Source organism: Sapajus apella, unplaced genomic scaffold (assembly GCF_009761245.1).
Source record: "Sapajus apella isolate SASKATOON/1434 unplaced genomic scaffold, GSC_monkey_1.0 scaffold32, whole genome shotgun sequence".
Classification (NCBI taxonomy): Eukaryota; Metazoa; Chordata; class Mammalia; order Primates; family Cebidae; genus Sapajus; species Sapajus apella.
In genome coordinates, this window is record NW_022436972.1 from 17453081 (window position 1) to 17525169 (window position 72089).

General features: G+C 41.2%; 1 protein-coding gene across 5 annotated transcripts; it reads right to left on the minus strand.

The window, feature by feature from the left end:
• Positions 1–8882: 8882 nt before the first annotated feature.
• Positions 8883–52217, minus strand: CYSLTR2 (cysteinyl leukotriene receptor 2). Of its 5 annotated transcripts, XM_032294637.1 has the most exons (4): positions 47521–48646; positions 21329–21525; positions 16810–16878; positions 8883–12357 (listed from the first exon to the last, which is right to left on the minus strand). In XM_032294637.1, exons 3-4 carry the CDS (start codon positions 16824–16826, stop codon positions 11316–11318), a joined length of 1059 nt encoding a protein of 352 aa, XP_032150528.1. In that variant the 5' UTR covers positions 16827–16878; positions 21329–21525; positions 47521–48646; the 3' UTR covers positions 8883–11315. The 5 variants fall into 5 exon arrangements, with proteins under 5 accessions (XP_032150528.1, XP_032150530.1, XP_032150527.1 ...); XM_032294639.1 differs by lacking the exons at positions 21329–21525; positions 47521–48646 and adding an exon at positions 51708–52217; XM_032294636.1 differs by lacking the exon at positions 16810–16878 and having other exon boundaries at positions 47521–48649.
• Between the last annotated feature and the right edge of the window lie 19872 nt (positions 52218–72089).

Below are 72089 nucleotides of genomic sequence, written 5' to 3' on the forward strand. Positions count from 1 at the left end.
GGGCTCTGCCTGAGATGCCAGGGCCCAGTGAGGCCAAGAGCAGGCCAGGGGACCCTGAGGGCTGGACCTGAGCAAGGAAGAGCCAAGTTATTGAAGGGGAAACTGAGGCCAAGTACCCCATTCATTCATAGTCATTTCTTCAGTTCATTCAAAATATTTATTGACTGCTTTCTATGTTTCAGGGACTATTCTAAACATGGGATGCACCAATGAATAAAACTAATAACCTGCCCTAACGAAGTTTGCAAAAGATTGGGAAAGACAAACTATAAGCAAATAAATACATAAATGGTCCCCAAGTTAAGATATTTCAGCTTACAACTTTTTCACTTTACACTGGTGTGAAAGCAATTAGCGTTCAATAGAAACTATACTTCAAGTACCCATATATCCACTCGACTTTTCATTTTCAGTAAAGTGTTCAACAAATACATGAGATATTCAACATGTTACTGTTGAATATCATTAACATGTTACTGTTATTGTGCCCAACTGTAACGTAAGTGTTCTGAGCGCATTTAAGGCAGGCCAGGCTGAGCTGTGAGGTTCAGGGGGTTAGCTGTATTAAATATATTTTCGTCTTAAAAGATTTTCAATTTACAATAGGTTTATCAGGACGTAACCCCATCATAAATTGAGAAGCACCTGTATACAATGATGTTAGATAGTAATAAATACTGTAAAGAAAAATAAAGCACTGTCTGGTATATTGAGGTGTCTGACGGACGTGGAGGGTGAGCGTTGTTGTAGGTAGCATGGTCAGAGAAGAACTTTCTTGGAGGGGTGACATTTAATTAAAATATTAAATGCAACAAGTAAGTAGTCCAAGTGGATATTTAAAGGAAAGCATTCTGGGCAGAGGTAATAGCCCTTGCCAGCCCTGGGGTAGGAACACACTTGCAGGTTTTTAGTAGAAACAGGAAGCCAGCATTGCTGGAGAAAGTAAGAGATATCGTGGGGTGGGGAACAGAGTCACGTGGGAATGTACGAGCCATTGAGAATAGTTAGGATTTGAATCCAGGATTTCTGACTCCACATAGAGTGCTGTTTTCATTGCACCATGCTCTCTTCAAAGGGTTATCATACAAGATAGTCCAATTTTGAAGATGGGCAAAGACGGTGGCTTGGACTCTTGATGTTTGTGTTCACTTCCGTTTACTTGCAACCAACAAGCAGAGCAAAAATTATAGATAAGATCAAGAAGAGAGACAAAGAGTTCTAGAATAACACTCCCTTTAGTCTTCACAGGGTTCACACTGTGAAGTTTGAGTCGGTATAACCCATGAGGAGTGAGGAATCTGCCATCAAGAGGAGCCCCAAACCATGAGGGTCCTGTTGACCTCGGGGCTCAGTCTCCCAGGTGTTGGTGCACTCTGCTTTGGGCTGAGTTGTGTCCCCCCAATTCATGTTGAAACCCTAATTGCCAGTGTGACTGTGTTTGGAGAGGTAATTAAGGTTAAATGTAGTCATAGGTGTGAGGCCCTAAAGTGATAAGGACTGATATCCTTCTAAGAAGAGGAAAAGATACCAGAGACAGAGAAAAGGTCGTGTGGGGACACAGCGAGAAGCTGCCATCTGAGTCAGGCTGAGGTCTCACCAGAAACCAACCATGTCCGCACCTTGGTCTTGGACTTCTAGCCACCAAAACTGTGAGAAAATAAATGTCTGCTCTTAAGCCACGTAGTCGTGTTACGATGTTGCAGCAACCTGAGAAGAGTGATGTATGCTCCAGTGAGTCCCTTCTGAGGTCCGTTTCTTATTGCACCCTTGGGCCTCTAGCAGGCCTGGCCTTGGCCTATCTCGCCATCAAATTGGGAAGGGGGTTCCCTGTGACATCTAAGAGTAGCAATCTTGTCTGCAGCAGTGCTGGGTGGGGGCTGGTTTGGAATTCAAGATGCCTTACCTGGTTTATGCCTGGGCTTTTCTTTTTTTTTTTTTTTTTGAGACGGAGTTTTGCGCTTGTTACCCAGGCTGGAGTGCAATGGCACGATCTCGGCTCACCGCAACCTCCGCCTCCTGGGTTCAGGCAATTCTCCTGCCTCAGCCGCCTGAGTAGCTGGGATTACAGGCACATGCCACCATGCCCAGCTAATTTTTTGTAGTTTTAGTAGAGACGGGGTTTCACCATGTTGACCAGGATGGTCTCGATCTCTTGACCTCGTGATCCACCCGCCTCGGCCTCCCAATGCCTGGGCTTTTCATCTGCGATATGGGAAAGATGATATAAGTGCTTTTGAAGAAAGTTCTACATATACAATTATATTCAATAAGTAATTGCTGACATCATCTATGCACAAAATATTGTATGGGGAAGGATGCAGTACAGTTTATCCCCCATGATAAATTTTTCTCAGTGATAATGTATGTGTGTAAAATAGTTGCGAAAGCATTTTAGGAATGTGCCATTTTAAAATGAGGAGTTTTAAAAATAATATTAACTGCTTCCCAGAACGCATAGCTTTACATATTTTATGTAAGCCATAGCCTTGTCCTCACAATTCTGTGGCTTTCTCCTTCCTGCAGCTTTGTGGCAAAATGGAAAAAAAAAAACAACAACAAAACAAAATACAATTCCAAGCCTTTGATTTAAGGTAAATGGGTTTTAACCATCCCTAAAGCGCAGGAGATCAGGACAGAATTCAGCCGAGTTTGAGTCACTCATTATTTCTAGCATGCAGTTTTGATAGTCTCATCATTCTCTTTTGAGATTATGGCTTTATTCCCATATTTCTAAAAGTGACAAATATATTTATGGAAGAAGTTGTTTATAAATGCCTGCATTTAAGAGGTTAAGGAGACCCAGGGCTGGTTTGACTCTGGGCCTCCTTAACCTGCTTTGAGTCATAACAAGTTTGGTTTCTATGACATCACTTTTTACACAGAGAGGTTTAAAGTCATTTGTTGCACAAACCATAAGGAGCCAGCTGGAGGAGTTTCCGGAGGCCTGCTTCTCCCTCATCACAAGGGCAGGTCTGACTTCTGAGCTTCTTCCTGTCCAGGGCTGCATTATGCTCGGCATAATTAGTGCAAATCTTTTAAATAGGAACATGAATATGCTCTATTTTCAGAACACTCGAAATAGCCAAACTCAAACACAAAGAACAGACAAATTAGAGAATGACAGTAAATACAAAAATAATAATTTCCTTAAAATAATGACTCACTGATTACTTGATTTGTGTGGCAAACTCCCCAAGGGCATTTAAAATGTAGTTTGAATAATAAAAACCTTATTTGCATAACATGCAAGTAGCATATGATAGTTTGCATGTCTGTAGAGTTTTATTGATGTCCTCATGACTACTTTGCAGGATTGGGCATGTATTGTTATTCCCATGTGACATGATTGAGAGGCTAAGACAAGTCCTTTGCCCAAGGTCACACAGCTGGAAAGCATCAGAGGTGAGGCTAGACTTCAGTCCCTTGACTCCTTGTCAAATTACACTTTCCTCTGGACACGTACTTCTTTTTCAGATATATGTTTTCCCTCGAAACAGAAGTCAGATATTTAAAAACTATTTTGGAGTATATTCAAATTTGAAATGAAAATCTTTTGTATAAAAATAATTTGACTTCCCAAGAGAGTAGTTGGAGATCTGTAATGTTTCGAGAAGATATAAAAAAACGCTTCATCAGAATCACCAGTGAAGTCTTTTTTATTAGGATTCTGCAGAAAAGCAGAATCAATAGGATATATATCTGTTTCAGTATTTATATATATAATTATCTCTGCAAATAAAGAGATTTATTATGAGGAATTGGTTCATGTGATCTTGGAGGCTGAGAAGTCCCACAATATGCTGTTTGCAAGCTGGAGATCCAGGAATTCTGGTAGGATAGTTTTAGTGTGAGTATCATGGCCTGAGAACCAGGAGAAATGATGGTGTAAGTCCCAGTCTGAGGGCAGGAGAAGGCCAGTGTTCCAGCTCAGGGAGTCAGATAAGAGACAGGGCATTCTCCCTTCCTCTGTCTTTTTGTTGTCTGTTCAGCCTGCCAACAGATTGGATGAAGCCCTCTTGCTCTGAAGAGGACCATGGATTTTACTCTGTCCACTGATACAAATGTTAGTCTCTTCCAGAAACAACCTCACAGGTACACCCAGAAATAATATTTAACTGGATATCTGAGCATCCTGTGGCCCAGGGCCCAGTCAAGTTGACACACAAAATCAACCCTAACACTTAAAACAAAAAACAAAACAAAAACCCAAAACAGATGACCAGGCCAGATTACAAATATATTCAATAAGAATTTCCAGGTGCAGCTTTTGTTGTTTGCTTTTTAAATTTTTTTTTCCCTAAGTTATTGGGGTATAGGTGGTATTTGGTTACATCAGTTCTTTAGTGCTGATTTGTGAGATTTTGGTGCACCCATCATTCGAGCAGTATACACTGCACCCTATTTGTAGCCTTTTATCCCTTGCTCCCTCACCCCTCCCCTCAAGTCCTCAAAGTCCATTGTATCATTCTTATGCCTTTGCGTCCTCATAGCTTAGCTCCCACATGTCAGTAAGAACATATGGTGTTTGATTTTCCATTCCTGAGTTCAGTTACTTCACTTAGAATAATAGTCTCCAATCTCATCCAGGTCACTGCAAATGCAGTTAATTCATTCCTTTTTATGGCTGAGTGTATTCTAGTATATATGTATACCACAGTTTCTTTATCCACTTGTTGATTGATGGGCACTTGGGTTGGTTCCACAATTTTGTGTTGTTTGCTTTTTTCAAAACTAAAGAGTGGACAGCCCAAACTGAAAAGCATGAATCCAAATGTGGTCAGATTGAGGCATGCTGAGAGAGTCATAGATTTTCGAAGTGAATGGCTTCTGTGCTCAAAGATGTGTTCCATTTCCTTGCAGGCAAATCTTATAAAATTAATGTGTGCTTATGTCCGCTAACAGAGGAGAAAGAATGAATTATATACAATTAAAGATAGTCAAGAATAAATTCTGTTTAGCTTCAGGGTGATTTGTTTTGGCTGTGTCCCCACCCAAATCTCATCTTGAATTGAAACTCCCACAATTCCCATATGTTGGGGGAGGAGCCTGGTGGGAGGTAATTGAATCATGGGTTGGGTCTTTCCAGTGCTGTTCTCATGATAGTGAATAAGTCTCAGGAGATCTGGTGGTTTTAAAAACAGGAGTTTCCCTGCAGATGCTCTCTTCTCTTGTCTGCTGTCATATGAGATGTGCCTTTCACCTTCCACCATGATTGTGAGGCCTCCCCAGTCATGTGTAACTGAAAGTCCCATAAACCTCTTTCTTTTGTTAATTGCTTAATCTCTTATGTCTTTATCAGCAGCATGAAAATGGACTGACCGGGCATGGTGGCTCACGCTTGTAATCCCAGCACTTTGGGAGGCTGAGGCGGGTGGATCGCCAGAGGTCAGGAATCTTACACCAGCCTGGGCAACATGGTGAAACCCCATCTCTACTAAAAGTACAAAAACTAGCCGGACGTGGTGGCAGGTGCCTGTAATCCCAGCTACTCGGGAGGCTGAGGCAGGAGAATCACTTGAACCTGGGAGGCAGAGGTTGCAGTGAGCCGAGATTGTGCCATTGCACTCCAGCCTGGAAGACAAGAGCAAAACTCTGTCTCAAAAAAAAAAAAAAAAAAAATCTATAACCAGGTGCTCTTATGCCTGAACATTCTGCTTTGATATAACTTCTGAGCAAGTTTGATGTGATCCTCTACATACTAAACCTCCATAGTCCATATATAAACTGTGAGCTGAAACACGGTGCTGGAGCAGTCAGACAGAACCTCTCTGAAAAATTTCTCCAGGGCCACAGGCCCAGAATAAATAGAAACTTCTAGCCCAGATGGCTCCAAGGCATCATACTTAATATTAAGAACATTAAGTGACATCAATTTATATCAAACTTTAAGCACCTGTCTCACTAAGCTAATGGGAAATTCAGTCTTCGTTGTTACAACGGCTCTCCAATTTGAGAGTGACATGATGGTTTGTTTTTCCCTAACTTGAAGGTTATGCAAAGATCCTGAGGCCATACATGAGCCAGCTCACTGGGGAGACTCCTCTGATGGCCACTGGTCCACACTGGTCCACTGACTAGGCTGCAGGTCCTCCTGCTGTCATCCCACCCTTGGGATGTAGGGGTCTTCAGGGGTTGCAAATGGAGGTTCTTGGGCTTAGAATTTAGCCTCCTCAGCACATCATGCAGCCGCCCCTTCTGAGGCTTTTCAAACTCCCCAGATAAATTAGCATCTGTGTCCAAGCTGTTTCTTTAATCTCTCTGTGGATTCCTATGCCAATGCGATAGTTTAAGAAAACCTATTAGAGCTTTTAAATACATATTACCGTTCTAACAGATTTTTTTCTCATGATATTTCTCCTGGTGCCCCAAGCAGCTGCCTTCATCTCCCCATTCTCATTTTCCCCTGATTGGGTCTCTATTTTCAAATTCTTTTCCAAACAAAAATAAATAAATTCTTTATAGAAAGCCATGTCCTCTCCTAATCCATCTTTGGCCAGTTTGACATAATCTCTACTTCAGAATAAATTGAAAATCCAAATCCAAAATAAAGAATTGGTCATTTAACACAGTTACAAAATATCATGGCATTTGCTTCTTGTTCCCCACTGAGAAAGCACAGTCCAGTCTCATAATTCCACTGAAGTTTACACAACAAAAATCCTTTCTCCCAGTTGCACAGTGTATGTATTTGCTTGAGGAAATACCTACTCTCTCAAACAAAAACAACTGTGTCTAAAATCCCAGGACACTTCTGGCTTTGGCTATGGTAAATAAAGACTTCCATTTTCTTTCCTCTCCAAGGACATTGCTCAGCAAGTAAGAGGCTTCACTCTGGCTGGAAAAAGGAAAAGCAAGTCATTACATCTCTGTCTCTCTGTCTCTGTCTCCGTCTCTCTCTTTCTCTCTCTCACACACACACACCACAGACACTAATTCACAACCCCTCCCTTATTGCCCACCCTAAGGACCTTGGTTGCTCTGTTACTCCCAGCTTTATTTGGGCCATTTGCCCTTGGAATGTTGTTAAGGTTTCTCATTGTCAGTTGAAAATCCCTATGACTTCACAACAGAGACTCAAAACTTCGCTTTTGCCCTTCTTCCTAGAGCCCATATTTCTCCCACCCTCCGAAGCTGCCATGCTGCCTGAACAGGTAGAGGCCACACCTGGTGTGAACGCCTGGCTCGTTAGCAGCTCTCTCTCCACCTCATCTGCAGGACATACGTGCCCTCTGCAAGCTCCATTTCACCCCTTTCCCAGCTGAGATTTCAGTGGGTTTCACCTCAACTACTTTGGGTGTGTACTGTCATCATCCTTATTCAGAGTAATCCATTCTTTATTAGTTTGTTTTAGAAACAAATAAGGAAGTATGTAGCCTCAGGATGCTTGCAGTAGGCTTGTTTCTGTGAGGGGATTCAGCCATGTGGCAGAGCCAACATCTGGGAAGGAAGGCCCACAGATGCCCTAGTTAAACAGGGTGTGAAGTCCAACTCCCCTTAGGATATTTCAGTTATATGAGATAATCAAATGCCTTTATTATATAAGCCACTTGGGGTTGGGTTTTCTGTTACTTGCAACTAAAAATATCCCAAGTAACATACCAAATCTCCTCTAACCCCAGAAAGTGACTTTCCTCCCCTCAAGAGAGGACTTGCCTCCCCTGTCAGGACTAGATGGGCTTCTCTCAAGAACCCAAACCCAACTCTAGTCCTTTTCCTGCTTTCCTTTCTTCTGTCAATGTTCAGTTTCCATTTCTGGCAGCCTTTCTTGTCTTCGCTTTTTGTTTTTGTTTAAAAAAAAACAACTCAGAATTAGTTTGAATTTTAAAATTTTAACTTAATTTTTATTTTACTTCAGAAATACCTATTCACAAGTTAGGCAATTACACAGTTCTTAAAACGAGAAGTCCCCACCCTATCCTCCCACCTCCAACTTCTCCACAGAGGTAATCTCTGCCCATTCTTTCTTCTTTTTCTACCTGTATTTACCTCTTACTGCCAAATAAAATGGTTGTAGAGCTATTCACCATTTTCCAGCTTTGTTATTGTGCATTTTCTGTGATGGAAGATGGCAACTTAGGTTTCTTATGCCTCTCCCACACACGTGCATATCTTCTCCCTTTATTTTCTGAAAAAAGGTTATATCACAGTATTTCACTCTAGCAGCCCAGCCCACCCCACTTATCTGTGGGAGATGCATTTTAAGACCCCCAATGGATTCCTGAAACCATGAATAGTACCAAACTCGATTGCTGTCAATTGGAAAACATTACTGTTCATGTCTTCCACTTTTTCATCACATTCATAAATGTAGTACCTTTTCATCTTAACTAAGCATTTATCACACACTGTGAAGTGTGATAAATACTTTTTGCAGCTTGGGGTGCAACAGCAAAACTAGCACAAATTTCTTTTGCCTTCTTCACAATTTTACAGATAGATTTGTTCTTACTGTGGATCTTAGCAACCTCAGCATGCTTTTTTCTTTCTTTCCTTATTGTCGAGAACTTTCACCTTTTCTCTTAGGGGAAGCACTTTACAGCTTCTCCTTGCTGTACCTTATTTGCTAGCATCATTACTCTTATGCTTTGGGGTCATTATTAAGTAAAATAAGAGTGAGTTTAACACAAGCACTATTACACCACAATAGTTGGTTTGATCAACTGGATGATGACTCAGCGACTCATGGGTAGGTAGCATATATATTGTGGATCCACTGGAGAAATCTCACACCATCCCACTTTTCCCTGCCCAGAACATGAGTAGAGTGGGATAGTGTGAGACTTCAACACGTTACTCAGAATAGCATGTGTTTTAAAACTTAAGACTTGTTCTTGACTGGCAGTCTCTTGGCTAATAGGAAAAAACAAACAAACAGACAAAGAAAAACTTAAGACATGTTTATTTCTGGAATTTTCCATTTAATATTTTCAGACTATTTAACCATGAGTAACTGAAGAAAGCAAAATCACAGATAATGGGAGACTACTATAGTCACATTATTTGCTATGTAAATATTATTCACAGCTGAGCCATGTAGTGTACTATGGTTATATTTCCTAACACAAAAATTTCTTTTCCTCTAGCATTTAATAACTGTATTTTGTTTTCACTTGCTTGTTTTTTTATGTATTTGTCACTAGTTTATCTAAATCTCTCCAAAAGAAATATAAATCCCTCTGAATGTGTATGAATCAATTAATTTCTTCTTTTTCTGGGAGACATCCATATTAGAGCCCTTTAAGGATCCTGCTCCAACATGAATGAGTTGCTTTCTGAGCCTGCCACACACCAACATCCTGGGAATTCCCTTCACCTTTCTCCTGTGTTGGATTCCTTGTTTCCTAGCTACCGTGTTTTCCTCTATCTTGGTTTAATCTCTTATTTTGGATGAACACATCCTCCACTAGCTTTCTGATAAAAGTGTAAGGGTGATGAAAATGCTGAGACCTTTTATACTAAAAGGTCTCTATCTACTCTCACATTTATTTGTTGGTGCTTTCCATGTTAGGGCCTTTTCCTCAAACGTGTTGTGGTCATTGACTGTTGTTCATCATTAAGAATGAGGCTCTGACTGGTTGACCAAATGCTGTGAGTAGAATGGATTTGTTGCACTGTGGGCTTCATTGTCAGGTGAGTAATAGGGCAAACACCCAGCTTTTGTGTTGAAGGATCCCCAGCTATCTGTATCAATCAGCCTTTTTTCTCAGATTACGCAGTCTTCCATAGGAGGATCCTCCACAGGGTCCTGTCTTGACAGGATTTGAGTCTGTCTGTCATCATTCTGGTAGCTAAATAAGGGAAGCGTACTAGGATTTGTGTTTAGCAGGAAGACTAATTTAGTCCCTCCCAACCTTCAGAATGCCATGTCACCTCCACCCTTTACTGTACCAGGAATCAACAACTCTAAGGAGAAAACCTTGGTTTTCTTGTGAAAGTGAGGAGGAGGAGGAAGCTGGTAGGAGAGGAGAGCTTTTATTCAGACTTTCAATCTTCCTGGAAGTTTACAAGGGTAGCAGTGGGGAAGCACGCAGCCAATACTTCTACACAGAGAACTCTTACTAGCTGTGTAAACTTAAACAAGTTTCTTAATTGTTCTGAGCTTCAATTTCTTCAGCTGTAAAATGGAAACTCAGAGCTTTATATGTGCATGTCAAATGAGATTAATGAACGCAAAGTGCTTGGCATAATCTGCCTAGCAGGGGCAGTGCACTCAATTGTTGGCAGTTCGATGGTCATGGTGGTAGTAGTTGGTAGTATCCTTAGCCTTGTTTCAGTGGACAGAAAAGCATCTCTCACACTGTCTAGCATTTTTCTACTCTCTCAAGAGGGAAGGCAGGGTCACCCTACTCATCTTCTGCCAAAATGTTAATAGAATTTCAGGGGTGCAACAACCTTTGCAACTTGCCTTCTACTCCATCTTTCCCTTGTGTGCCCAACCCCAGCGCCCAGAGGTACCTCTTTTATTTTTGGCCTCCATCCCAGTGAATTAATGGGGAGAAGAACAGAAGCAAGGTCAACTAACCTACATCTCAAAAAAAAATTTGAGATACGTGACCTTGATGCTCTCCCTCCCATCCTACACACAACTCTTCCATTTCCTAGGGCAATGCCACAGATCTTCCTCCTACTTTTCCTGTCCTTCCTAATACTCTGGCAAGAGAGAAACAATAGAAATAGTGTTGCTTTCAGTGTGTTAGAACTCCCTTCCCAGTGCAAAATGAAATTCTTCCTTCCCCTACTTATCACCAGTTCTCTTTTGCTCTAATCCTTCTCCCCTCTTTTCTCTCACTGTCCTTTCTTGGGACCTTGACGCTGTTTTGTGATAGGTCAGCCTTCCTCTTCACAGTTAGTCTTTCCCTGAATCTTAGGACGTGCTTCTTGTCTGCTCTGGGGTTTCCAGTAGCATTGTTAGTTGGCTATATCTCAGGGGATTGAAGAGGGCAGGGGAGCTGTAGAAGCTAGGGAAGTTGTGGCTGTTTTGAAGAATTTAGAAAGCCTGATGGGCCACAGATCTGGTTCAGGATCTGAAGAAAAGTAGGATCCAATGTGCTCTGTATTTTTTACCAGTCTGATATTTCAGTCCACAGGACTCTAGTAGGGATTTTTCCTCCTGTATCCCTCATTAATACTCAACAACTGAAAATACACTGAATAAAATTTTTGAAGTAAGTCTTATTAACAAAAGTCATGGTCAACTAAATATTAAGAATCAATCAACATTTGTTGGCAATGATGTAAATACAAAGTCATTTGGAAACTATGAGTGAATGAAAATGGACACAAGGATACAGGAACAGGTCTCATCTAAGAACTCCTTATACTCTTGTTTCCTTTTTCAGCCACACACTAACAGGGAAACCACACTTTATCTTTGCCTTCTGTGGATGGCCTTTTTTGAGTGCAGACCTTAGTCTGTCCTTAAAATTCTCCCCAGCAAAGTAATAGAGCAGAGGATTGAAGCAGGTGTTGGCTGCTGCCAATGCCAGTGTGATGACCAAAGCTTTATGCAGCCTGTCTTTGCATATATCCACTTTCCATGTCACCAAGTGGAGCGTCCTCAGTGTGTGATAGGGCAGGAAACACAAGAAGAAGATAATCAAGGCGAGGACAATGGTGATCAGTGTCTTCCTGTGAGAAACTCGCAGCCCCAATTCTGGGACCTCCACTTTTAACAGAACTCGAATGATCAGCAGGTAACAGATGCTGAGTGTGAAAAATGGGAGCAGAAAGCCCACCACCAAGGCAATATAGTTCATGGTCTGCAGCTTATTAAGTTTATAGAGAGTCAGCTCTAAGCATAATGTAATATTGCCGTTCTGCTCAGAGGCATGATCCAGAAGCTTTACTGAGGAAGCCATGATAAGGATCCATATGATCCCACATAGGATCCAGGCACTCCTGATGCTGATGACATGGAGAAGCCGAAAGGGGTGAACAGTTGCCAGGAAACGCACAACACTCAGCACGGTCAGGAAATAAATGCTGCTGTACATGTTGACATACAAGGAATAAGACATAATCCTGCAGGCCAGGTCTCCAAATATCCAGTTAGAGCCTCTAAGGTAATAGTCAGCCCTGAAGGGAAGTGTGCTTATGAACAGGAGATCCGAAATAGCCAGATTTAGCATGAAAACGTTAACGGATGTGGACTTCTTACACGGCTGCAGGAAAACATATATGGACAAGCCATTTCCCAAGACTCCCCAGGCAAATATTATCAGATATACAATTGGGAAAAATTTTCTCTTGAAGTTTTCAGTTGTGCAGTTACTGCTGTTGTTATTGCTGAAGGTGCCATTTGGTTCCATTTCTGATAAGGAGATGGATGGATGTAAGGACATAAATGTTCTCTCTATCCTGGGTTAAAAAGAAACAGACACAAAAAGTTACTTTGTGAATTTCCCTTTTTCCTTCTTGCTTACTGATTATATCTCTCTAGGTTTTAATAAAACAGGGAGCAACACCATTTTTTCTTTGAAAGTTGAGTTTTAAAATATTGGTTAAGTCTTTACTATATGTTGCATTATATTTCATAATAAATTTACATTTTCTGATTTATAAAATGTAGAATAGCCATAATTTGTTTGGCAGAAGCTGAAGCTTCAAACTTAGGGAACTTATGACCTAGTGCCCATGTTGACATGAATACCTCCCTGTGAACCTAAAACTACTGAATAGCAGATTTCTCATCAGAAGCTGTGGAGCACAGGAGAAAATGACACATTTCTCAAATGCTGAAAGAAAAGACCTGTCAACCTAGCATTCTATATCCAGCAAAAATATTTTTCAAGTACAAGGAGAAAATCAAGACTTTTTCAGATGACGGAAAACTAAGACTTTGTTGCCAGTAAACCTATCTTAAAAGAATGACTAGGCCAGTTGCAGTAGCTCACGCCTGTAATCCCAGCACTTTGGGAGGCTGAGGCAAGTGGATTACCTGAGGTCAGGAGTTCAAGACCAGTCTGGCCAACATGGTGAAACCCCATCTGTACTAAAAATACAAAAATTAGCTGGGTATAGTGGCAGGCACCTGTAATCTTAGCTACTCGGAAGGCTAAGGCAGGAGAATTGCTTGAACCTGGGAGGTGGAGGTTGCAATGAGCTGAGATTGTGCAATTGCACTCCAGCTTGGACAACAATAGTGAAACTCCTTCTCAAAAGAAAAAAAAAAAGGAAGTTCTCTAAATAGAAAGGAATTCATAAAAGAAGGAACCTTAGAACATTAGAAAATAAGAACATGGTAAGCCAAAATATGGGTAAATACAATAGGCTATGCATCTCTTTTAGAGTCTAGGTTACATTTAGCATTTTGAAACAAAAATGTTAATGCTGTCTGATTGGTTTTAAATGGATGTAGAGGAATTATTAAGATAATTATATTATAAATGAGAGAAGGTAAAGAGACATAAAAGGAGGTAAGTTTTCTATACTTCACTTGAACTGGTAGAATGATAATGTGAATAGATTATTGTAATATACATATATATATATATATATATATATATATATAGAGAGAGAGAGAGAGAGAGAGAAATACCTAGAGCATCCACCAAAATGATATACAAAGGGATATACTCAAAGGCATTACAGGTAAATACAAATAGAATTCAAAAAGTGTTCAGATAACCAACAGCAAGGCAGGAAAAAGAAAACAGATAATAAAAACAGAAAACAAAAAATACATTGCAGACATCCATGATTCATCAATAATTACATTAAATATAAGTAGTCTAAATATACCAATTAAAAGATAGAGGATTGAAATTACATTTTTTAAATGACCCTATTATGTACTGCCTATAACAAACACTTCAAATAGCAGTATTGGCTGGTTGAAAGTAAAAGGATGAAAAAAATGCATGTTATTCAAATCAAAGGAAATCAGGAATGGCTCTTTTAGTATCAAATATAGTGGACTTCAAAGCAAAGGACATTGCCAGAGACAGTGAGGGACACTATATAATAACAACAGGGTTTAACCACTACGAAGACATATCAATTCTAAATGGGTATGCACCAAACAACAGAGTTTGCAAAACTAAAAAAACTGAAAGGAGAAATATTTGGTGACTTCAAGACCCTCTCTCAGCAATTGATGAAGCAAATAGACAAAAACTCAGCAAGGGCATAGAGAAACTAAAAACACCATCAACCAACAGGATCAAATTGACATTTATAAAACAGTTCATCCAACAAGAGCAGAATATTCATGCTTTTAAGTGCTCACAAAAGTGCAAAAACAATTCAGTGGAGGAAAGATAGTCTTTTCAGAGGCATTGGAGCAATTAGATAGCCATAGGCAAAAAAAACAAACCTTAAACTAAACCTCATACTTTATACAAAAATTAACTAAAATGCAGCATGGACTTCATGTAGAATGTAAAATTATACAATTTTTAGGAAAAAAATTAGAGAGAATCTTTGGGATCTAGAACTGGCAAAGAGTTCTTAGACTTGATACCAAAAACATGATCCATAAAAGAAAACATTGATAAATTGGAGCTCATCAAGATGATAAATTTTTGCCCCACAAAATACTCTGTTAAGATAAAAATAAAAGCTACAGACTGGAGAGAATATTTGCAAACCACTTATCAAAACAAAATTATTTGGAATATATAAAGGACTCTTGAAAATCAACAGTAAAACAAGCTAACAAACAAACAAATAAAAAATTCCAATTAGAAAATGTGCAAAAGATAGAAACAAACACTTTAGAAGATATACAGATAGCATATAAGCACATGAAAAACTGTTCAACATTACTGGCCATTAGGGAAATGCAAATTAAAACATAAGATATTACTACATACTTATTAGAATGGCTACAATAAAAAATAGTGACTACACCAAATACAGAGAAACTGGATCACTCAGACATTGCTGGTCAAAGTGTAAAATGATAGTTATTCTGGAAAACAATTTGACTATTTCCTAAAAAACTAAACATGCAACTACCATGCATTCCAGTAATTATACTCCTGGGCATTTATCTCAGGGAAATAAAATCCTATACATCCATGATTACTGCAGTTTTATTGGTTAATAGCCCCAAACAGGAAATAACTCAGATAGCCTTCGATAGTTAAACAAACAGTGGTACACGCATACCATGGAATTCTACTGAGCAATGAAAGGAGTGAACCATTAATACATTCAGTAACTAGAATAGACCTCTAGGTAGCTAAGTTATATGAAAATAAAAACGAATTATACAGTGTGATCTCATTTATATAACATCCTTGAATTGAAAAAAGCTATAGAAATGGAGAACACAGATTTGTAGCTGCCAGGGATTAAACAGGTGGTGAGGGTGGGAGGGAAGTAGAGGTAGCTAAAACGAGAAGTTTGAGGCATCCTTGTGGTGACAGAAATATTATGCATCATAACTGTATCAATGTCAATATTTGGAATGTACAGGAGTTAGAGATTAGCCTGGGCAACACAGTGAGACCATGTCTCTACAAGCAAGCAAGCAAGCAACGGGAGAGGAGAGGAGAGGAAAGGAAGGGGAGAGGAGAGGAGAGGAGGAGGGGGAGGGGAAAGGAAAGGAAAAAGGAAAGGAAAGGGGAAAGGAGAAGGAAGAAAGCAAAGAGAGAGAGAAAAGAAAAGGAAGGAAAAGAAGGGAGGAAGGGAGAGAGGAAGGGAGGGAAGGGAGGGAGGGAGGGAGGAAGGGAGAATTAACAGAAATGGAGTTTCATGAGATTCTTTTGAAGTCCTTGCTGCCTTGAGCAAGTATCCTTGACTCAGTAAGGATGCATGCATGTGGGACCCTGTTCATGGCTAGGCTCTGCTATTTTGTTGAGAGCTATCAGCAATGAGTTTATTTTGTTTTCCTAGGAATAAATCCTCATAATCATTTTAGCCTGTAAAACTTGCTGTAAACCTAGTCAGTTGAAAAATTGTTTTCTAGCCTCTAACAGCTGTTCTATGATCTGTTTATTGTCCTGAGTGTTGTTGGTCTATACAAGGAAAAGTTCATAAGGAAAGCAAAAGTAAAGTCCCCATAAGTCTGTTCTCTGGCTCCAGGGACTGAGAATTCATGACTGACATGCTTTGGACAAACTTTGTCCTTTGGATAAACTTTGTGTGAGGTCACCATTTCAAAACTTGTAAAGACTTCCTCTGTCTTATCTTTGTGACCTTGAGAACTACTTTATTTCGTTTCTCAGTCCTCACTGTAGACAACTGACCTTTGCTCAAATTCTGGAGACTCAAGATCAGAGAATCAAGGTCAGACAAGTGCCACCCTTACAGACCACTGCATCTCTGATGGGCTCCACTCAACCTAAAACTGCACTTCTTCCAGGCCAGATGCCTGTTTTCTTTCTGATTTCCTCACCGTAGCACAAACATGCATGTTTATCTCTACAACTGGCACAGGTTCACCAAGGACAATATGGGATTGCAATGGCCACCTTGAGGAACTTTTGATATAAACATGATTGTTTAGAGGCACTTCAGAGAAGTATGAAGAAACCTTCAAGAGAAGATTGTCTTATTTGTCTAACGGTGATTCATTTGTTTAAAGTTGGTGATAGCCTCCTTTTATTTCCATACTTTGAGAATTAGTAAGTGCTGGTTAATCAATAAAATTGGCAAGGGCTTAAACCAATTTTAATGTCGCTCTTTTTATATGTCAAAAGCTATTCTTTTATATATAAACGTTCCTCCTCCTCTTTTCAGAGGGAACATAATTAACCTTTTTTGGTGTTGATTCCATATTCATCTGCAGCAGGCTCTCTTTTCCTTTTTTCCCCTCTATTCCCCCCTCTTTCTTTTCCCCTCTCTTCAGAAATTAATTGTTACCTTATTAAATGAGTCATTCACTTTTTATGTACACATTGGAGGTATATCTAGTTCAGATAGTCAAAATGTCTGGAAAAAAAGGGAAAAATGTTATTAAACTGTATTTCTGTGGGCACTAACAATATATTTACATAGTAGCCTTTATTACAGTCATGAGCAAAGAAGAAAAGGCATTATCTATAAGTCAAAAGATCACATTTTTGGCATGAATCAGACTCTTCAAAAATTACTTTAACATAAAAACTAGTGTCACCCCAATATTTTGGTTTCTACAAGACCAGAGTTAAATTTTTTTTATTAAACTGAATTTTCTACATTAGTTGTATGAATTCAACAAGATTCCACTATTTATAAAACTTATTTAAAATTTAGAATTTTAGTTTAATACATATGAAATTGTATTAAACTAAAGCGAATGATAATAATAAATGTCTTTATAATTTTTATGAAATTATTACAATGCTACAAATCGTAAGATTTCATTTGTTAACTAAAATTGTAATTTCCTGATCCTTAACTAACTTTAAGGCCTTAGACAAATGGTTAATTGATAATAATCCTTTGGATGCCTAGACAATCTCTAAATAAGAAACATAAAAACCTGGTCATTAAATACAGTTACTTTTGTTTCTTAACATGACAATAGATTAACAAAATATGCAATTTCTTTGGATGACATCATATATTTATATATTGAAATTGTTTAAATTGTATGAAATAAATGCTAGTAGACCAAAAAATATCTAAATAAGTTCTGCTTTCTCTCCTTTTTCTTTTGTGCCTAAAGAAAAGGAAGGTTGATTACTTTGGTTAAAGATGATAATATAAATGTTTAATACAGAGAAACACAAATATGCATACAGGATAACAAATATGATTTTCTGTTTACAGGAAAGTTGAAACCATTTATTCAGAGGGTAAATTTTATTTTGACATACATATTATTTTACCTAATAGATTTAATTTTAAAGCTATAGTTAAACATTTAAAATGTATTACCTATTTGTATATTTACATATCTGTATATGCCTAAATGCGTACAGGTAAAAGCATATTAATAAATTGGCTCCTGTAGACTGTTACAAGAATAATGTACAAAAACAGTAAAATTAGAATTTGAATCTTTTTAATATATAAAAATGTTTTGCTATGTCCATATTAGTAAATTTTTTTTGTCAATAAAATATTCCATTAACTTTCAGTGTAGTGCTTTTGACACTTTTAAATTATTTTTAAAAGACCCCTTGCTTTAATAAAATGTTGTTTCTGATGACTGTTGTGAATTGCTATGTGTTTTTACAATGCCGTCTGTAATTATTTCTGGACTCTAGATACTTATGACTTACATCTTGTCTCCTGGAACAACTATTCTTGATTCTTTCCAAAATTCAGGTCCCAAATTCAAAATAATCAAGCTATTAATATGTCTTTTGTGCCTAAGCTATCTTTGGGTTTATTGTAATGGCTATTAGGTAACACAGGATTTGTTTTGTCATCTATGAAAGGAAGGACAATGGGAATAATTACATATTCAAATATCCTTTGAATTTAAATTAATTTAAAAGCATTATGAAAGCTCTTTTATTTACCAAACTTAGTAATAAAAAGCTAATAAAAATATTTTTTCCTAAGTTATATTTAAAATATGCTAATATAAATATCTTTCAAGGATTATATGCTTTTTTTGAGTTAAAAAAGAATACTACTGTTTAAGCACAAAGATTACTCTAATAACTGTGTATCAAAATATCTTTTTCCAGGATTCTCAATTAACAACCCCATTTTTTTTTTTTTTTGTCGTGAAAAGTCGGAACAAACACTAGGAGCTTTGACTGAATGACGTGGGACTCATCGGAAATCTATTGTTATTTCAGTCTTTCATCAGCTCCAGTAGCCACAGCATAGTTGTCTCATCTAAGAGCTCTAGCAGCTGCAGCAAAGTTTGTGGAAGCCGGAGTGATTTGGTCAAATTAGTCCTAGGATCTACACTAACCCTAATAATTACCCTGCTGTTTTATTGCTAGATATCACTCAGGATTTTTCAGCTAGTCACTTTATCTCCTAAGAAATGTTGTTGGTTTCCCTTCAAATATATTCATCACTGTAACACTCTAAACCCAATGACCCTCCTTCCTTCATCTGTAGAAAAAAAAGCTGATGATTGGTTACCTCTGTTGAGGAACTCTCCACACATTGCACGGACCTTCTATAGACTCCCTTGGATATCCCCAATTTAACTTTGCTTGTTGTTGGTTCAGACTAAACAAACAAATAAACAAACAAAAACTAAAAATTGCCTAGTAGACTATGCTATCACTGACTTGGTGATAGCAAGTCTAGGTAAAGCTTATATTTCAAAAGTAATGTGAGCTTTACCTAGACATAAAATAAGTTCAGATGGCAAAATTAATTGCCCTCATCCAGACCTGCCAGCTGACAAAAGAAAAAAAAATACTTATACCCTGATATAGGCATATGATTTGGGACTAGTCCACGAATTCAAAATGCTTTAAAAAAGAAGAGGTCTCTTGATGCTAAAAGAACCCCTATAAAATAGACGGTGAGTCTCAGATACTTGGGAAGCTGAGGCAGGAGGATTGCTTGAGCCCAGGAGGTTGAGGCTACAGTGAGTCATGATTCACCACTGGACTCCAGCAAAATACTTCTGCTGAGGTCCTGACAAGCCTATCAGCAAAACCTAATCCTTCAGGAGTGAGAACAAAGATTAGGCCTATCCTGGGTAAAAACAGTTACTCAGAGACACTCCAGCCTGCTTAGCAGGACTTGTTTGACTTCACTGAAGGAATTTTCCCACCTCTAGTGAACGCGCCTAACCATCACCAAATTTTAAAAAAGGCAAATTCCTTTTGTAATTAATGATTTTTAAATTTCTACTATTAATACAGTTTCTGCTTCACCAGGACAGTCCTTCTCAGATGGACATAAGGCTAACACCTACCTGCCACACACTAACTTTCCTGTGTATTCAGAAAAATTGTTAGAGAATTTCAGTTGTTTAAAACTACCACCCCTCTAGTGGATCATGTTTCCCTAGAAAGAATGGAAAGAAATCTCCAAAAAATGCAAGCACAGGAAAGAAAACTCTCCAGATGGAAGGCTACATTCTTGTGTTGCATACTGTGTGTTTTAGTCAAGGTTCTTCAGACAGACAGAACCAATAGGATATTATAGAATTATAGAAGATAGATAAATTGATAGAAGATAGATGATTGATAGATAATTGATAGATAATAATTGATAGATAATAGGTAGATAATAGATATATGATAGATGATAGATGATTGACAGATGATAGATTATAGAAAATTGATAGATGATTGATAGATGTTAGATAATAATGATTAATAGACAGATGGTAGATGATTGATAGATAGTTGATAGATGATAGATAATTGACAGATAATAGATAGTTAATAATTGAGAAAGAGAGAGAGGGAGAGAGATGAGAGGAGATTTATTAGGGGAAATAGCTCACACATCATGGGGGGTGGAGAAATCCCACAACAGGCTGTCTGCAAGCTAGAGACCCTGGGATGCTGGCAGCATGGCTCCATCCAAGCTTAAAGGCCTTAGAACCAGATGTAATTCTTAGGCTCAGTTTGAAGGCCTGAGAACCTGGGAGGCCCAGTAGTGAAAGTCCTAGAGTTCTAAGGCCAGAGAGCCTGGAGTTCTAATATCCAAGGCCAGGAGGAAGAGAGAGCAAATCCTTTTATCTTCTTTTTTGCTCTATTCTGGCCCCCAGCCAATTAGACAGTGCCCACCCACTGAGGGCAGAGTTCCCCTACACAGTCCACTGATTTACACGATAATCTCCTCCGGAAACACCTTCACAGGCATATGCAGAAGTCATGCTTTACAAGTTCTCCAGGTGTTCCTTAATCCAGTCAAGTTGACACTTAAAATGACACTAGGCAAGCAATGACTACTAAAGGTGGAAAGTATCATCTAAAACTTGCCTCTGAGCCTGGAGAAAGTCATAAATTATACTACTTCTGCTCTGGAAGCCTAGGTTTAAATTTAAATTTGTAAGGCAGAGTTGTCATGGATAATCACATGGCCTTTAATCTCTTCTTAGCTAGCCAAAGAGAAATCGGAGCAGCCCATGACTATTGGAGGAAAGCCTATTGGACATGTAGAAAAGAACACACAGATTTGGGGGGACATATTTTCATTGCTTTAATATGATAATCTGGGTCCCTGTTTTCAGAGTCTATTAGAAGAACTAAAAACCACATTTGCTTCTGCAAAGTCCTACTTCCTCGAATCTTACCCTCAAATTACCTAATACAAACACAAATCCTGTAACATATATAATTCCTGACTAACACTCTTTCCTGAGACATCCCAGTTTCCAATGGTGTGCATTTTTTCTGGATACAAGAAGCCCATAAACTAAATTCTGTTAACTACAGCCATGTTCCTAATGGCCTTTGACTAGAAGACCTTGATCCCGAGAATCCCGAGAATCTATAGTAAAGCAGTAATTAATTTAACCTACCCCAAAAGATGATTTGTCAACATATTTCTGATGCAGCAAGAATATTTTTCAATTCTTCTTTGGACATCTATGTGAAGATCATACTCAGAAAACATGGTTGACATGTAAATGATGTAAAAAAGAGGTTCTTTTTTTTTTAAATCCTTAAGTTAGCACTTCCCACATTATCATTACCAAACATGAATCCATGAGATGCTCTGTAAAAGAAAAGGCTTTCTTGGTCAAATTAGCCTGAGAAACATAGCAAGCTCTAATATGCCCCTCTTGGAGATTTGCAGTACATTTTAAAGGTTCTATAAGGTCCTACAGGAAGAAAAAAAAAAAAAAGCCTGATTTACACAGAATTTCTCTCTTTTATTTAACCTTGAAAACTTTTTTGCATGCTAACTCAGTCTAACATCTCATAGAACTAATGTTCTGCACAATCAGACTTGAGGAAATGCTGATGTTGTTATGAAATTTATCTCAAAGATGTCATTTATCTCGAATATGATTTTAACAGTAGAGAAAGAGAACCATCACCTAATAGGCTAGATCAACCAGCAAGAGAGTAAGGGAGCATGGACTTCAAGAGTTTGCAGTCAGGGAGCTCTAAGCAATTGCAATTGGGTAAATCAGCATTTCCAAGCATCCCTTACTTCATTTGAAAAATGGAGATTATACTAGTCCCCTAGGGCTGTCTTAACAAAGTATCACAAACAGCGTAGCTTAAAACAACAGAAATTTATTCTCTCACAGTTCTGAAGGCGAGAAGTCTGAAATCAAGGTGTCAGCAGGGTATACAGTTTGGATCTGTGTTCACCCAAATCTCATGTTCAATTGTAATCTCCAGTGTTGGAGTTGGGGCCTGGTAGGAGGTGATTGGATCATGGGGACAATTTCACATGAACGGTTTAGCACCATCCCTTCAGTGCTGTTCTCATGATAGTGAGTGAGTGAGCTCCTGTGAGTTCTCATGAGTGTTTAAAAGTGTATACCACCTCCCCCTTCTCTCTTCCTCCTGCTCCTGCCATGTAAGACACCTGCTCCTGCTTTGCCTTCACCATGAATAAAAGCTCCCTGAGGCCTCCCCAAAGGCAGATGCCACCATGCTTCCTGTAAAGCTTCTGGAACCCTGAGCCAATTAAACCTCTTTTCTTGGTAAATTACCCAGTCTCAGGTATTTCTTTATGGCAGTGCAAGGGTGGACTAATACAGCAGAGCTGTGCTTCCTTTGAAGGCTCTGGGGAAGAATCCCTCCTTGCCTCTTCTAGTTTTGGGTGGTTACCAGCAATCCTTGGCATTCCTTGACTTACAGACATGTGACTCCAATCTCTTGATTCTGTCATTATGTGGTATTTTCCTTCTGTATCTTCACATCATCTTTTTTCTGTGTTTTCTGTGTCTTCTCCTGTTCTTATAAGAACGCCAGTCACATTGGGCTTAGGGTCCACCATATTCCCTATGCCTTCATCTTAACATTACATTTGCAAAGACCTTATTTCCAAATAAGGTCACTTTCACAGGTACCTGGGGTTAGGACTTGGACATATTGTTTGGGGGTACATAATTCAACCACAAAAAGGATATGTAACACTTATTTCATAGAGCTGTTGTATTATGAGAGACAAACAGTGTATGCTTCACAGGGTATTTGGCACAAAGTGTTCCCTCACTGTTCCACCTTTGTGAATGAATGTAGAGATATCTAACTTCAACACCTGTCATCCCATTAGCTACCAAGAATGAGCTGATGACAGAAACTCTCACATTCACATAAGGTATAATAAGTAAACTCCTCTTGATGTCTTTCTAGGAAGCATCAAGAGTTGTTTACTTTTTATACCTTATGTGAATGTGAGAGTTGATGTCATCTTTCTATAGAAATACTGATTACTCTCAGATTATTCTGACATGTTCATAATGAGAATCTCTCAAGATTTCTCTACTCCTTTGCTCAAAGCCTATTTCTTCCATGAAATTCTCTGATAACTCATCTGCTCAGTGAAGTTTCTCTGGAAAAGTGAATATGGGCCTGTAATCCTGGAACTTTGGGAGGCCAAGGTGGGAGAATCACCTGAGGCCCAAAGTTCAAGACCACCCTGGTCAACATAGTGAGACCCCCCCCATCTCTGCAAAAGGTAATTTAAAAACATTAGCCAGGCATGGTGGTATGCATCTATAGTCCTGGCTACTCAGGAGGCTAAGGCAAGAGGATTGCTTAAGCCCAGGAGTCTGAGGTTGCAATGAACTATGATCATGCCACAGTACTCCATCCAATCTGGGTGACAGAGTGAGACTCTTGTCTGTAAAAGTAGTTTTTTTAAAAAAGTCACTATAGATTGTGAACTGGGAGAATACAACAAAAGAAAAGTGGAATACTCCATTATAATCCCCGTTCTAAATTCACAAATCAGAATTATGGGTTAAAAATTAGTTCCCTCTCTGGCAAGATTTCATGATGAAGATGCCAAAAGCAATAGCAACAAAAGCGAAAATTGATAAATGGGATGTAATTAAACTTAAAAGCTTCTACACAGCAAAAGAAACTATCAGCAGAATAAACAGACAACCTATAGAATAGGAGAAAATTTTTGCAAACTACGCATCTGACAAAGGTCTAATATCCAGTATCTATAAGGAACTTAAACCAACTTGTAAGAAAAAAAACTCCATTAAAAAGTAGACAAAGGACATGAACAGAAACTTTTCAGAAGAAGACAAATTATACATGTAGCCAATAAGCATATGAAAAAAGCTCAATATTATGATCATTAGATAAATAAAAGTCAAAACCACAATGAGATAACATTTCATATCAGTCAGAATGGCTATTACTAAAAAGTCAAAGAAAAACAGATGCTGGTGACGTTGCAGAGAAAAGAGAATGCTTATACACTATTGGTGGGAGTGTAAATTAGTTCAAACACTGTGGAAAGCTGTCTGGGGATTCTTCGAAGAGCTAAAAACTGAATTCCCATTTGACCCAGCAATTCCACTACTGGGTATATACCCAAAGGAATATAAATCTTTCTATCATAAAGACACATTCACGCATATTTTCACTGCAGCGCTAGTCATAAGAGCAAAGACATGGAATCAACCTAAATGTCCATCAATGGTAGACTGGATAAAGAAAATGTGGTACATATGTACCATGGAATACTATGCAGCCATAAAAAAGAATGAGATCATGTCCTTTGTGGGAACATGGATGGAGCTGGGGGCCATCATCCTTAGAAAACTTACATAAGAAGAGAAAACCAATAATATAAGTTCTCACTTACAAGTGGGAGCTAAATGATGCGAACAGATGAACACAAAGAGAAGAACAACAGACACAGGTCTATTTGAGGGTGGATGGTGGGAGAAGGGAGAGGATAAAAAAAAAATAGTTATTGGGTACTAAGCTTAGCACTTGAGTGACAAAATAATCTGTATAACAAATCTCCGTGACACGAATTTACCTATATAACAAACCTGCACGTGTACCCCTGAATCTAAAATAAAAGTTAAAAAAAATGTGTTCCCTATTAGTTCTGTGGGTGTAGTTCCCTATGAGTTTTGTGGGTGTAAGCTGATTTGAGAACTGATAAGATGAAATTTATCATATGTAGAGCTAAGCATCCAACCCTATTTCTGAGTTCACTGCTGGGGACTTAGTTCTGATTACATGGATAATGGCTCTCTCATGTTGATCTATCTCACAGCAAATCTGAGGTTCCTAGCTTAGCTTGTAAGGTGAATGGTAAGGCCATTAGCTGGAATGGGAAGCACATACTTTAGAGCTCACAAGACAGGTCAGGGTGGCAGATATAATTCAGGGAAATAGTCACATAGAGGGTGGAACTCTGTAAGCCTGCCTCAAGAAAGTGAATACAACAAAACCAGAAGCTTGGAGTTTGTGTCTTAACTCAATCTTACAGTGAATTAAACTTTCTATCAGTTGGCAGGGCCAGGACAGCAGGACTAGATGCACAACCAGAAGGCACTCCATTGGAATACTGGAGGTGGCACAGGCAGCATGTACAAGCCAGGTCAATAAAGCAAATGCAGAGCCAGATTAATGTCACAATTACATGTCAGCTCTGGATGGGCAGGAGACTAGAACCAGAGTTAACACAGAGCCTAGGGGACAAGGAGACAAGGCCTGAGGACTAAGACTACTAAGACTGATATGGAACTGTCAGAAGAATTTTCACAAAAACGTTTCGTTAAAAATGGCCTTTTATTGAAAAGGACAGAGTCTTGTCCATCCACATGGGCCATAATAGTTTTAAAGAACCTGATTTTGGACCAAGATTCTGTTAGAATCTTAAGGAAAGCTTACAGTTTAAGTTAGAGAAGGGGCTGGAAAAGTAGAAATAGACTTGAAAGCAATCAAGTCCTTAACTCTTTGACCATGAAGATCACCACTTGTTCCATCTCAAGATCAATAGGGCTGTGAATTGCAGTGAAAAGGGCAGCTCGAGAGAGGCAGGACCCAGCCCTGGACTCCTCCCTTGCTGGGGTATAGCAAGCCCTCAGGGACAATGTCAGCTGCAGATGCTGGAGGTAAGTCCTTTGTCAAAGGCAGTGCATGAAATCCAGCAGGCATGACCATAGACAAGAGGTCACCAAAAACAATGGTAATAGGTGGTCCACCAAAGATTTGAGGGGAGCAGATAGACCGAAACAGACCACAGCAATAAGGACTTCTTAAGCAACTGGCAAGGAAGGCAGACCTCATTGGAGAAGTCAGTCTGTAAGCAGCAAGGCCCTTACTACCAGGCCACAGTGCAAGGAGAGAACTTTAGATTTAGGAGGAGGCATGGCTAGTGCAGGTGGGCCGAGTCCGAGTTCTGAGTCAGACAAAGCCTTGAGCACAGAGGATCAGGCCAAGAATGTGAAGACAAGGGTCCATTTCCCCTAATCAACTGGGAATGACATCTCAGGAACAAAAGAGAAGTTTAATGTTAGAATTGAGGCACAAGATCAGAGCAGCACCAAGGGCATCACTGAGTCCTGGAGTTGTTTCAGTTCCTCTGCTTGAGGTTGGGGTTGGTTCTAGGGAGCTGGACGGGAGTGGCAAATGGATGGGAGTGGTAGATGGTTGTCAAGCAGCCGCAGTTGTAGGGAGAGTATAAGCACAGAAGCTGGGGGCTTTGATACTAAGAGCATCTTATTCCCCAGAGAGCTAAAGAAAAAAAAAAAATCCTTCCTAGAAACCTCATGTAGCTAAAGGCTACCAGCAAAAAGCAGGGCCAGCCAAGGTTCAAAATTCCATTTAGCTCAACACTTTCTCTTGGGAAACCTTTAAAATATTTTGCCTGTGCTTTCCTGCTCATGTAAAATACATTTGACTACACCACACTGCAACCTTTCATTAGACTGGAAAAAAGAGAAAGAAAAAGAAAAAAAGAAAGAAAAGAAAATCACCTGCTAGATATAACTGTAAAAATTAGCCAAACCAATGAAGTATGTGACAGGAAGCTGAGAAATATATGAAGAGGTAAATTCAAGAGAAACTGGGAAATAATTTGGCAGCAAAATTTCCACTGCCTTAGTGGGAGAGGAGTGAGCATGTGCAAGCTTACTGGACTGAAAGGGGATTCAGAACAAAGACAGAATTAAGACTTCATCTCCTGCAGCTTTGCTGGTAATTAAACAACAAAGAAGGAACAGGGAGCAGCAGCAGATGGAGATTCCATATCTGAGTTAGGAAGAAAACCAAACACGCTGCGTGACCAGTTAAAGTCTGACAAGGGTGAATAGCTTACGCCGATGCTTAGAATGTTGTCACAGTCATAGCAAAGCTGCAACTGTTCCCGATCTCACAGATGTTATTTTTATTGATACTTAGAAAACTATATCTTTTGATACATTCTCATGGGATCATTAGACATTGGCACAGACTCCTCCCCCACCAACCCTCTCTGTCAACACTGACTATGGGCAGATGGGTTTGCCCACCTTCGGTTTCCAGATTTGAACCTGTGTCCTGCCCACAGAGTCTGAAGATGCATTGACTCAAACATACCCAGAATAGCTGCAAGCGATGTGTAATTAGACAACCAGCTCCTCTGACATTGTGGTAAATTGCTACCGGGCAAATAATCAGGAGGACAGAGGTTGGTGCCCTTTGCATCATCTTTACAAAGAACGAATGATAGGCTTTTGTGTAGAGCAGCCCTGAGACAGAGGGGGAAACCTGGTCGTCCTGCCATGCAGAAGTGTCCCTAGTTGCTACTCAGGGACCTTTTGAGTCTGCTGTTTGCCCACTCTCTCTGGCAACTGTAGCTCCCACATTGGAAACCCTTCTGGTAAACTGGTATCAGGGTCCTTGACTTTCTGATTGCTAATCTCATGGCTCCTTATTTCAAGCCATCTGTCTCGGCCAAATCTAACCTAGGGCTCTGGGGAAGGGCATTTCCTTTGTCATCCCACCCCACCTCAAGCCACAGATGCTCCTTCACCCAACAAGAGGCAACAACAGCGAGTTGTATGGCAGTTACTCTGTGCCAGGCACTCAGCCACGCTCCTTACGATATTAACTCAATTGGTTCTCAAACAATCCTTGCTACTCTTATTTGATAACAGCCCTAGGTACTCCGATTTGGTGATTTTATAGATGAGAAGGCCAAATTGCACAGGCATGGAATAGCTTCTGTGACCAAATTCCCTTGCAAGTTAGTGGTAGGATGTGGCTTGAACCCAGTTGTCAGCTTAGTCAAAACATAGTCCTGCTTCTCTGCGCCACATATACTCAGCCCTGTGTACATGACAGTGAGGAAAACATAATCTGTTTTCTGGGCTGGTGAATGGGTCAAACAAATCAACAGGACAAAGCTCTGTGAGGAAGAAGAGCCCACAGAAAGAAACATCAACAGTGCTATGAGAATGCAGGGGAGGGCCACAGCCAGCCTTGAGGAATGGGCCGGGGGTGGTTTTTAAGGTTCTGGGGGAAACAAATTGACTAAGGAGTGAAGGGCAGGGAGTCTGGGCAGTGGAAAACAATGTACAAAGGTCCCAGGTTGAGAGCACATGGCAGGTTTGGGGAAGTGTAAATAACACAGTAGAGCCTAGGTGAAGCATGCAAGGGGGACGGGTGGGCAGAGAGGGGTTCCAGAGGGGCCTTTCTCATACCAAGGAATTGAGATTTCACCTTGAGGGCCGTGAGAGCCTCTGAAAGGCGGAGAGCAGACCTGCGTTTTAGAGAGGTGGCACTGGCAGCAGATGAGGACAGTTTGGTGGAGGCAAGCCCCAGGGCAGAGAGGTGAGGAGGCGTGCTCTTGTGATTGTGCAGGACATAGAAGCTGCACAGACCTGGATGGGACTAAGAGCTATAAAGGAGTGAGAACTGACCAGACTGTGGCTGGACTAAATACGGAAGGTCAGGGAAAACGGAAGTCAAGGTTCCTCTCAGGTATTAGGGGAGGGAAGTGGTGCCTTTCATGAATAAAAGGAACCTATGAAGAAGATGCCGATTGGGCTGAAGAAATGGGGAGTGTAATTTGGGGCATTTTGGATTTGAGGCATTCAAGAAATAGGCAAATGGAGCTGCCCTGTTGCTCTATATAGCTGGGGAGGAGGAACTAGGCGAGCCTGATGAATGTTAGGCTGTCAGCACTGGAGGGTAACTGAAGCCAGAGGAGTAAAGAGGCTCACACAGGGAAGTGTGAGAACAAAGGAGGATAGAACCTTGGGGAACACCAACAATTAAGGGACCAGCAGAGAGAAGAGGCTGGAATGATGATTGAGAAAGACTGGCCAAATGATATAAGCAGAGTCAAGAGCACAATGCCACGAAGGCTGAGAAAAAGACCGCTTTAAGGAGAACCGAGTGTTCAATGGGGATAAAAAATACCAGGTGGGCCCAGCACGGTGTAATCCCAGCACTTTGGGAGGCCGAGGTGGGCTGATCACTTGAGGTCAAGAGTTCAAGACCAGCCTGGCCAACATGGTGAAACCTCGTCTCTACTAAAAGTACAAAAGTTAACCCGGCGTGGTGGTGCAAACCTGTAATCCCAGTTACTCAGGAGACTGAGGCATGAGAATTTCTTGAACCCTGAAGGTGGAGACTGCAGCAGTGAACTGGGATGGCACCAATGCATTCCAGCCTGGGTGACAGAGTGAGACTCTGTATCAAAAAAAAAAAAAAAAAAAAAAAAGTACCAGGCAATTCAGTAACAAGAAGTTTATCAGTGATCAGAGGGGTGGTGTAGAAAGCTGAAGGCAGGAAGCTGATAAAAAAAAAATAAAATAAAAGGAAGCAGCAGTTGAGACAGTGACCTCAGGAAGGAGAGAAGATGCTTTTGAGTTCTGCAGTTGCTGCAAAAGATTTGTTGCTGGAGAAAGACTTTGAGTCAGGGAGGAAAGATGTGTACTTCTTCTCCCTGGGACATCTTCACTCTTACTCTCAATCCATCTTTATCACACAACTTCAGTTTCTTCCTCTGTTCATCTCTCCTCCTCTCTGTTTGCAATCATAGACCTGAGCCATAGTATGGTAGGTAGAATGTATACTCTACCAGAAATCCAGGAGACCAGGCTTGATTTCCAACCCTCCCACTCTGTAGCTGTGTAAGCTTTGCTCTCTGAGCTGTAGCTTCCTCATCTTTAGAATGAAGCTAATGCAGCTAGTCCCTTAGGATTATTTTGAGTTTTAAATGAAGACGTGTTTGCTCTGCATAGCATGTGGTCAACCAAATGCTAGTGTTTCCTCCTACAAAATTCTGTGACCAACTGAAATTCTGTACCATGTCTTCTTATTCTTCTGCACCTAAACACCCTGAACCAGAGAACTCTGGTGGTGTTTCTTTCTCATCACCTTCTTCCTAATCTACAGCAATATGTTTTCCCTGCCCCGCCCTCCACCTCAGAGGAGACCCTCCTCAGAATTTTACATGACTAAGATTAAGATAATTCATTTCTGCTCTGCAGCCTGTTCTACTGGTCTTTTCTAGAACTTCCTTTTCAATTCTGTAGACTTCAATTCTTTTTTATTATATTATTATTTTTTTAAAGACAGGCTTTCACCATGTTGGTCAGGCTGGTCTTGAACTCCCGACCTCAGGTGATCTGCCCGCCTTGGCCTCCAAAGTGCTTGGATTACAGGTGTGAGCCACTACGCCCGGCCGACTTCAATTCTTACGTCTGAAACCTCTACTCATCTGACTTCTATAGCCCTGAGGCCTGATGGTTTTCCATTTCATGACTGCTCATACTTCTGATGCCCAGTCACTTCATCTTTATCCTATTGTAGACTCCCTATTGGGGACACCCACTTTGTCCTTGGCTCACGTCTGTCTATATTTCCTCAAAGGATTTATCCACCATGGAAACTTTGCACTCTTTGCCTCTGCCTCCCAGATATTCCTTTTGATAGCTCATATTTTCATCTTAGAGTTTGCAAAACATTTTCTTTTCAGATTTCTTATTTGCTCTACTGGCTATCCTTTGACAGGCTAAATTGGCACTGTTACCTCCATTTTACAAATAAAGAAAAAAATCTAGGACTAGGAGAACTCAAGTGGCTTTTCCTAAATTCTAACTTGAGCTATAGTTCCAGCAATTTTGGTTGCCTACAGCATAGTCTTATTTGGAGACTCTGCCTCTACCTCAAACTCTACTGAATTTATCCATCTCTTCAAACTGATCTCACTCAGTTGATAACCACTATTGGGATGTTTTCTTTAATTCTTCTCTCTTTTATACCTCACATTAAATCAATTGGCTGAGTTATCTCCACTGTTTTTACATCGTATTTCTCAGATCTTGTCCCTATTCTATATGTAGAATATGACTATCCTAACCTTAGACTTTGTTAGCTGATGCCTAGAAACCGTAGCATCTTCTGCTTGTGGAGATTTAACCAGTAAAATGTATATACCATTGCTAGATGTAATCAATTAAAAGGCAATTTTCATTTCACTCAGAGTCAGTAATTGCCTATCAGACTAAATGGAAATTCCTCAACCAGAAATATAAGACTTTCCACCACTTGGTTCCAATCATATCTGTATTCTCATATATGAGAGTCAGCACCAACTAGTGGAGCTGTACAATGAGGGACCAGATGGTAGAAAGAGCACAGAGGCCTGGGTTCTGGTCTGCCTTTTCTAACTAGGTGACCTTGGATAGATAAAGTACTTAGCTTCTTTTGGGGAAGCTTATCTATAAAATGAGGATAGGGTGACTGGCAAGAGGCCACATAGGAACAGCTCTGGTCTGCAGCTCCCAGCGAGACCAGCGTAGAAAGCGGGTGATTTCTGCTTTTCCAGTTGAGGTACCTGGCCCTTATCATTGGGATTTAGACAGTAGGTGCAGCCCACAAAGGCCGAGCAGAAGCAGAGTGGGGTGTTGCCTTATCTGGGAAATGCAAGGGGTCAGGAACTCCCTCCCCTAGCCAAGGGAAGCCATGAGGGACTGTGCCATGAGGGATGGTACTATCCGGCCCAAATACTACAGTTTTCCCATGGTTTTTGCAACCTGCAGACCAGGAGATTCCCTCAGGTGCCTACACCACCAGGGCCCTGAGTTTCAAGCACAAAGGTGGGTGGCCATTTGGGCAGACACTGAGCTGGCTGCAGGAGTTTTTTTTTCGTATCCCAGTGGTGCTTGGAATGCCAGTAAGACAGAACCATTCACTCCTCTGGAAGTGGAGCTGAAGCCAGGGAGCAAAGTGGTATTGCTTGGTGGATCCCACCCCCATGGAGCCCAGCAAACTAAGATCCACTGGCTTGAAATTCTTGCTGCCTCCTCTTACAATTACACGAGAAGTAAACATTTTTTGAATAAATAAATGAATAATAAATTCTTGCTGCTGGTACAGCAAGCTTCAGTCAACCTGGGATGTGTGAATTTGGTGGGGGAGGAGCATCCACTATTAGTGAGGCTTGAGTAGGTGGTTTTTCCCTCACAGTGTAAACAAAGCTGCTGGGAAGTTTGAACTGGGCGGAACCCACCGCAGCATGGCAAAGCTGCTGTAGCCAGACTGCCTCTCTAGATTCCCCATCTCTGGGCAGGACATCTCTGAAAGAAAGGCAGCAGCCCTAATCAGGGGCTTATAGATCAAACTCCCATCTCCCTCGGACAGAGCACCTGGGGGAAGGAGTGGCTGTGGCCATAGCTGCAGCAGACTTAAACCTTCCTGTTTGCTGGCTCTGAAGAGAGCAGCAAATCTCCCAGTACAATGCTCGAGCTCTGCTAAGGGACAGACTGCCTCCTCCAGTGGATCCCTGACCCCCGTGCCTCCTGACTGGAAGACACCTCCCAGGAGGGGTTGACAGACACCTCATACATGAGTGCTCCGAGTGGCTTCTGGTAGGTGTCCTTCTGGGACAAAGCTTCCAGAGGAAGGAGCAGGCAGCAATCTTTGCTGCTCTGCAGCCTCTGCTGGTGATACCAAGGCAAACAGGGTCTGGAGTGTACCTCCAGCAAATTCCAGCAGACCTGCAGCAGAGGGGTCTGTTAGAAGGAAAACTAACAAACAGAAAGGAATAGCATCAACATCAACAAAAACGATGCCCACACAAAAACCTCATCCAAAGGTCATCAGGAATCAAAGATCAAAGGTAGCTAAATCCAGGAAGATGAGGAAGAACAGCACAATAATGCTGAAAATTCCAAAAACCAGAATGCCTCTTCTCCAAAGGATCACAACTCCTCACCAGCAAGGAAATAAAACTGGGTGAAGAATGAATTTGATGAACTAACAGAAGTAGGCTTCAAAAGGTGGGTAATAACAAACTCCTCCAAGCTAAAGGGTCATGTTCTAACCCAATGCAAGGAAACTAAGAACTCTGATAAAAGGTTACAGGAACTGCTAACTAGAATAAACAGTTTGCAGAAGAAGATAAATGACCTGATGGAGCTGAAGAATACAGCATGAGAACTTCATGAAGCATACACAAGTATCAGTAGCCGAATCAAACAGAAGAAAGAATATCAGAGATTGAAGATCAACTTAATGAAATAAAGTGTGAAGACAAGAATAGAGAAAAAAGAATGAAAAAGAACAGACAAAGCCTCCAAATAAGGGACTGTGTGGAAGGAATACACCTATGTCTGATTGCTGGACCTGAAAGTGACAGGGAGAATGGAACCAAGTTAGAAAACACACTTCAAGATATTATCCAGGAGAACTTCCCCAACCTAGCAAGACAGGCCAACATTCAAATTCAGGAAATACAGAGAACACCAATAAAACTCCTTGAGAAGAGCAACCCCAAAACATATACTGGTCAGATTCATCAAAGTTGAAATAAAGGAAAAAATGTTAAGGGCAGCCAGAGAGAAAAGTCAGGTTACTCACAAAGGGAAGCCCATCAGACGAACAGCAGATCTCTCTGCAGAAACCCCACAAGCCAGAAGAGTGTGGGGAAAATATTCAACATTCTAAAGAAACGAATTTTCAACCCTGAATTTCACATCCAGCCAAACTAAGCTTCATATGGAAAAGAGAAATAAAATCCTTTACAGACAAAAAAATGCTAAGGGATTTTGTCTTCACCAGGCCTGCCTTACAAAAGCTCCTGAAAGAGGGCCGGGTATGGTGGCTCACGCCTGTAATCCCAGCACTTTGGGAGGCTGAGGCAAGAGCATCATGAGGTCAGGAGTTCAAGACCAGCCTGGCCAACATGATGAAACCCCATCTTTACTAAAGATACAAAAACTTAGCTGGGCATGGTGGCAGAGGCCTGTAATCCCAGCTACTCAGGAGGCTGAGGTAGGAGAATCGCTTGAACCTGGGAGGTAGATGTTTCAGTGAGCCAAGATTGTGGCATTGCACTCCAGCCTGGATGACAGTGTGAGAATTGGTTAAAAAAAAAACAAAAACAAACAAACAAAAAAAAACAATTCCTGAAGGAAGCACTAAATATGAAAAGGTACCAGCCACTGCAAAAACATACCAAAATGTAAAGACCATTTACACTGTGAAGAACTGCATCAACTAATGTGCAAAATAACCAGCTGGCATTATAATAACAAGATCAAATTCACACATAAGACTATTAACCTTAAATATAAATGAGCTAAATGCCTCAATTAAAAGACACAGACTGGCAAGTTGGAGGAATAGTCAAGACTCTGGTGTGCTGTATTCAGGAGACCCATCTCACATGCAAAGAGGCACACAGGCTCAAAATAAATAGATGAAGGAATATTTACCATGCAAATAAAAAGAAAAAAAAAAGCATGGGTTATAATCCTAGTCTCTGATAAAACAGACTTTAAACTAACAAAGATTAAAAAAAAAAAAAAAAGGCAAAGAAGGGCATTACAGCATGATAAAGGGATCAATGCAGCAAGAAGAGTTAACTATCCTAAGTATATATGCACCCAGTACAGGAGCACCCAGATACATAAAGCAAGTTCTTAGAGACCTACAATGATACTTAGACTCCCACACAATAATAGTGGGAGAGTTTAACACCCCACTGTCAACAATAAACAGATCAACGAAACAGAAAATTAACAAGGATATTCAGGATGTGAACTCAGCTCTGGACCAAGTGGACCTGATCGACATCTACAGAACTCTCCACCCCAAATCAACAGAGTATACATTTTTCTCAACACCACACAGCACTTATTCTAAAACTGACCACATAATTGGAAATAAAACACTCCTCAGCAAATGCAAAAGAACAGAAATAATAACAAACAGTATCGCAGACCACAGTGCAATCAAACTAGAACTCAGAATTAAGAAACTCACTCAAAACCGCACAAACTACATGGAAACTATAAAACTACATGGAAACTGAACAACCTGCTCCTGAATGACAAGTGGGTAAATGATGAAATTAAGGCAGAAATAAATAAGTTATTTGAAACTAACGAGAACAAAGACACAATGTACCACAACCTCTGGGAGACAGCTAAAGCAGTGTTAAGAGGGAAATTTATAGCACTAAATGCCCACATCAGAAAGTGGGAAAGATTTAAAATCAACACCTGAACATCAAAATTAAAAGAACTAGAGAAGCAAGAGCAAACAAATTCAAAAGCTGGCAGAAGACAAGAAATAACTAAGATCAGAGCAGAACTGAAGGAGATAGAAACATGAAAAACACTTCAAAAAAATCAGTGGATCTATGGGCTGTTTTTTTTAAAAGATTAACAACATAGATAGACTGCTAGCCAGACTAATAAAGAAGAAAACAGAGAAGAATCAAATAGAGACAATAAAAAATGTTAATGAGGATATTACCACTGATCCCACAGAAATACAAACTACCATCTGAGAATACTATGAACACCTCTATACAAATAAACTAGAAAACCTAGAAGAAATGGATAAATTCCTGGATACATACACCCTCCCAAGAGGAAACCAGGAAGACGTGGAATCCCTGAATAGACCAATAACAAGTTCTGAGATTGACAAAGTAATTAATAGCCTATCAACCAAAAAATGCCTAGAACAGATGAATTCACAGCCAAGTTCTACCAGAGGTACAAAGACGAGGTGATACCATTGTTTCTGAAACAATTCCAAAGAACAGAAAAAGAGAAATGCCTCCCTAACTCATCTTACGAGGCCAGCATCATCCTGATACCAAAAAGAAAGAGACACAACAAAAAAGAAAATGTCAGGACAATATCCCTGATGAACATCAATGTGAAAATCCTCAATAAAATACTGGCAAAACAAATCTAGCAGCACATCAAAATCTTATCCACTACAATGAAGTTGGGCTCATCCCTGAGATGGAAGGCTGGTTCAACATATGCAAATCAATAAACATAGTCCATCACATAAACAGAACCAATGACAAAAACGTTACATGATTATCTCAGTGGAGGCAGAGAAGGTCTTCAATAAAATTCAACACCTCTTCACGCTAAAAACAATAAACTAGGTATTGAAGGAACATATCTCTAAATAATAAGAGCTATTTATGACAAACCCACAGCCAATATCATACTGAATGGTCAAAAGCTGGAAGCATTCCCTTTGAAAACTAGCACAAGACAAGAATGCCCTCTCTTACCACTCCTATTCAACATAGTATTGAAAGTTCTGGCTAGGGCAATCAGGCAAGAGAAAGAAATAAAGGACATTCAAATAGGAAGAGAGGAAGTCAAATTGTCTCTGTTTGCAGATGACATCATTGTATATTTAGAAAATGCCATTGTCTCAGTCCAAAAACTCCTTAAGCTGATAAGCAACTTCAGCAAAGTCTCAGGATACAAAATCAATGTGCAAAAATCACAAGCATTCCTACACAACAATAATAGACAAAGAGAGGGCCAAATCATGAATGAACTCCCATTCACAATTGCTACAAAGATTTTAAAAAAAAACTAGGAATACAACTTATAAGGGATGTGAAGGGCCTCTTCAAGGAGAACTACAAACCACTGCTTAAGGAAATAAGAGAGGACACAAACAAATGGAAAGACAGTCCGTGCTCATGCATAGGAAGAATCAATATCATGAAAATGACCATACTACCCAAAGTAATTTATAGATTCAATGCTATTCCCATCATGATACAATTGACTTTCTTCTCAGAATTAGAAAAAACTACTTTAAATTTCATATGGAACCAACAAAGAGCCCACATAGCCAAGACAATCCTAAGCAAAATGAACAAAGCTGGGGATATCACACTGTCTGACTTTAAACTATGCTACAAGGCTACAGTAACCAAAACAGCATGGTACTGGTACCAAAACAGATATATAAACCAATGGAACAGAACAGAGGCCTCAGAAATGACACTACATATCTATAACCACCTGATCTTTGACAATCTGACAAAAACAAGCAATGTAAAAAGGATTCCCTATTTAATGAATGGTGTTGGGAAAACTGGCTGGCCATAAGCAGAAAACTGACACTGGACCCCTTCCTTATACTTTATACAAAAATTAACTCAAGATGGATGAAAGACTTAAATTTAAGACCAAAAACCATAAAAACCGTACAAGAAAACCTAGGCAATACCATTCTGGACATAGGCATAGGCAAAGACTTATGACTAAAACACCAAAAGCAATGGCAACAAAAGCCAAAATTGACAAGTGGGATCTAATTAAACTAAAGAGCTTCTGCACAGCCAAAGAAACTATCATCAGAGTGAACAGGCAACCTACAAAATGGGGGAAATTTTTTGCAGTCTATCCATCTGATAAAGGGCTAAAATCCAGAATCTACAAGGATTTTAAACAAATCTACAAGAAGAAAACAAACAACCCCACCAAAAAGTGATCAAAGGATATGAACAGACACTTCTCGAAAGAAGACATTTATGTAGCCAACAAACATGAAGAAAAGCTCATCAGCACTGGTCAGTAGAGAAATACAAATCAAAACCACAATGAGATACCATCTAACACCAGTTAGAATGGCACTCATTAAAAAGTAAGGAAACAATAGATGCTGGAGAGGATGTGGAGAAATAGGAACACTTTTACACTGTTGGCGGGAGTGTAAATTAGTTCAGCCATTGTGGAAGACAGTGTGGTGATTCCTCAGGGATCCAGAACCAGAAACACCATTTGACTCAGCAATTCATTACTAAGTATATACCCAAAGGATTATAAATCACTCTACTATAAACACACATGCACACATATGTTTAATTTATTGAAGCACTGTTCACAATAGCAAAGACTTGGAACCAGCCCAAATACCCATCAATGATAGACTGGATAACGAAAATGTGGAACATACATACCATGGAATACTATGCAGCCATAAAACAGATGAGTTCATATCCTTTGCAGGGACATGAATGAAGCTGGAAACCATCATTCTCAGCAAACTAACACAGAAATAGAAAACCAAACATCTTACGTTCTCATTCATAAGTGGGAGTTGTAAAAATGAGAACACATGGACACAAGGAAGGGAACAACACACACTGGGGCCTGTCAGCAGGTGGAGGGCTAGTGGAAGGATAGCATTAGGAGAAATACCTAATGTAGATGATGGGTTAATGAGTACAGCAAACCATCATAGCACATGTATACCTAGGTAACAAATCTGCACATTCCTGCACATGTATTCCAGAACTTAAAGTATAATAATAATAAGGCAGGAGACAACATGTGCTGGAGAGAATGTGGATAAATCGGAATGCTCTTGCACTGTTGGCAGAAGTATAAATCAGTTCAACCATTGTGGAAGACAGTGTGGCAATTCCTCAGGATCTAGAACCAGAAATACCATTTGACCCAGCAATCCCATTACTGGGTATATACCCAAAGGATTATAAATTATTCTACAATAAATATACATGCACATGTATGTTTATTGCAGCATTATTCACAATAGCAAAGACTTGGAACCAACCTAAATGCCCATCAATGATAGACTGGATAAAGAAAATGTAGCACATATACACCATGGCATACTATGCAGCCATAAAAAAAGATGTGTTCGTGTTCTTTGCAGGGACACAGATGAAGCTGGAAACCACCATTCTCATCAAACTAAAACAGAAACAGAAAACCAAACACCTCATGTTCTTACTCATAAGTGGTAGTTGAACAATGAGAACACATGGACACAGGGAGGGGAGCATCACACACTGGGGCCTGTCTGGGGTTGGGGACACGGGGAGGGACACCATTAGGAGAAATACCTAATGTAGATGACGGGTTGATGGATGCAGCAAACCACCATGGCACATATATACCTATGTAACAAACCTACACATTCTGCGCATGCATCCCAGAACTTAAAGCATAATTTAAAAAAATAAAAATAAAATAAAATGAGGATAATCATGACCCACTTCTCCACAAACTCCATATCTGAAAAGGGCTCTAGGAGAAGCAAATATAATAATGTATGTAAAAACACTTTGAAACTGTGAAACTGGTATTATTGTTATTGTTTTACTGCTCCTCAACACCAGGTAGCCCAGACCTGGACTTACACTTCTTCACGCATGTTCCTGTGCCTTTCATGCCACTCTCTTTGGTCTCTAACTTGCCCCTCTTCCTAATCTCCCCTCTTCCTCAACCTGCAATGTGCCTAACTCTTGCCAATCCAAATCATTTTCTTCAATATCTACATTGCCTTATGCACACCACCTTACCAACTGACATTTTTTTCTTTCCTCTTTTTTTCATTCCTCTGGCATCTGTATAAGAACTACTGCAGTCTAAGATTAGGTCTCCTTGTGCTTTGGTGGATGTGTGTCAGGCAGACACATCATGTCTGCCTCTCCAGATAATCAGATTTGCAGGGGAAAAGACAGTCTTCTACTGATTCTGCATACCCTATTCTGATGAGCACATAGTTGAGGGAACCTGGTAAACTCATCAACACTAGGCAAACAAGCGTTACTGTAATGTGTTCTTACAGCACATGTATTAGACATGGAACCATAGGATTTGATGGTCCAGGCAAATTTACAGCCACATTAGGCTTCCTCTTCTCCCCCTCACTTTCATCTAACCACCCTGTTATTGTGGTTTTAAATTCTCCACACTAAGAGAGTTCTACTTTAATACCCCACCTTGCCTTTCGCAACTCTTCCCACAATAGTACTGTATGTTTTATCTAATAACTTTAGAGTGTCACTTAAATGTTAGCTCCAAGAACTACCACATACTGTGCAGAGGCAAAGAGGACAGTTTTTATAGTTCATAGTGATGTTCACAGGAAACATGGTCCCAGGCCAAGTGAGCAGCTGTGCAGCTGAGTCTTGGGCCTGAGAAATATGCCCATGGGTCACCCCCAGCAAACCAGTCTTAGGCTAGCTGAGAAATTATGCACCCATACACCAGTCCTGAAAAACAGCCCTGTGGCCACCCCTGGAAGGCATGTCCCCAGGCCAGCCAAGCAGGCTTGTGCCCACATTCTGACTCATGGAAACACCTAATGGGCTGCTCCTGGCAGATGTTCCCTCAGGCCATCCAAGCAGCTAGGAACTTACATCCTGAGACTGAGAAATATCCCTGCAAGCCACTCCTGGACCCATAGCCTCAACCGCAGCAAACTCAACCCCTAGTTGGTTGACCCATCATGTGCACACACATGCCCTTTGCCTGAGAAACAGCCCAGTAAGCCCACACCTGGCAAGGCCAAATCATTATCACTACAAATTCCCACAGCCTAGGCCACTGAGAAATTTGCAAATGCCACTAATGGGAATTACAGCCAAAGAAACCACATGAAGACTATATTACAATGTCTACCTAGAACCAAGGTCTACTCACCTCACTGAACTGATACTCCAGGACGCATTTATATGAATAAACTGTGTCCTTTGAAACTTACTCTATAAAATTGAAAGAGACAACTTTTCCACTAGATGTATAGAAATAAACATAGGACACATCAAATATTTAAAAGCATGGAAACATTACAAAAGATATATAAAACAACCAGAAAAGAATCAATAAAATGATAGATGTTTTCACCTCCTAATAAATGATAACCTTGAATGTAAATGGATTAAAGTCCTCATTTAAAAGATATAGACTAGGCTAATAGATTTTAAAAACACAAGACCCAACTATACGCTGCCTACAAGAAACTCACCTCACCTGTGAAGACTTGCATAGACTGAAAGTAAAGGGAAAAAAAAAGATAAACCATGCAGATGGAAATCCAAAGCCAGCAGGAGGAGCTATGCTTATATTAGACAAAGCAGACTTCTGGATAAGCAGTAAAAAGAGACAGGGAAGGACATTATATAATAAAAATATGAATTCACCAAAAATAACCGTTGTAAGTATATATGCACCCAACACTAGACCACTCAAATATATAAGCAAATATTATTAAATCTAAAGGAAAAGATAGATCCCAATAAAACAATAACTGGGGACTCAACAGCCAATTCTTGCCATTGGACTGATTAATCAGGAAATCAACAAAGAAACATCAGATTTAAACTGCCCCATATACTAGATGGACCTAACAGACATTTACAGAGCATTTCATCCAACAGCTGCAGAATACACATTTATTTTTCATCAGTACATGACATACTTCATGATTGATGATATGTTAGAACATTCTTTGGCTCTTGAGATCTCATGGGAGCCATTTTCCTTGCCTGAACTCTCCCTGGGGCTGCTGGTCTTCTTGAAGCACTGACTCTTGGGCCCAGCTTACAGTGGGTGGACATGCAGTGTGAACTGGCTGTGGCCTTCTTCCGCTGAAAGGAGAACTTTGACCAGACCACCACATGTATGGTAATAATGTCCTCTGCCCACAAATGTACACAGACAGCTGGAGGAAGGGACACCTCAAGAAGATGTGTACTGTCAGAGTGCCATTAGGACAAAAGTTTGCATGGCTGAAAAATGACAGCTTGGAAAGTGTCTGAACGGCCAAAATGTCAGATCCTGTATCAGCATTGTCTTGGCAGTTTAGCAGTAGATGCCTTTTCTCTGTCTTTTGCTGACAAACTTTTTCCCCCTGTTGTCTTGATTGGTCAATTTGTACATTATCCAACGAAGTTTCTTTCTTTCTCTTTTTCCTTATTTCTTTCCTTTTTTCCTTCTTTCTTTTCTTTTTCCTTTCTTTTTCTTTATTTCTTTCACAGGATCTCACTCTATCACCAAGGTTCGAGGTTGCAGTGCCACAGTCACAGCTCACTGCAGCCTCAACCTCCCAGGCTCAAGCGATCCTCCCACCTCAGTCTCTCAAGCAGCTGGGACTATAGGTGCTTGCCACTATGCCCAGCTAATTTTTTGTACTTTTTAGTCAAGACAGGGCTTTGCCACGTTGCCCAGGCTGGTCTCAAACTGCTAGGCTCCAGCCATCTGGCTGCCTTGGCCTCCCAAAGTGTTGAGATTACAGGTATGAGCCACCATACCCAGCCTCATTCAAGTTTCTTTCTTGAGAAATTCCCTCATTCATTCAAAAGGTGCCTATTGATTGTGAACACATTTGCAGAAAATTACCCCCTTAAAATGGAAGTTCTTGTAATATTTCATTCTTGTTTTGTTTTGAAGAGATAATGCTCCCAGAGAACAACTTATCCTCAGGGATGTAGCAGGGACTGAAACTTAGTAGAAGTTTGGCATCTGAGCATGCCAGAGGACACCTCTGCCTTCAAGAACAAAAGGCATGGTATTGTCTCAGACACCCCTCTTCCCACCTCTGTCTTTACTAAATCTCCTTGTCTCCTCCTTTTAACAGATTCCAAAAGCTAGCTTCTCTTGCATAATCATCCCACCACTAACATTCAGCCACCAAATAAACAAACAAATAGAAATTCAACTCAATGAAAACAACATATAGAAAGAGCTCTGAGCTCCTTAGAGATATGGCTTCATTTTGTTTACAAACATTATTTTGACTAAATGCTGCCCTCTCTCTGGCTCTCAAAACTTTCCTCAACTCTCCTTCGTTAATATAACACGAGTCTATGATGCCAATTATCTAATTTTATGTAAAAATCTCAGCAATATGATTTTCATTTTCTAATGCACTTCATCCATGTATTTAGAAGGATTGGAGGTATCTGTTACTAACCAAATATCTGATTTAAGGAGGACCACAGAATCACAGAATTGTTCTGTATCTGAGTCTCCTGAGTCTCTGATTTTCAAGTCTTCTGATTTCCAAGACAGAAGAACAGTAAGTGTTATCATAGAGACATTGTCCTACTTATTCTAGTAAATCCCTATGGATTAATCAACATCAGGGTCCTCCCTGTCCATAATCAAGGCGACTAAATGACATGACCCAGGGGCTCCACACAAGCCCATTTATTCAAATTAAAACTTCCTCTCTTTCTCATTTCTCCTAGACAGCATTCTGCTATTAAATTCACTTCTTAGAGAAAAGAAATTATTTACAAAGGTAGTTTGTTAAACATCATGTGTATTTACTAAATACATTGGGATATCATGGAAAACCTCTGGAATAAATCCCAACTGAATCTGAATCCTAGCTCTTCCTTGTGCAAACTGTGATCATCAGCAAGTACTCAACCTCTTGGAGTAATTGAGAGGACCCCAGGAGGCAGCACAGGTGATAGCCAGGGATGCAGCTGCACTGTGCCTGGCACATGCATTGTCATTCCTGTTGCCACCCCACCTGCCAGTGGCACAGGGGCAGTGGGTATCTGAAACCTAAATAAGAGAGGGCCAGGAGCAAAAGTTAACCGTGGGCTCCCCCTCCTCCCCTGCTCATCCTGCTGCCCAGGGTTTCCTCCGTGGCAGACCTGGCCCGTTCACCCAGCAGACTCCACCAACTCCCTCCTTTCATCTCAGGGGTCAGTTCAAGACCGACCTAGTATAGGCTGTCATCTTTCACCTGGACAATGGACACAGCCTCCTCAATTGCTCCCTATCTCCACTCTGGCTATCCTCAATTCATTCTTCACAGAGTGACCAGAGTAACCTTTCCAAAATGCATATCTGACCACATTACTCTTCCACTTAAAATCCATTATCATCACAGAATCAAGTTCATCACCAGGCTTTTCACAGTATGGATCTTGTTATCCATCATATTCTCTCTGCTCCATCCCCTCGGTAAACAATGCTCAGTCTCATGAAGCTTATTTCAAGGCCCCCAACACAGCAGGCTTTCTCTTGCTCACTTCTTTGGAGCTTCAGCTCATCTCCTGGCTATTGCTTATCCAGTCTCAGGTTTCTAAACATCACTTCCTCCAGAAGAAGCCTTCTCTGACCCCTCCAGGTCTTGGCTGGCTGCAGCCCCATGGGCTTCCCGTCCAGCATTTACCCCAGGGGCAGCAGTTGCTTCCTTTCTATCCCTACCTACCACACTGTTTGCCCACAGAAGGCAAGCACGCGTCTGCTGCTTTACCCCAGCACAGCGTGAGGCACATGAATGTGCTCAGATAAATGATCAATAAATGAGCGAATGAAGCTGTTTTCCAAAGCCGTCATTTTATGCCTCACAATTAAATCTTCTGTGGGGAAAGAACTCCCATGGTCTTTTTCTATGAAATGATGTTAATGTGTACCATTTGGGTACCTTCTGTGACTGCCTTCTGCTCTCATGCCAAGACCATTGACCCTTGTGAGGCTTTTACCTTAAAGGCTTACCCTTGGGGAACTAGAGTGCCTCAGACGTCTGGTGCACAGAGCAAACTATAGAAAAGCAGAAAGAGTCCTTGATTCTGGAGCACACAGGAAACGCTAACAACGTCCAAGTTAATCCTCATGTACTCACGTACACAATAATGAGTACACTGAAAAAATATATCATCTTTCCTCCAAAACGGGGGTTGTTTGTGTGATCCCAGGCGGATGGGAGGCAGGGTGATATAATGAATGAAAGCATGTGCTTTTGAGTTAAAAGGGTCCTGGGTTTAAGTTTCAATTATGCCTTTTAGTCAGCCTTTTAGTTCTTTGTGACAAGGTACAAAACTCAGAGAATTAAATAGGAGCCTTCTTTGTGGCCAAGTGAAAGGGGCTGGGACTATTTCATCTGGAGAAGAGCCAACCAGAAAGGTATGAACAATTCTATTTACTTTCCTTTATTTTTATTACACAAGTAGTACATGTTCATGGTAAAAAAAAAAAATTGCAATGTAATACAAGCTGAAATAAACTGAAATTACAAAGTTTATCACCAACAAGACATATCTAAAATTTTGCATATATGCTTTTTTCTTGAAATATATGCAAATATTTTTAAACAAAATGAGTGCATTTTTAATGCTGTTTTGTACCTTGCGGTTTTCTTATTTCTGTGCCATGATCATCATTCTTTGGCAACTAATAACATCAATGTCATCATTTGACTGGCTACAGAGTATCCAATTATATAAACATTATGAAATTTGTTTAACCAATTTCCCATAGTAGCTATTATTTAAGTTGTAAGAAAGGCTGGGCACGGTGGCTCACGCCTGTAATCCCAGCACTTTGGGAGGCCGAGGCAGGCAGATCACGAGATCAAGAGATCGAGATCATCCTGGTCAACATGGTGAAACCCCGTCTCTACTAAAAAATATAAAAAAATTAGCGGGGTGTGGTGGTGGCCGCCTGTAGTCCCAGCTGCTCGGAAGGCTGAGGCAGGAGAATTGCTTGAACCTAGGAGGCGGAGGTTGCAGTGAGCAGAGGTAGCGCCACTGCACTCCAGCCTGGCCTCTGGTGACAGACTGAGACTCTTGTCAAAAAAAAAAAAAAAAAAAAAAAGACTGTGTGCCCTGCGCTCAACCAAACTGGACCAGTTCTCGTTCCACCTGGGAAAGATCCTATGTTCTCTGGGTCTCATCTTTATCATCTTTAAAATAAGAATTGCACCCTCCAGTTCTTAAGGCTAGTATGTGGGTCAAATGAAATGATGCATGTAAATAGATCAAATGAACTGATGCAGGCACTGATTTGTGTTTTGTAAACAGTACTGTGTGAATGTTTACATTCATTAAAGAAGGTACTACACAGGTGTTTTCCACTACGTCAAAACAAGAAGAAGTTTAATTAACACACTGTTGATCAAGTTGGGGTGATTCTGGCCTGCAGTAGGCTAGGAGTGGAACAGCAAATGCTTCAATGTAGTTTAGCTGTTCTGGCTGTTTTCAGTCCCCAATGGGAGAAACCATAATACAGCCCTGGCATAAACTCTGTCCACTTTCCTCCTGAGGACGTGGGGTCCAGAGAAGGTAAGTGCCATGTCTATGGGGCTCCTAAAAGCCAGAGTGAGCCACCTCCTGCCTCCAAATCCAATCCCATCAATCTTCACTATGCCCCCAGTGTGTGACTGGCCAGCCATTAAATGCCCACCTTGTGTTTAATCTTAAAGAGTTTGAAACAGGGCAGGGCATGGTGGCTTATGCCTGTAATCCCAGCATTTTGGGAGGCCGAGGCAGATGGATCACCTGAGGTCAGGAGTTCGAGACCAGCCTGGCCAACATGGAGTAACCCCGTCTCTACTAAAAATGCAAAAAATTAGCTGGGCATGGTGGTGCATGCCTGTAATCCCAGTTACTCAGGAGGCTGAGGCAGGAGAATCACTTGAACCCAGGAGGCGGAGGTTTCGGTGAGCTGAGATTGTGCCATTGTACTCCAGCCTAGGCAACAAGAGCAAAACTCTGTCTCAAAAAAAAAAAAAAAAAAAAAAGAGTTTGCAAAAGAAAAGAAGCCCGGTTGCCTTGGCAGATTCTAGCAGATATGGGCATGATTCAGACACATTTAGAACATACTACAGCCTTAACTTCTCTAACTTGTAATCATCGAAACACTGGAAACAAATCCACCTCTTTAAAACATTTGTAAATTGAAACTCAAGTAGATTCTCATCTCAACAGTTTATGTGGCTGAGGTAGATGATAGAAATTTCTAGAAGTCTTGTTTCCCACAAATCATTCTATAATTTGCACTATTTATGTCGTGTTGAGAGGGAGATTTGGTTGGCTTGCCTAAAATTATACCTCCCTTTCTCCTGATACATATTACTCTCCGGTATATGTCAAAGACAGAAAAATATTTTGAATGACCTAGGTCATCTGTTTTTATGCTGACCACTCATTAGACCCACCTGAGATGTTTCTGGAAAACAAGACAAAATACTGCAGATGACTGGCTGATCTCCAAAAGTTAAGCTTCAATTATTCTAGGGGTAACTTTCTAATCTCCTCAGAGTCTGGTGATTTTGGCTAAATGTGCAGCCAGAGTTGAGAAACACTGATTAGGGTCCCAGTGGGGTAAGGAACAGATGATACACTCATGACCTCACACATTCTTTCACTCTCATTGTGGCTCTGAGCAAATCCATTGAAATATATGTCCTCAAATTTAACTTCTACCTCTACAACACGACCCTGAATGAAAAAATATATCTTATATAATAAAATGACCCAAACAACGAAAAATAGGAAAAATGTATATAGCCAAAAATGGAGGAAGCATAGTAAAGTTCCTCAATGCAATATTATGCGACAGCTTTAATTTATGATTACAAAGAATTCACAGCAACATGGAAAAATCATAGACTGAAATAGAGAAAATGAATATAAACTTGCCCATAGGGCAGGGATGAAACTATGAAAATTAAAGTTATATGTGCGTACACACACGCAAAATATCAATAGAGGTAGAGAATTTTGGTGGAGAATTTTGGAATTTATCTTGGTGGAGAATTTTGCTTCCTTCAACATTTTTGTACTTCTACAGTATTTTTTAAACTACCACGTACATGACAGTAAAATAACATTTATAGTAGAACAAAACAAAATTTACTTTTCAAAAATTATTCCTCTGATTATTAAGTTATCATCAAGGCTTGATTCTCAACAATGAATTAACAAAACAAAGATTAAAATGCCCACCTGAAGGTCTCTGTGTTTCAGCCGCCCTGGCTTCTGCTGCCTCTATCTCTCCTGCCTTTCTCTTCCACGTAATTCAGCTTGCTTATTTCAAAGAAAAGTAAAACAGCAAAGTATATTTATGAATGATGCCAACCAATAGCAAGAAAGTCAGGAAGTATAGCAGGTCATCTGTGCTTTTCAGAAGCCACTGTAGATGTCAGTGCAAGCTCCCTTCTCAAGAAGGGGGAGGATTTCGTTAGGGGCTATGTCTAAAAAGAAGAAACTTAAAATTGCCCTGCCCCTCTAATGACTGGATTTTATCATTATCTTTCACGAGAGATCAAGCGGATATGAGGGGTTAGAGTCAGTGGTTTTCAGTAGCTTTTAGTTCTCCTAAATGGTTTCTGTTTCCGTGGCAACAGTAATAGCAACATTGCCTCACACACACAGCACTCTAAACTTGTTTAAAGCACTTCCCTCACTCGCTTGCATTTTCAACTCACTTGCATTCAGGCAGAGACCTTATCCACTCTGCTGAAAATCTTCTGTCAGAGGTCACCAATAACCTCCTCCTCGTTGTTCACGTAAAAGATCCTTTCTCAGTCCTCACCTTCCTTCACCTCTTGTTTGCATAGTTGACCATTACCACTTTCCTGAAACATTTTCCTCATTTCTCTGATGTTCCTTGTTCTTTTTCTACCTCTCAGGTTGCTCTTCTTTGCGTCTTTTTCTGATGCCTCCTCTTCCATCCCTTTTCTACATGTAAGCTTTCCCCAGAGGTCTGTGTTCTGACTTCTTCCCTCCTTCTTCTCTTGCTTTTATCTATCTGATCCACAATTGTGGCGAAATTTAGTGTGGCCCAGATAGAGCTTTTCTCTTCCCCCTTAGTCCTGCATCTCCCCATCTACCCCGACTAAGCAAATGGTACCACAACAATTTAGCTAGTTAATCTGTCCATAAACCTAGAAATCTCTTTTAACTTCTCTTTCTTCCACCGCCCACCTGTGAGCCAACAAGTTTCATTTGTTCTGCCCATAAAATATGTCCCAAATCCCACCATTACGCACCTCCCCATCACCGTTCAAATCCTCATTTATTGGGTAGAAAGCTTCAGTAATATTAGGCAAGAAAAACAACGCAGGGTGTGGTGGCTCATGCCTTTAATCCCAGCACTTTGGGAGGCCGAGACGGGCAGATCACAATGTCAAGAGATTGAGACCATCCTGGCCAAAATGGTGAAACACCGTCTCTGCTAAAAACACAAAAATTAGCTGGGCATGGTGACGTGCACCTGTAATCCCAGCTATTTGGGAGTCTGAGGCAGAAGAACCAATTGAACTCGGGCAGTGGAGGTTGCTATGAGCCAAGATCGCACTACTGCACTCCAGCGTGGTGACAGAGCAAGACCCTGTCTCAAAAAAATAAAATAAAATAATAAATTAAAGGGATCCAAATTAGAAATAAATAAGTAAAATTATCTCTGTTGCAAATGATAAAATCTTATATGTAGAGAAACCTATAGATTCCATACACACACACACACAAAACCCAATAGAACTAATAAGCAAATTGAGCAAAGTTGCAGGATAGGAAATCAATACACAAAAATGAGTTGCATTTATATCACTAATAATAAACAATCCAAAAAAGGAAAGTAAGGAAACTATTGCATTTACAATAGCATTAAAATGAGTAGCATACTTTGGATATATACTCAGTAGTAGAATTACTGGATCTTGTTGAGATCTCTGCACTCTCATGTTTATTGTAGCACTATTCACAATAGCCAAGATATGGGATCACCCCGAATATTCATCAACAGAAAGATGGATGAAAAATGTGTCATATATTCCTGATTGAATACTATTTATTGATTTAAAAAGAACTAAATTCTGTCATCTGTGGCAACATGGATGAGCTTGGAAGATATTATGTTAAGTGAAGTAAGCCGGGCACAGAAAGATAAATACTGCATATTCTCACTCATAAATGGAAGATAAAATAGTTGACCTTACACAAGTAGAGGGTAGATAGTGGTTATTAGAGGCTGGGAAGGGGAGGAGGCAGGGAGAGATAGACAGAGGTTGATTAATGGACACAAGAGTTGATCAATGGACATCTAGATAAGAGGAATAAGTTCTAGTGTTCTACAGTACTGTAGGGTGACGGTAATAAACAACAATTTATTGTATATTTTCAAATAGCTAGATAAGCAAATTGTGAATATTTTCAAAAATAAATGCCAAATGTTTAAGGTGGTGAATATGCTAAATACCCTAATTATATATTGTATACCTATATCAAAATATCACACTGTACCCCATAAATATGTACAATTATTACTGGCCAATTAAAAATTATAATTTTTTTAAATTTAAAAATTTTAAAAATCTTTAAAAAATAAACTTAAAAATTCACCTAAGGAAGTGAAAGACTTATATGCTGAAAAGCACAAAACATTGCTGAAAGAAATTAAAGATATACAAACAAAACAAAACAAAGAATACCTGAATAAATAGAGAGACATCCTATATTTATGGATTGGAAGACTTAATATCGCTAATACTCCCCCAAACTGCTCTTTAACCAATCAAATATTCTTTAGCTTGCTTCTGCATTCACCCCATAAAAGGCTTCCACTTGACTCCTTTGGTACTACCCAATTAATAAATTGCTGTCTGCTCCAATAAAGTCTTTAAAATCTTAGTGTGCTGCAGTTTATCTTTTATCAGAGGGAAATGGAAAGTTGTTGTTTAAAGGAAACTGTTTTGTAAGATGAAACAAGTTCTGGAGATGGATGTTGGTGATGGTTGTAAAATAATGTAAATGTATTTCATGCCACTGAACTGTACACTTTAAAAAAACAGTTAAAATGGTAAAATTTATGTCATATAATAAAAAATATATAATTTTACCCCAATTTTTAGAGATAAATAGTTTTCACAAATTAACTAAAAGTCTTAAGAAAAAGAGGGCCAGGCACAGCCTGTAATCCCAGCACTTTGGGAGGCTGAGGGGGGTGGATCACCTGAGGTCAGGAGTTTGAGACGAGGCTGGCCAAGATGGTGAAACCTCATCTCTACTAAAAATACAAAAATTAGCTGGGCAAGGTGGCAGGAACCTGTAATCACAGCTACTTGGGAGGCTGAGGCAGGAGAATTGCTAGACCCGGGAGGCAGAGGTCGCAGTGAGCCGAGATCGTGCCACCGCATTTTAGGCTGGGAGAAAGGGTGAGACTCTATCTCAAAAAAAAAAAAAAGAAAAGAGAAAAGAAAAAGGAAAAGGAATGCTACAATAACACCCTAATTGTTTTCGTGTTTCTACTTTCACTGCTGTACTGCGCTACAGTGATGCTCTTAAAGAGTACGTCATATCATTCATTCCCTTGCTTAAAAACCCTGCAGTGACTTCCCACAATTCTCAAAATAAAAACCTCTTTCCTTAAAGAGTGATAAATAACTTTCAAAAACTTTGATGAGTTAATCAGATAAACAAATGGATAGTATTCATGGCAGGTAAAAAAGAGCACACACATTATTCAAAATAAAAATCTTTACCATGATCTGCAAAAGCCCAACCTGATTGGCCCCTCTTATGTATGTATACCACTTTGACCCTAGCCACATGGCCTTCCCGGCTGCTGGTCCAAGTCCCTGTGCTGAGATGCCATCGCCCTGTCTTCCTCACTCCACTTAACTCTCTACTTAAGGGCCACTATATCCCACAAGACTTCACTGGCCTCCCTTTCTAAAATAGTTATCCACACATATACTCCCCCTGACTCTGCTGTAGTCTGTTTTGGAGAGCTTATCACTAGCGCTACTCCTTTTTTTTTTTTTTTTTTTTTTTTTGACATGGAGTCTCGCTCTGTTGCTCTGGGTGGAGTGCAGTGGTGCCATCTCAGCTTACGGCAACCTCCACCTCCCGGGTTCTAGCAGTTCTCCTGCCTCAGTCTCCTGAGTAGCTGGGACTACAGGCACCCACCACCACACCCAGCTAACTTTTGTATTTTTAGTAGAGACAGGGTTTCACCATATTGGCCAGGCTGGTCTCAAACTCCTGACCTTGTAATCCACCCACCTCACCCTTCCAAAGTGCTAGGATTACAGGCCTGAACCACTGTGCCCAGCCCACCATCACTACTTTTTTATAACATTAAATACTCATTTCTAAATTGTTAGATCCCCATACTATACATTTGTACTCACTTCTCAGACTCCTTTGTGTTTGAGGTCTGGGCTGGAATGTGGCCACCTCAGAAGAGCTGGCAAAGCCTGCAGCTGTCCTTGTCCTCTTCCCACTCCCACCTCCCTCCCACGTATGAGGAGCTCCACACTTAGGCATGGGGAATTCTAGCCCTCATGTCCTTGTCCCCAGTGCCTGAAAGCAGCTGTTCTTGGCCACCTGTAGGACGTAGGGCTACACAAACTGTATGCTCTGATGCAAGTAGGGAAAACTCATAGCATTTGAGGACACTTGGCTGGGGAATTCCCAAGTACCCAGAGCACAGTACAGACAAGGAAGTGTCCCTTAGCCCCACAGACTCCCAGCCGCCTCAGGTCAACAAAGAGGTTGGATGAGGATCAGGGAGGACTCTAATCTATGTCTGGTCCTCCTTCAGCCCTTTCCTGTCCCAAGGGGCTCTCTCTGGTCAAAGAATGGCACCAGGACAGTGTGTTCTTATGCCCACGTCTAGGAGTAGTTTGGCCTTCATGGTCCAACCCCAGATTCCCTTTCAGCTTCTATTCCTATTGGTTGCCTTCCCACTTTCTTCCCACGCTCCAGTCAAACTGAACTATTTGCTTATTTCTAAAAATAAAAAGCACCATTTTGGGGCCTGAGAGGAGCGCAAAATGGTAAATAAGGGGACTGGCTGTACTGGAAAGAAATTAGCAAATGCTTTCTTGAAAATAAACAAGGCAGGCTTAGTTGTTTTGCGTGTTTGTAGTTTGTTCGCTGGAACTGGAACAGACCTAAACAAACAGGGAGTCCAGTCCCTTCATGACACTCGTGAAGAAACAGAAGCACAGACTTGCTGAGCAGCGTGGTCATGGCACACAGCTAGTCAGTGTCACACCAGGCCTGGAACCCAGAGAAGGGTCTGGAGAGCTCCCTAACCATCTCCAACACAGCCCTACATATGCTATTCTCTTTTCGTCTTCTGCTGCCCCATGGCCATGGGAAAGACAGGCCCCGGCTCTCGCTATCCCCTCACGTAAGGTCTCCCTCAACCCTGAAAACCACCGATTCTAGCACCCTTCCCCATCCCTTCCAAGCCCGACACTAGTCTGGTGCCAAGAGCCAAACCTCACCCTATCTATAGCTCCCACAAGTGCCCCAAATCTTGAAACTTGGGGGAAATAAAAAGTAGGTCTTCCTGGAAAGCTCCAAACTGCTGCTGCTGTGTCAATAAAAAGGAAGAGGCCCTGGAGCTATTTCCTGCATGTCCCAGAGCTCTCCAGCAATGACTATCACCAGGACGATGTAGATCTTACCTTCGTGCTCCAGAACCGGGGGTGAGGGTGAATGGTTTTCTGTGCAGCTTCTTCATGCAGCTGTGGAGAGGGGCTGGGACCAGGGTTGCTCCTCTGAAGACAAGGTTCTTCCTCGGCCAGGGATTCTATTTCTAATATTTTATTTATCTCAGTTAGAACTCACAGAACTCACAGTCTACAAATATTATATTACCATTCTTATCTTTAGGGGGCAAAAAGCTTGAAACAACATTTAATTCTATAAGCAATCGCCAAAGATATTCATTCTCCTCCAATAAAAGCCCACTTGACTGGCACGGTGGCTCACACCTGTAATTCTAGCACTTTGGGAGGCCAACGTGGGCGGATCATGAGGTCAGGAGATTGAGACTCACCTGGCCAATACGGTGAAACGCCATATCTACTAAAAATACAAAAATTAGCCAGGCTTGGTGGTGCATGCCTGTAGTCTCAGCTACTTGGGAGACTGAGGCAGGAGAATCACTTGAACCCAGAAGGCGGAGGTTGCAGTGAGCCAAGATCGTGCCACTGCACTCCAGCCTGAGCGACTGAGTGAGACTGTTTCAAAAAAAAAGAAAAAAAGGTTAATTGACTGATGTTCATCTCATTAAAATAAATAAAGTAGGCTGGATGCAGTGGCTCACTCCTATAATCCCAGCACTTTGGGAAGCTGAGGCAGGAAGTGAGTCCAGAAGTTTGAGAGCAGCCTGAGCAACACAGTAAGACCCCATTTCTTAAAAAAAAAAAAAAAAACATTAGCCAGACATGGTGGCATGTGTCTGTAGCCTCTACTACCCAGGAAGCTGAAGTGTGAGGATTGCTTGAGCTGGAGACATTGTGGCTGCAGTGAGCTGGGATCACACCATTGCACTCCAGCCTAGGTGTCAGAGAAAGACTGCCTCAGAAAAAAAATATTAAACTAAAAAATTTAGAATAAACAAAGTGAAAAAAATCAACCCTATACTCCCAGAGCTAAATTTTGAATATCAGGTTTTCAAGGAGCAGAATATGTTTCAAGAATATTAGAAAGATAATGAGGAAAATGCTTTATCCCCACCCCCTGCTTCTGAATCTGTAAACCTCAGAGAAAGGAGAAACCCATTCAAGACTTTCTTTTATTTTTAGGACAGCCTGGGATCTCTAAGCACTTTATAGGCAGTAACTTTGCTGAAGAGTGCCCATTAGACACTCTTACTTTGTACAATTTGGAGAGATGATATAAGGAGATGCAATGTCATTTTAACCAGATTTGTCAGGATGGAGCATGAAATCATTCATTCACAGTAGATGGGGAAGGGTCTATGACTTTAAAAGAAAGATAATCCTAAGGAGCAGAGAAAGGAATAAACACATTATCCAATGTGCTGCTCTTGATGATTTAAAGGAAAACATGGCAGTATGTTTAATGTATAGAGCACACAGAGAACGTCTCTGGAACTCTCAAAGGCCTGTAGAAGTAATCAAGAGAAGAGCATCAACTCCAGTTTTGTAGGAGATCTCCAAGTTTGTTCTCAGTTGACAAAGTGAGTTTAAGAGAAATAGGACCAGTTTCTTGCTGATTACCCTAAAGTACCAGCCGCAAGGCTTTTAGAGACATAAGCTTGAGTCTAGAGGGTATGTTCTTATAAACACAAACCTGTGATTTTTCAAAAGATCAGAAACACTATTAAGTTGGTAGGGCATCAGAGACAGTAGTTTGTTTTCATAGTGCAATACAAAGGAAGAAGTCAACATGAATCATATTTCTACTTAGGTCATTAAGAAAGGGTAAGAATGGAAACAAAATTTGAAAACTCACGGAATTTAGAAAGCAACCAACTTTATGTGCAGGAGGGCCTGTTCTGTGATAAGACAATCAGAGAAAAGGAGACCTAGTGTAGTGGGCTAAACACTGGTACCAAAGACATGCCCATATTCAAATCCTGGATTCTATAAACGTGATCTTATGTGGCACAAATCGTGGTTCATTAAGGATCTTGAGGAGAGGAGTTTATTTTGTATTTTTTAGGTGGGCCCAAAATGCAATCACATGTATCCTTGTAAGAGAGATGACAAAGGAGTGTCAACAAACTCACGTAGGAGAGAAGGCCATGTGAAGTGATTAGAGTGATGCAGCCACAAGCCAAGGAACACCTGGAGCCTCTAGAACTGGCGAAGCAATGAAGGACCCCTAGAGCCTCCAGAGGGAATGTAGCCCTGCTGGCATCTTGATTTCTGATTTCTGCCCTACAGAACTGTGAGAGAATGGATTTCTGTTGCTTTAATATAAGCCATTAAGTTTGTAGTACTTTGTTAGGGCAGTCCTAGGGAACTCATCCATATCTACCTTCTCCAACCAAGGGAACCTAAAATTCAGGGAGAAAGTGATAAATTTGCCATAACATATGCAGTAGGCTTAACTAACTCATAATGACCTTGCATTCTTTTTATCTCTCATATGTTCAATCTCTCATATGTAATTCTCCCTTCAAAAAGAACAATTCAGCTTCCCAAGCAGTGTCAGCTCTCTGGAGAGGTGATGAGGCTGGACTGGGCATTAATGTCCACTCCAGTCAAATCAGAGCTGCAGGAGGAAGTAGCCAGAGAACTGTGCGGTGTGTGGGACACATGACACCCTCTCCCCAACCTCCCTGGCATCCCCCTACACACACATGCATACACACTTACCTCTTTATCAAGTTCTTTTTTTTTTTTTTTTTGAGATAAAGTCTCACTTTGTTGCCCCAGGCTGGAGTGCAGTGGTGTGATCTCAGCTCACTGCAACCTCTGCCTCCCAGGTTTAAGCAATTCTCCTGTTTCAGCCTCCTGAGTAGCCGGTATTACAGATGCATGCCACCAAGCCCACCTATTTTTTGTATTTTTAGTAGAGATAGGGTTTCCCCATGTTGGTCAGGCTTGTCTCGAACTCCTGACCTCGTGATCCACCCACCTTGGCCTCCCAAAGTGCTGGGATTATAGGCATAAGCCACCATGCCAGGCTTATCAGATATTTATTTTAGTATGTTAAGCAAATTGGAAGATTGCCAAATTAAGAATCCCAAAATGGAATTTTTCCAAAAGGGAGTTTTTCCTTGCATAATATTGTATGAGAATGAGAATCAGGAGATTCTGGTTTGGACCCTAAGAGACCCAGCCAATGGCCCTTGGGGAGGAGCAGGCCCATATCCCATGGCATGACTTATATCATAGGGTTCAGGCAGAGCAGTCTTTGTGGAGAGCATTGAGTACTAAACTCTGACCTTTCTCTGTACTAAAAATTATTTCCAAAAAGACCTGGAGAGAGTCATATCTACAAACCATCAATCTTGCTAAACATGTCATTTTGACCCAATATATGTGTCTTGCTCTGATAACCTGACTCTGACCAGCAAACTTCCTTCCTTTCACTTAAACATTCTTTTGGCTGACTCCAAGTTTTTACATAGAGCTTTTTAAACCAATTACAAAAGAAAGGATCTTTGATCCCACCTATGACCTGTAAGCCCCCTAATTCAAGATATCCCGCCTTTTGGGGCTAAACCAATGTATAACTTCCATGTATCGATTTACAGCTTTGCCTGTAGCTTCTGCTTCCTTGAAATGCTTAAAATAGGGTTACAGTCTGACTCCCTTGGAACCCATTACTCATGATTTCTTGGGTTTATGTTTTCCCTGGGCCGTGGTCATTCATCTTGACTCAGAATAAACCTCTTTGAAATGTTTTGCAGAGTTTGGTTTTGCTACTGACAGCATAAACCTGGACAAGGGAGCCAAAGCTATGTGCACACTCTTCTCTCCCCTATCAGATCCTTCCCTTTCTTTCAGCCCACCTTTTCTCAGAAATTTTCAGGAAATTTCCTGCTACTCATATAAGGCCTTTCTCATCCTGAGGGTACTAATTAGCCAAGTCACTTAAGGCAAATTAGTGATTAAGAACGTAGAATTCTGGAAAAAGACCACAGAATTAGAGCCTTCACAAAACTCATGGTACAGAAGAGTCTCTAAACTCATCAGCTTAGTTTAAAATCTGCAATGGCTTATCATCCCCTTCTGCTTTCTTCTAAATCCTAGCAATGGATCTGAGCACTGCTTGACTGGACCTTGAGGCTGGCTCCTTGTATTCTGTGGCTCAGCCTGGGCAGGCAAGTCTTTCTCCACTCCCGCTTCTGTGGCCCTCACTCCAGGCAACAGGTGGCCAAGCAAGAACATAGGGTGGAGATTTGAGAGATGATCTGGTCCTGTTTCAGCCTGGTTGGTATAGGGTCTTGGAAACACACCTCAGGCACTTTCAGGGGTGACTAGTTTCCAGAACTCAAGGGATCTCTGGAGTAAACTTAATTTCTTCAGATGAAAATCAATCATAGTACCATCTCCCAAAAGTCAAGCTTTTAGTGCATTCTCTGCCAGACAGTTTTCTGAGTGGTTGCTTGCTCATTTGTTGCTTCATTTGACAAAAATTTACATCCTGCATTTTTCCCATTTACACTGTAACACAGCGTTTTACCATATCGGCATGAATGTTTTAATGATTGAATTATATTCCCATATTCCATCAACAGGATGCACCACAGTGGGGAGAATAAACTGCATTCATTGTTATTTTTCCCCCATATGCATGCAGCTTTTCCCTAATCTAGGCTCTACATTAGTTTTACTAATAGCATGTAAAAAGGAGTTTGCAAACAGTTAAGTTTCACACAGCGGGTGAGACAAGGACTTCTTGAGAAAAATGGCAAGTGAGCTATCAAAATATTCTCTACCTACCCTGAGTTGAGACTGATGACACACGTGGTGGCCAGACTCAGGGCCAGAGCACTGCAGCACAGCTACAGCACCTGCCAGGGAGATCTGCCAAGCACTGGGCAGAGCACATGCAAGGCAGGAGCAGCAGCATCACTGGCTGCACTCTGGGCGTGCTCAGTGCAGGCACATGCTCAGGCATCTAGCAGTGTGGGTGGTGGCTGCAGTGGGGCTGCTGTCTTTCCTCTTTTCCCACCTGTGGACAGGAGATGACCCAGCTGGAGCAGAAGACTCAAAATAATTTGAAAAATAGGCATGAGGAAGGTTGGGGGCGAGGACAGAGGAGAGGAGATAGGTTGGAAAAGACTGTCACCCCAGATGAAGACCTCCAAGCCAGATCATTTCATATGGTACCTTTACTGCCCAGGCTCGTGGGCACACCAGGCAGGCTTAGTTTCCTTCCTCACCTCTCCCCTGCTCTACTCTCTATAGGGTGTGGTAAGGGCTCACCTCTAAAGCTCGGACTCCCATATCGGCCAGCTTTTGGCTGGATTTGGCACCAGTGGAAGGTGAGAAAGTGGAAGAAAAGGAGGAAAAAACCAGGGCATTTCTCCCTTTATTAGTCCATTCTCACACTGCTGTAAAAAACTTCCTGAGACTGGGTAGGTTTAACTAACTTACAGTTCTGCATGGTTGGGCACGTTTCAGGAAACTTACAATCATGGTGGAAGCTGAAGGGTAGGCAGGTACCTTCTCCACAAGGTGGCAGGAGAGAGAAGTGCCCAGCAAGGAGGGAAGAGCCTCTTATAAAACCATCAGCTCATGTGAAAACTCACTCACCATCACGAGAACAGCCTGGCAGAACCACTACTGTGATTGAATTACCTCCACCTGTGTCCTGTGTGGCCCCAGCTTCTGCTGTGTGATCCCCAGGCTTAGAGAAAGCTGTCTCTCCCTGTGTGTCCACAGCCCAGGCATGGTGATGGCTTCTCGCTGTGTTAACCTCCATGTTATCTCAGTCCACTGCTTGTCTCAGCTCTTCCATCACCTGAGTAAACCTTCCCTGTTTTAGATATTCAGAACAAATTCCCAGGCCCCTGTGACCTGAGGGCTGGGTTACTCTAGTGAGCTCCTAGCTCTATGAGGAGCACATATTCACTGTGTTCAAATACTCCAACAGCCAGGTCCTGGGCTTCATCCAGGTACCAGTCCTGTGCTAGGCACCTCACACAGATCTCATGTAGCCATTGCAATGACCCTTTGTGTTTGCTATTGTCCCATTTGACAATACCTAAATGATGAGGAACTTGCATTTCCAAGATGCTAAATAACTATGTACCCTTTCTACCATCAGCCAATACTAGGAGTACCAACCATAGATTCCTTTGACATTATAAATCTATCTCACTCATATTCGGGAATTTCTACTTACTAGCAGAAACTATGGGCTCCTCTTGGCATTGACGAGCATTTACATGATGCTTTCATTAATTTAGCACCATTATTGCCTTAGTTTGTCTGGCTTTTCTCCATTTAACAGAGCAGAAGATAGGAGCAGCAAGTGCCTCTTAAAGTGAGCATGTGCAATCGAATATGCACAAGCTGATGGCCCGAGAAAACAACACCATGAAATGTACCATGCATTTAGTGTCTAAGAGTACTTTGCAGTGGCTTTAATAGCTGGAGACTCCAGAATTCCACAGAGCCCAGGAAATTGCATTATTTCATCCAGGTCATTAGGAACCAAGGGTTATTAGTCATGAATCCACTTAGGAACTGCCCAGACCAGACAATTCACTTTGCTTCTCACAGATGCTCCTCTGGATGACAGTTCTGGGTGCAGTTAGCACTGCCCTCTGCTCTAGTAGGGAGGGGCAGATGCTGTGGAAAACAGCCCTGCCTGGAGGCCAGCCTGAGCTCCCTCCTGGTGGGGTGCAATGGCTGCTTTGGATAAACAAACAGATGGGAAACATGTGGCTGTAGAGAAGACATTCTGAAATCTGGATTTCCCACGTTCCGGGGATGTCAGTGTTTTTCAATTTCTTCTGCTGGTGCACATTAAAAAATTCTTCTGTTTTGAGTATGTTAAGTAATCAGGAGCCTAGAAGTATGAAACCCTGGGAAACCTAGCAGGGTATTTTAAAGAACAAGCTTGACATAAGCTGTTGCTTTCCTCTCTGTATAACATGGTAGAAAATAATAAATCAGCTTCTTGTGGGCCGGAACCAGCACACCTTAAGTATCGATAACCCCATTGTCTAAACTATGACTGCCATATGGTAAGTGTGCAATAAACATTTGTTGCATGGATGAAGAAAGGAGAAGAATCACCCTGCCAACTTTAAGATATAAACTTGGTTTTCCCCCTTCCTTCATTCTTCCCTCTATCCGTTTGCTAACAAACCCTAAGCAGAAGTGTGCCAGTCCCTGTGCTGGACAAGAAGTAAATGATGACACCTGAGACGTGGCTCCTGCACTCCAGAGGATCACTACTGGTAGACAGAGGCAGGAGGCGAACGTTCCTGAGCACTTGTGCTGGCAAGGCATGCAGGAGGGAATGGTCAGCCCCAGGGCCCAGCTACCACCTAACAGGTGTCTCTGTGTGAAGGCTGACCCTTCTTGGTATTAGGATTACAATAAGGTTTCCTTCTGTGGTTAGCCACAGCCTGGGACTAGGACTCACCAGGTGCCAGCAACAGTAGCTGAATTTCCATCCCACGCCTTTCTTGGTCCAGGGTACGACTAGCATCGCTGTCCTCGCTGCCTCAGCTCCTCCCAAGGGAGAGCATATCAGAAAAGGCTTCTGAGGGGCAGTGGGGCAGGCACTGAATCTGGAAGAGAAGCAGGTGCTGCAGGTGAAGGGAGGGGCTTTGTGGCAGAGGGAACCATGGAAAAAATGCCAGGGCACTCTGCAGAGGGCTACATGGGCATGAGCCACAGGTCAACCTGGGCACTAATCTATGTCTTCATTTCCAGCTCTGTGTCCATGTGTACATGACTTAACTTCTCTGCTGTAGACTGAATGTTTGTGTCTCCCAAGAATTCATCTCACCCCCAAGGTGATGGTATTAGGAGGTGGGGCTTTAGGAGGTGATTAGGTTATGAGAGTAGAGCCCTTGTGAATGAGATTAGCGCCCAATAAAAGTGGCCCCAGAGAGCTCCCATAGGTTTTCAGACATCTATGAGAAATAAATTTCTGTTGTTTCTATTCCACCCAGTCTATGGTATTTTGTTACAGCAGCCCAAGCGGACTAAGAGACGGTCTGAGCCCTTTTGCTCCCCATGAAATGGTAGGAGAATGCGCAGCAGGATTGTTCTGAAGGCTGAGCTCCTGCACACGATGTGCTTAGCACAGGACCTGCTAATACACACTAAATTCTGCTGTTTTGAGGGAGGATAAAAAATGAATTATAAATAGAGCCTCTCCTCCCAACAAATCTATAATCCCAAATGTATATACATGATTGTTCTCATTTTATATTTGAGAACACTGGGCGGGAACACTCAATAAACTGCTTAAAATTACTTTGATTTCAAGGATATCTGGTTCCGGAGCCTGTGCTCTTATTTTTATCCTCACCCCCTTCTCATTTACTGGCACTTGGGGATGGGTGTAAAGCACTGCAATGGATATAAAGGCAACAGACCTGGCTTAAAAAAAATGGAGCCTACCAGCAAGGAGCCTAAAGTCTAGTACTTCAGAGAAGGCATGGACACAAAAATCAGACTCTAGATAAAATGAAAATTTTGCAGAGGAAGCTGATGAGGTTAGACTCCTATAATGTTGATTATCTTATAGGCAGGAGTGATAGTTAATTGTATGTGTCACCTTGTCTAGGCCCAGTTGTTTGGTCAAACACTGGTATAGATGTTGCTATGAAGGTATTTTTAAGATGAAATTAATATTTAAATCAGTAGACTGAGTAAAGCAGATTAGAGTTCATAATCCTTGATTAAGAGTAAAGACTGAGGTTCCCCAAAGTAGAAAAAATTCTCAAGACTTCAACATAGAAACCCTGCCTGAGTTTCGAATCTGCTGTCTGCAGAATTTGGACTCAAGACTACAACATCAACTTGTCAATCAAAGAAAATGACGAGACAAGCCTCCAACAGTTTTGGAGATTTATTTGCCAAAGTTAAGGATGTGCCTGGGAGATAAGTCCATGCCTTTCTCCTAAGATGATTTTGAGAGCACCAAATTTAACGGGGAAAGGGCAAGGGGTGGGGATATTGAGAAGCACACTGTTTTCACATAAACAAAAGGAGCAGAGGAAAAATGTGGGGAATCTGCATTTTACATGCGTTAACACAGATAAAATGGGGTAGGGGAACAATTGGATGTGCATTTGGTCTGGCAGGCCAGGGTGACTGCATCTGTAAAGATAAGCCATCAATTTGCATTGCCATGGCAAAGTTTTAACAGCTCACTAGGAATTTTCTTGCCAGCGAAATATGGGGCAGGTGGGTAGCTTTTCATCTGGTACCCATCTTATTTGGGAACCAAAAGGTGGAGGCAGGTTTGCATGACCCAATTCCCAGCTTGACTTTTCCTGTTAGCTAAATGAGTTTGGGGTCCCCAAATTTAATTTCCTTTCATATACACTTCCTGGGATTTCCAGCTTACCAGCCTGCCCTGTGTTTTTTTAACTTGCCAACCCCTGCTGCTTGAGCAATTTGTTAAACAGATAAGCCCCTGTGTGTGTGTGTGTGTGTGTGTGTGTGTGCGTGTGTGTGTGTATGTGTGCGTGTGTGTCCTTTTGGTTTGCTTTCTCTGTAAAATACTGACAAATACAGCACGGTTTGGGGAACATTTCAGGAAAAGGGTAGGGAGGGGGGCACAAAGGATAATTACCAAGTAAATAATCCAACTCTCTCACTTTGCAAGTTTCTAATTTGTGGCTTCCTCAGTCTCAGTTCCACATCGTATTAAAACAGGCCTTCCCGAGAGTCCACAATTTCAAACAAATCTCTCAAGGAATTTGATTTACCGACAAGAGGAGGCAAAGCTAATTATTTACTGTTTGGCACATAGCAGAAGCTCTCTGACATTTTTATGCATGCTTTACGCCCTCAATCCAACTAGCTATAGCTTCCCTAGGGACTCTTAGCACCTGGCCTGCCATTCTAAACGTAGTAAATGCTCAATAAATGGTCAAATTGAATTGAGTCAAATATGTCGTTCTCAGATTGCTCCATTAAAGTATGTCAACCTCCGCAAATGGCAGCATTCTAGGCAGACCCAAGGGGATGAGAGATCATTTAGAGAGCTCTTATCTCTTACTTCTCTTTTTCCTCCCCTCCGCACACATTCCTAAATTTCTGCTCCCTGTTCTCTCTGTGCCAGGCCTCATGCCCAAAATTTAGTCAACAATTCTCAAGAACCAGTTGAAGGTAGAGCTCTGTATTGATCCCTAGTAGGAAAAAAAAAAAAAAAAAAAAAAAAAAAACAGAACTGTAGCTTCTTGGTTTCTTGGCCTCTAAGCCTAGTGGTCACTTTCTCACTTTCTCTACCAACTTCAGCCATGTGTCCTCATGGGCACAGCCTGCCTGGACTGTCTTCACCAATAAACCAAAGCATCTCTAAAGTCTCTATTTCAAACATCCTGCTTATTCATTTTTTTGTTGTTTGTTTGAGACAGGGTCTCACCATGATGCTCAGGCTGGTCTCGATCTCCTGAGCTCAAGCAATCCTCCTGCCTTTGCCCCTAAATGGCTGGGATTGTAGGCACGAGCCACTCTGCAGAGCCAGTCCATCTCATTCTTGGCCACCATCTCCTCACCTCCTGATTCACTCGCTCAATTCCCCCACCCAGCTACACTGCAAACAAACTCACAATGTCCTCTACTTCCCTGTACACACGCCACGCCATAGGAACAGCCATTCAGTTTTCTCTTCCCTCCTTAGAGCCTGTGGTCTTTTAGCCACTTGAGTACAATCTGCCTCTTCTCTCCCTCCACTAGATTCACCTGGTAAAACTCCACCCCCAATTAAATTCAACTGTCTGCCTCCTTCATGCCTGCACGTCAGGGAAGGAAACCAGATGATGTCAATCAAGCAATCTTACTGCTTGTTTTTCTCTTTAAATTCATGACAGTTCCTAATGGACACTACATTTCTACATTTCCCTGGTAGTTCCGGTCCCCTCTCCTCAAGGAGACTATTTGGCACCTTCTCCTTTCTCCTGAAAACCCTGAAAACCTTCTTTCTTTGCTTTAGCTTGTGACTACATTTCACACTTCACTGAGAAAATAATTACAATCAGATGAGAACTACATCATCTTCCCACCACCAAACTCCAGAGACCTGTGTCCAGACCCACGTATTTTGTCCTCTCACTTGATACAGAGGAAGAAAGACCCTGATCCTCTGCAAGGCTAGCCCCTATCCTAGTGCTCTCCATCCAAAAAGCTCTCCCTACTCAACATCTTGCTGCCACAGCTCAATTTCTTCCTTGCTGCCTCATTCCCATCAACATACCTCCATGCCTTCATGTGTCCTATTTAAATACATTCCTTGACTCCATGCTCCTCTCTAGCTGTCTCTCAATTTCTCTGTTCTCCTCTAGAGCAGAAAAGTCATCTATCTTTCCCCTTCTACTCCCTTGCTGTCCATTCTCTATACAACTCCCTCCCACCAGGCTTTGTCCTCATCAGTCCACTGAATGACTCATAGCAAGATCATCAATGGAAGCGGTTTTGTCAAATCCAGTGGTCAATTCTCTGTCCACATCCTGCTTGCCCTTAGCGGCACTAGACATTGACCACTGTCTCCTCTGGGAAACACATTCTACTAGATTTCATGACACCACAATATCCTGGAGGTCATCCTACCTGAGTGGTTACACACTTCTTTTTCTATTTTACTTTTTTATTATGGAACATTCTTAATGTATATAAAAGCATCCAGAAAAGTATAATGAATTCCCACCTTCCCATGACCTAGCTTCAGCTCATGAACAATTTTTTTTTCTCTAGCCCTTACCTATTTTCCCTCCCAAATTATTTGTAAGTCCAAGACATATTTCATCTATAAATATTTCAGTATGTATCTCTACATAAGGACTCATTGATAAGAGTTGTAAGCACACTATCATTATTACATCTGAAAAAAAAAATCTTTAATATCATCAAATACCAGTGGCTACTTCCTCTTAGCCTTCTTTGCTGGCTCTCTCTTCTATCTGCCTTCTAAATGTTGGAGCCTCAGGCTCAGTCCTTTGTTTTTTTCTCTTTTTATACTCTTTCTCTAGGTGACCTCATCCAGTCATAGCACTTTAAATGCAACATGTATACTGATGAGTCCCCTGAGTTCCAGTTTTCTGTGACTGACGGCTCCTCTCGAATTTCTAATGAGAACATCAATTTCAATATGGCAAAATAAAACCCCTGATTTTTTTCCATACACCTCTATTGCGAAACCTGCTCAAATCCCAATCTTACCCATCATAGTAAATGGCACCATCATTTACTTTTTGCTTATGCAAAAATCTGGCAGTTACCCTTGACCCCTTGATTTCACTTCTAACTTACATGGTAGGGACTACAGTTTGTCTCCAATGTTTATTGCCATCTTCTTCCACAGTAAGATCATTTTATTGGGCACGAGTTCACCCACAGTAAAGACTACATTTCTCAGCCTCCCTTGCAGCTATGTGTGTCCTTCTGGCTCAGTTGGCCAACTGGATGTAAACAGAAGTGTCAAGGGACCACTTTTTGTCTCTTCTTCCTCCCTTTCTCTATCTATCTATTATTATTGTTGTTATTTTAGACAGATTCCCCCTCTGTTGCCCAGGCTAGAGTGCAATGGCCCAATCTCAGATCATTGCAACTTCTGCCTCCTAAGTTCAAATGATTCTCATGCCTCAGCCTCTCTAGTAGCTGGGATTACAGCCACGTGCCACCATGCCTGGATAATTTTTTGTATTTTTAGTAGATACAGGGTTTCACAGTGTTGGGCAGGCTGGTCTTGATCTCCTAACCTAAGTGATCTGCCAGCCTTGGCCTCCTAAAGTGCTGGGATTACAGTCATGAGCCACTGCACCCAGCCCCTTCCTCTGTGTTGATGCAGATACTGTCTTGAATTACAGGGATGAGAGTCACATCCTAACATGGCCCAATAGTGAGCTGTTAGCATGTGTACCATTTAGGGTACAGTCGGGGGATAGAATTTGAACAGGCAAAGTGTAACATAAAGAATTCTAATAGGGGATTCAGTACTACAAGGAGATAAAAAATAATTCCAAAGAATACCTTAGGGCTGAGCTAGGGTTCCCAAGAAAGGAAGAAACTTGAAAAAGGGGGTCTATAACTCATTGGAGGGGTGTGGCTGCAGCAGAAAAGAGGGGTGAGGCAGAAAAGTTCAGTGGGTTGCCTTAGAGCTGAACCACAGCTGGTGGATCAAGGCAGGTGGGCAGGTAGCTGTGGTCAAGTCTGAACAGTGAGGGCCACTGGATGCCCCATATGATGCCACTGACAGTCACCTTATAGAAACAAGAGGAAAAGAGAGAGCCCTGTAACTAAGAAGAAAAACTCCTTCTTCCTTCAGTATCCCTCCCACACTGCCTAGTGACAAAACTACAGCATGACAGCTGGCAAAGAAGAAATGCCAACAGAGTCTAGCTCTGGTGCCACAAACAAGGCAATAAAGAGCTGATTTGAGGGTGAGAGGCAAGATCTGTGTTGGTTTCCTATGGCTACCATAACAAAATGCCACAGACTGGAAAGCTTAAACAATAGAAATTTATTTTCTCACAGTTTTGGATGGTTGAGATCAACTTGTCAGCAGCTTTGGTTTCTCCTCAGGCCTCTCTCCTTGGTTTGCAGATGGCCACCTTTTTTGGTGTGTCTTCACATGACCTTTGCTCTCTACATGGGAACATCACATGGGTCTCTCCCTCTTCTTATAAGGACATCAGTCATATGGGACTAGAACCTAGAACCCACCCTTATAATCTCATTTAACCTGAATTTCCTCCTCACAGAGTCTGTCTCCAAGTCTAGTTATATTGGGGGTTAGAGCTTCAACTTAAGAATTTGGGGGAATACAATTCAGTCCATAACATTCTGCCTTCTGGACCCCCAAAATTCAAGTCCCTCTCAAATGCAGTATACATTCACTCCATCCCAGCAGCTCCAAAAGCCTTAACCCATTCCAGCATCAACTCTAAGCCCAAAAACTGATCTAAATATCATCTAAATCAGTTATGGGTGTGACTCAAGGTATGTTTCATTCTGGGGCAAAAATTCTCTCCAGCTGTGAATCTGTGAAGCCAGACAAGTTATGTGCTCCCAAAGTACAATGGTGGGAAAGGCACAGGATAGACATTCCCTTTCCAAAATGAAGAAGCTGGAAAGAAGAAAGGTGAAATTGGTGCTAGTACAGTGTGCCCCACTAGCCCTGGACCTCCTACACAGATGCTGACTTAAGAGAGAAATTAACTTCTGTCCTATTCTTTTGGGTATAGCCAAATACAATTTTAAATTAAACTAAGTGTACAATTTAGCAGCAAATTTTGTTGCCTCTACCTCTAAAATATAACCCAAATCTGATGCCTCCCCACCTTCACCGCTGCTCCAACAATGATTTGAGATGCCGCTGTCTCTCAGTGGGTGTCTGCTGTGGTGTGGATATGGTTTGTTTATCCCATGAAATCTCATGTTGAAATCAGATCCCCAGTGTGGTGGTGTTGGGAGGTGGGGCCCACTGGGAGGTGTTTGGGTCATGGGGGTGGATTCCTCATGGATGGCTTGGCGCTGTTCTTGTTCTCGTGAGACTGGATTGGGTCTTAGGGGAATGAATTCGTTCCCACAAGAGTGGATTGTTATAAGGCCAGGACTCTCTTCAGGTTTGGTTCCTCTTCACCCTCTTCACATGTTCCCACTTCCCCTTTGACCTCCTATGCCATGTTTTGATGCAGCAAAAAAGCCCTCATCAGAAGCCCAGCAGATGGTACAGCCTGCAGAAATGTGAGCTAAATAAACCTCTTTATAAATTACCTGACCTCAGGTATTTCTCTACAGCAACACAAAAAGAACCAAGACAGTGTCAGTACATTCCTGCTGCTCTAACAAAATACCTTAGACCCAGTAATTTATAAATTTGTTTCTCACAGTTCTGGAGGCTGGAAAGTCCAAGATCAAGGTGCTGGCAGATTTAGAGGCTGGCAAGAGCTGCTCTCTGCTTTATAGATGACACTTGTTCCTACCTCCTCACATAGTGAAAACGATGAACATTGTGTTCTCACATGGCAGGAGGGCAAAAGAAGGCTGAATAGGCTCCCTCAAGCCCCTTGGTAAGGGCACTAATCTCATTCATGGGACAGAACCCTCAAGACATAATCATTTCCTAAAGCCCACCTCTTGTGTGTTGAATCTCCAATACAACAGGATTAAGACGTGGGGCTTTAGGAGATGATTAAGTTTCAACAGGAATTTTGGAAAAACTCACACATTCAAACCATAGCAGCTGAGTAACTGCAACTACATCTGGACCTGTTCCCTGCTGCAGCTCTTGCTCCCTACAATCCATTCTCTACTTGGCAAAGAGTGATCTTTTTATTGAGTAAGTCTGGTACACTTTTTTACATAACCACCCCCCATACATTATGATTAGAATTACATTATGATTAGCACAAAGTCAAAAGTCCTTTAAGCCCCTACATAATCCAACCTGTGTTTGTCACCCCAGGTCTATCAACACTTCCCTTGTTTCCCCAGCCTCCAGTCCCACTGGATGATTTCTGACCCCTGGATACTTCAAGCTCATTCTCATCACAGGGCCTCCTTACCTGGAATTTTTTCCCTGAATTTCACATGGTTGTCTCATTTCTTTCTCATCAGTCAGGTGTCCCCTCCTCAGAGAAGCCTTCCCTGACCACTCTAGCTAAAGTAGCAACACAAGGTACTCTCTCATGGCCTTTATCTTAAATTATGTTATTATATTTATTTGTTTATATGAGTAGAATCTGTCTTCCTTCATTGTTATGAAAACTTCAACAAAGTAGAGATTTTGTCTTATTCACCACTGTATCTCTAGAGAGTGCCTGGGACACGATAGGGCTTAATAAATGTTTGTTGAATGAATTGATTGAAGAATATTTAGGATGGGGTCTTGCCCTGTCACCCAGGATGGAGTGCAGTGGCACAATGATAGCTCACTGCTATGGAGTCTCCTACCTCAGCCTCCCCAGTAGCTGAGATGAAAGGCAGTGCATCACCACACTGGGCTTTTTTTTTTTTTTTTGGTAGAGGCAGGGTCTCGCTTTGTTGCCTAGGCTGGTCTCAAACTTCTGGCCTCAAGTGATCCTCCTGCCACAGGCTCTCAAAGCTCTGGGATTACAGGCATGAACCACCATGCCCAGCTAACCTCTGCTCTGGATAAGAAACTTTATTCTCTAGTAGAGGTACCGGACATGAAATGGCTAAGGAACATTTACTAAGCTACATACCAGCAGGAATAATCAAGCTAGAGGTTGCACTCTGGGGCTTTTGTTCCTACTAAAAAAAGCTCTTGTGTGTTCCTATTCTTCCTTCTGAAGAACATACAGACTCTCTATGGTATACAAGGTCCTCATGATAGAGCTACCTTATAGCCCAAATAAACTGGTCTACTTACTGCTCCTAGAACATGCCTCGCCCTTCCCTGCATCTGTGCCTCACTTTGGAGGTATTCCAACCTCCTAGGCTCCCTTTTCTTCCTACCCTATCTTCACAGCCTGGAGGCCAACATCAGCCAGCAATATCTCATCTCTTGGCAATGACTAACCCTGGTTACAATTGTAGAAAAAGGAAATTCATTCACTTTCTTATTTATGCAAATGAACTACCCAGTCACTGCTATATACAAGACACCCAGCAAGATAACAAACAGCTACAAAAATGAGTTTAGACCCAGTCAGTGAGTTTAAGGAGGGGCAAAAAGCAAAGGGGAAGAGGAAGGGAACTAAAACCACTGAGTGCCAAAAAAGTGCCAGGAATTTTGCTAGTTGCTTAACAAACACTGTCTCGCATTATCTGCACAATAACCTGATGAGATAGATATTTTTATCCCCGTTTTACAAATAAGGAAAGTGAGACACAGAGAGGTTCAGCAACTTGGCCAAGGTCACACAGACAGAAAGCAGAAGAGATGGGTTTTAAATCCAGATCTATCTGATTCCAAAGGTCAATAGGGCTGCAAGAGTTTACAAAGTAGCTGAGAATACATGCAAAGCATTTAGCATAGTTGTCTGACACCTAATAAGAACTTAGTAAATATTCATTGCAGCAGCAACAACAATAGCACAACTACTCAACATGCTTAAAACAAAACCCAACGTTTTTATCAAGGCTTTCAAGGCCCTTTGTGACCTCTGACCTTGTCTCCTCCATACGTACCCCTGCTATGCCAGGATGCTTTCTTGTTTCAAATTTACCAAGTCTTTTCCTGTTCCCAGACCTCTGCTCTGGTTCTCACCTTGACTGGAGGCTCTTCTCCCACATTTCCCAGCAGTTCAGTCACCCATCTACCCCTCCCTTGTATCTATTATTTTCTGCACCACTTTTCAGTCTTGGTTCCATATGACAGTTTTGCTGAGTTGCTTATTTATACATTTATCTGTGCATTGGTTTATGTGCTACTAGAATGTAAACTCCATGAGGGCAAAAGCTTTCTCTGTGTTATTACTCTGTTTCCCTAAGTCTGAGGTCATTCTGCATTCCTATAAAGAAATACCTGAGACTGGGTAATTTACAGTGAAAAGAGGTTTGATTGTCTCGTTTGTGCAGGCTGTACAAGCATAGTGCTGACATCTGCTCAGCTTCTCAGGAGGCCTCGGCAAGTTTACAATCACAGCAGAAGATGAAGTGGGAGCAGGCATCTCACATGGAGAGAGAGTGGAGAGAGATGCCACATACTTTTAAACAACCAGCTCTCATGAGAACTCACTCAGTATCGCAAGGGTAGCACCAAGCCATGACAGATCCAGCTCTATGATTCAATTCCCTCCCACTAGGCCCCACCTCTAACACTGAGGATTACATTTCAGCATAAGACTTAGTGGAGACAACACCCAAACTACATCACCCAGGCACCTAGTACGCTACTTGGCTCATAGTGAGCGCTTGATATTTGTTGAGTAAATAGATGAAATACATGAATTACAATGTAATACTTTACAGCTTTGAGATAAGTATCATCCCACTGTGAGAAAATGTATTATGCAGTGTTATAATCGTGGAGAGGAGATTCGTTTTGTCTGGAGCAATCATGAAGGTATTTCTGCTACTACAGCTTTGAGAAATTGTTAGAGAAAAGAGGGACAGTGCCTCATCATTGACTGGGAAGGTCATGAGGGGGAATGAGGTGAGAAGAGGACACCAAGGGGAGTAATCAGTCCCTATAGGTGCTTACAGCTAGAAGGTATCTAGAGATCATCTGGTATATGGATGTCATCATTTTACAGGTGAGGAAAATGCCTCTTAGGTTGGCTCAATGATTCCTCCCAAGGGGGCAGCTCTGAAACCAGAGCCTGAGTCTCCACATTTTCACTCATATTGCCCTTCTGTTTGCAAAATGCCTTTTAAATTATGGAACTCAGTTTTATATCACTGGCTCTGATTGGCCTAAAATTAATTCCACGCTTCTTGCCAGAGATTGGTTCAGAAACTTGTGCTGAAGAAAATCAGCACAAGGCATTCAACTCGTCACAGCTATTGCCTGAGCAGGTGATAAAATCTCAGGTCAATGAAGTGTGAAAGGAAGTGTGCTGAAGGGTTCTGGGAAGGTTTTCTTATTCTTCACAGAGTACCACAGGGAAGATATTGGATATTGTCCTATTTGGCTGACAGCCACAATTTTTGTAGCTGCCTTGACACCAGCCTCAGGATGAACCTGACATATGGAATAGGGCAAAGTCAAGAGAATCTCAGAGGAATGGAGAGTTCTAATGGAATCATGCCTGGTCCCCAGTAACCTCTAGACTTTTTCAATAACATGAGTTACTAAATCTCTATATTGTTCAAGCTACTTTGAATTGGGTTTTCTGAAAGTATTCTGCCTGATAGAGAAGTTCAGTTGTCTCATCTGTAAAATGGGCATAATAATATCTACTGCATACATTTTTTACAAATACTAACTATCGTATATAAAGAGCTTAGTAGAATGTCTCTGCCACATCATAAACTCAAATCAAATGTTATTGTTACTCTTATTGCCAGATATTTTGGCAAAATAAGAAAATCAATTATGGAGTTAAACTTGACGTTCTAAACAATGGAATCTCTGCTTTCTAACTTATGAAATTGTATGGAGGCATTGAGAGAGGAAATAAAATGTCCAATAATTCCTGATTAAAATGTAAATGGTTCTTTTCCTTTTTTAATAATTGAGTTACATGC

Coding starts and splice junctions, on each gene's coding strand:
- CYSLTR2 (XM_032294636.1), bottom strand. CDS start 21,432: ATGTCAACCATGTTTTCTGAGTATGATCTTCACATAGATGTCCAAAGA. Junction 12,358..21,328: donor TTGACAAATCATCTTTTGGG/GTAGGTTAAATT, acceptor TTTTTAACCCAG/GATAGAGAGAACATTTATGT.